The sequence below is a fragment of the Gracilinanus agilis genome, chromosome 2 (genome assembly GCF_016433145.1).
Source record: "Gracilinanus agilis isolate LMUSP501 chromosome 2, AgileGrace, whole genome shotgun sequence".
NCBI classification, from domain to species: domain Eukaryota; kingdom Metazoa; phylum Chordata; class Mammalia; order Didelphimorphia; family Didelphidae; genus Gracilinanus; species Gracilinanus agilis.
The window spans coordinates 115163135-115235223 of record NC_058131.1 but is presented as its reverse complement, the minus strand read 5'-3'; the positions used below and the strand labels follow the sequence as shown (position 1 = coordinate 115235223).

Below are 72089 nucleotides of genomic sequence, written 5' to 3'. Positions count from 1 at the left end.
AAAAATTTTACTCCGCATCAAATGAATCTAAAAAAAAGGAGTTAAACAATTATGGTTTCAAAAAAGTGAAAACAAACATTCAGAAAATAAAAAGGGATAAATGAAAAAACTAAATTTTGCTGAAAAGAACTAGAGACAACAAACTAATATCTGTATTAAACTTATATGCTCCAAATATCATAGCATCTAAATTCATAGAGGAAATATGAACTTTACTATAAGAAGACGTAGATAGCTTTACAGTAATAATTGGAGATTTCAGTGTTTTGATTTGGGACAAGTCCAACAGGGGGAAAAAAAGAAAGAAAAATATAGAATAGAAAAACTTGCTGAAGAAAACAGAGCTAAAATATAAATAGTACTTTTTCTATGTAGAAAGGCAAAAGAATACACATATTTCCCAGAACCATATAAAAAGAATATAAAATCAAATCAATAAAACAGCAAATAAGCAAGGCGAAATCACATGCCAAAAGAAATAAAAAGAATAATCAAAACTTAGTAAGCAAAATTAGGTGCTAACAAAATTGAGAACACAAAAGAATTAGAGAAATATCTTCAAAAATATAAAATAACCAAACTGTCAAAAGACCAGATAGAGATTTTAAATAATTCAATTTCACAAAAGTAAATAGAACTAGCTATTTAAAAAACTATCAAAGAAAAAACTCCTGGTCTTGATGGATTCACAAGAGAATTTGATCAAACTTTTAAAGAATGATTAGTACCTATGTTTTACAAATTATTTACAAATTTCTAGGGAGTCCAACTGTTCTTAAATTATTATCTTCTTTCCTTGATCTTTTGTTTAGCTCAATTGTTTTTGCTAGTAACATTTACTTCTTACTTGCATTTAAATTTTTAAAATTCGATTCTAATATTTCTTGCCTTATGAGTTCACTGAGTTCTCTTTGGTCTATTCTAATGTTTTTTTATTTTTTTTTATTTTTTTAAACCCTTGTACTTCAGTGTATTGTCTCATAGGTGGAAGATTGGTAAGGGTGGGCAATGGGGGTCAAGTGACTTGCCCAGGGTCACACAGCTGGGAAGTGTCTGAGGCCAGATTTGAACCTAGGACCTCCTGTCTCTAGGCCTGACTCTCACTCCACTGAGCTACCCAGCTGCCCCTATTCTAATGTTTTAAATGTCAAATACTTAGGTGATGTTTTCTACCTTTTATTCTAAGCCATTTATTCTTCTAATTCTTTCTTCTAAAGCACTTTCCCCCTTCTGATTCCATTTTTTCTCTTGCTTCATTTCTCCTAAGTATTCTTTTAGTTCCTATGGCCTCTTGGACATCTCAATTCAAGTTTTGTCGCAGTCTTTGATATCCTCTTCTGTTTGCTCATATCTCCTATCTCAATTCCTGATTTGTATTTTTTTTCAATGTCAGGACCAGGTTGGGCTTTCCATGCTCTAAAATTCTTAGATGGGGTAGTCAAGTCTATTTTGTTCCTCACCTTTACTTCCTAGGCTATTATAGCTAGCTTTCTCTTCCTCTCTGATGTGTTTGCAGCTCTATAATTAATTATCTCTAATAAGGGCTCTTTCTTCCCTCACAGGGCCTCTTAGATATAGCTTTTCTACCAATCTCCATTATTTACTCAGAAGTTACTACCACTTCCTTTCCCATGTCACACTTTTAGTTCACTCTTAATCACCTTTTCTTAAGAAAATGCTTTGGGGATTTCCCAAGTATCTTTGAGGAAGAAAGACAAACAAATATGAATAAAGATCCCGAACCACACATTTTTAGGTCCTGGGTATTTATAGCATAGTAGTAATAGGTAGATATTTGTGGCTGAATGATTCACAAGGGAAAAACCTTAATCCATTTAACTAGATAGTCCTGTGCCCAATATGATTTGGCTATAGCCAAAGTTCAGTATGTTCTCACCCCCAAAATGGAATCAGAATGAAAAGGTGAGCCTTTAAATAATTAATTAAACGAAAGAGGAAACAAACTTTGAGACAATTCTATGAAAACTGACTAAATAAGGATTTAAAAGGGAAGCATCAAGTCTAAACACAAACTATAGGACCCAGAATAAATGGGACAAAAAGGAGGAGTAAATAAGCATTTCTAAAGCACCCACTATGTGCCAGACACTGTGATAAGGACTTACAAATATTATCTTATTTGATCCTTACAACAACTCTGTAAAATAAGTGCAGTTATTGTCCCATTTTACAGTTGAGGAGACTGAAGCAAACAGATTACATGACTTGCCCAGGGTCACACAGCTATTAAGTGTCCGAGGACAAATTTAAACTCAGGTCATCTGACTCTAGGTCCAACCTTCTATCTACTCTGCCACCTAAATACACCTAAAATAATAAGTAGCTTACAGTGAGACATATAATCTCAGTCCTGGAGTATGTACTTAATAAATTATTTCTTCTAGTGAACTTAAGTAAAATATTAGTTTTGGTTTGTTTTGGTTGACTATGCATATTATCACCTGATATTTGTTTTTCTTTCCCCCCCTCCCCCAACTTGGGGAGGTATAGGAGAGAGAAAAATAGATGTCTATTTTTTTAAATAGAGAAGTGGGATAGTGTCACAGATGTTACATGCATTTTCAAATGATTTCACTGAATTATTAGTTTTTCTGAATTGCTTTAGGTTGTAACAAGGGACTGACACACAGTTGGTAGCATTGTCAACTGATCCAAACCATTTTAAAGATCAATGTGGAACTGTGCTCAAAGGGCTATAAAACTATACATACCTTTTGAACCCAATGATACCAATACTAGGTGTGTATCCCAAAGAGATTTTTTAAATTAAGTTTATTTATTTAATTAATTAATTAAGAATATTTTTTCATGGTTACATGATTCATGTTCTTTCTCTCCCCTTTTCCCACCCCCCCTCCAATAACCAATGAGCAATTCCATGGGGTTTTTACATGTGTCATTAATCAAGACCTATTTCCATATTATTAATATTTGCATTAGGGTGATCGCTTAGAATCTACATTCCCCAATCATATCTCCATCGAACCATGTGATCAAGCAAATGTTTTTCTTCTGTGTTTCTGCTCCCAAAGTTCTTTCCCTGAATGTGGATAATGTTCTTTCTCATAGGTCCCTCAGAATTGTCCTGGGTCGTTGCACTGCTGCTAGTAGAGAAGTCTTAATATATTCAATTGTGTGTATCTGTCTCTGTGTACACTGTTCTCCTGGTTCTGCTCCTTTCACTCTGCATCAATTCCTGGAGGTTGGTTCAGTTCACATGAAATTCCTCCAGTTCATTATTCCTTTGAGCACAATAGCATTCCATCACCAACAGATACCACAATTTGTTCAGCCATTCCCCCAATCAATGGACAAACCCTCATTTTCCATTTTTTTGCCACTATAAAAAACACATCTATAAATATTTTTGTACAAGTCTTTTTCCTTATTCCAAAGAGATTTTTTTTAAAGGAAAAGGATCTGTGTGTAGAAAAATATTTATAGAAGCTTTTTTTGTGGTGGCAAAGAATTTAAAAGTGAGGGGATGCCCGTCAGTTGAGGAATGGCTGAACAAGTTGTTGTGAATGTTTGTGATAGAATACTTGTTTGATTGTCTCATGGAGTCATTAGCTTCCATGTGCCCAATTCTAATTTTTAAGGTATGATTTTATTGAGTGAAGTTTTATACTTCCTTTTAAATTTGGCCAATTGCTCAGTGAATTTATGTGGCTCTTTTTCCACATATCCAGTTCTGTCTTTTAAAAAGCTCTTCTCTTCAGGGCTTTTTTTGTATATCTTTTTCCATTTGGCCAATTCTGCTTTTTAGGAAAATCTTCTCCTCTTTGGATTTTTGTGCCTCTGTTAGCAAGTGGCCTATTCTATTTTTTTAAGATATTAATTTCTTTGGTATTTTTGGTGCCTCCTTTACCAAGCTGTTGATTCTTTTTTCATTATTTTCCTGTATCCCAATTATTCCTTTTCCCAATTTTTCTTCTACCTCTCTTATTTGATTTTTAAATCCTTTTTGAACTCCTCCATTAATTCTTTTTGGACTTGAGAGCAATTCATATTTTTCTTGGAGGCTTTGGATGCAGCAGTATTGACTTTGTTGTCTTCTTCTGAGTTTGTGTTTTGGTCTTCTTTATCATCCAAATAACTTTCTATGTTGTATTTCTTTCCTTTCTTTCTTTCTCTCTTTTTTTTCTGTTTGCTCTTTTTCTAGTCTTTTTCTTTTCTTTAAATTTAATCTGTAACTGTGGAGAAGAAAGCACTATTCCAAGCTTCAGGTTTTTGTGCAGTTGCCTTCAGTCCTGCCTCTGGGATTCTATCTGCTTTCAGTTCTTCCAAAGTGGTGTGTTTAATACTCTCCAGGCCTGTGCTCTGGTTTGGGGGTAACTACAAGCATTTTTTTCTGCCTTGGAGCTGTGACTAGGGTCTCCTGCTCTACTATGACTGTAAGTGCTGGTATGTGCTAGTGCTCTTCCTCCCCCCAAGAATATGCCCCAGAATTGCTTCCTGGATTTCCATATGGTTAGTACAACATGAGTCTTATACCCGGAACTAGCAAAGGGACCCCTATAACATCTTTCTGAGCAATTGTCCACCACCCCCTTACCATCAGTGCTGAGAGCTCCAGAAGTCTTTCCTCCTGCTTCGGCTATGCCCAGGGCCTATTGTTGTTGCTTAGGTGGGGCCTGCCCTTGTGTGCTACACTCCACCTCTGCCCCATTGTACTAGATCCCTCATGCAGGGATTCTAAACTGTTTGGGTCTGAAAAGTTACTACATTTCATCTTTGTAAAGGTTATGCTGCTCCAAAATTCATTCTGTGATGTTATAGTATCATTTTTTTGGAAGGTAATTTGGTAGATATCAGATGGGTCCATGTACCTTCTCTGCCATCTTGGTTCATATTTGTGATTCTTAAATAAGGAATGGTAGATTTTCTAAGTCCCAGATCAAATCATAAATCAACTCTAGATGATACATATCTAAATTCTCACTAAATGCTAAAAAATAGACCTTTTAATCAACCTCTAAATGTGCAAATTTCTCTTAACTAACATGTAAAACTTGCTATTATTATTTTTATTTATTTTATTATGTTTATTCACATGTTACAAATTTGCATCTCTTACATCCTAAAACTCCTTTACTACAAGCTGTACTTTTTTTAAAAAAGTTTTCTAGCTTAAATTGATATTAAAATACATTTGCATTACTATTTATATATTTGCATGACAGCAGTTACAGAAAGTGAAGTGGTCTTAGGCACACTCTATTATAAGTTGGAAGGGATCTCAGGGGACATTTACTTTTGGGGGATAACTCTAATAGTGGATGCTAATGGTTCAATATCAGTATGGCATGAGATCCACAATGGAATGCTCAGAACTCTATTCTTAGCCCTGGGATATTTAACTTTTTTTTGTTAGTGACTTGGAGAAAGACAGAGATGATATGCTCATTAAATTTTCAGATAAAAGCATGGAAGAAACAGCAAGCAAATACAAACAAACAACCTATATACAGTATAAATAGAAAATAATTATGAGAAGGAAGAGACTAGAATTAAGATGAGTTGGGAAAGACTTCATGTAGAAGATGGGATTTTTAGTTGAGACCAAAAGAAAGACAAGGGAGCCAGTAAGTGAAGATGAAGAGGGAGAATATTCCAAACATGTGAGACAGCCAGAAAAAATGCCCAGAGCCTGGAGGGGGTGTATCTTATTTATGAAATATCAAGGAAGTCAATATTATTGATTGGAAGAGTATGTGTCAGGGAGTAAAGTTTTAGAAAAATGCAAAAGCAAGAAAAGACCAGATTATGAAAGGCTTTTGAAGCCAAATAAAAGATTTTATATTTGATCTTAGAAATAATAACCCAGTGCCCTCAATACAAGCCTATTGATCAGCTGCCCTTCTCACATATACTTCTCCTTTTATTCCATAACAGGAGTCACTGGAGCTAATTGAATGGGTGGGGAAGGGTGACATGGTCATATCTGAATATTATGGAGACTAATTTGATAGCTAAATGCAGAATGGATTGGAATGGGGAGAATTTTGAAGCCTGAAGACCCACCAGCAGGCTATTGCAATATTCCAAGTATAATGTGATGAGGACCTTCAGAAAGGTGGTTTCAGTGTCAGAGGGAAGAAGCAGAAATACACAAAAGATATTATAAAGGTCAAAGTGATAGGACTTGATCTAATCTGATTGGATACATGTGGGGTGAGAGTGAGATGTTGAGGCTGACACTAAGTTGTAAGCCCAGTTCACTGGGAGGATGGTAATAGCCTCAACAGTAATAGGGAAGTTAGGAACAGGGGATAGTTTTTGGGAAAAGACAATCAGTTCAGTTTGGGGTATTTAAGATGTCTGCAGGACATCCAGTTTAAGATGTGTAAAGGCAGGTGCAAGTCCAAAGTTAGACAGAAAGGTTAGAGCTGGACAATTAACTCTGAGAGTTATCTGTAGAGAGATGAACTTTGAAACCATGGGAATAAATGAGTTCAGAATGAGACCAGGACAAAATCCTACTGAACACCCAAAGTTCACAGGTATGACCTAGATGAAGATCCATCAAAGAAGACAGAGAAGAAGTAGGCAGAAAGTAGAAATAAAAGAAAGCAATATCATAAGAACCTAGACAGAAGAGAATGTTAAGGAGAAGAAGATATTCAAAATAGTCAAAGGCAGGACCTCTTGAGAAAAGGCTTTCAGGTGAGATTTAAGGAATATGTAGGAACTCAGCTATCAAAGATGGGGAAAGAGGGCATTTCAAGTATGGGGAAAAGAATAAGCAAAAGCAAGGTAGTAGAAGAATACAGAGAATGTGCTAGAGTGAGCAACATTTCAATATGTGCTAAAGATGATTGCATCTCTCAAGGAGCTCATCACATCCCAGCAGTTCAAGTATAAACTCTGTGTATATGATTTCCAAATGTATATCTCTACCCCGATCTCTTTCCTGAACTTCAGTCACACAGCATTAATCTCTGGATGAGTATCTTCTCTTGGACAGTCCATGACCATTCAATTTCATCCTACCTTACACATAACACTTCATTTAAACTTCCTATTTCTTCAAATGTCCTTATTTCTGTTGAGGGCACCTTCAAATGAGGATGACACTAGGCTGTAAGCATGAGGTAATTGTTTGCCATCCTCCAGTTAACCAAGATATAAACCATGGAGTCATTCTTGATTCTTTTCCACTCTCAACATTATTCTAAATATCCTAGATATTTAGATAGATTGGCCATTTAAGCTTAGAGAGGTGTTCTTACAACATGAGTGAAATGATAACAGCTCTCCAATTCAGTGAAAACCTGGCAAATTTCCTTTGATCTGTCAAAACCTTGTTAGCCTGTATTTGGAGTCATAGAACCACTGAATCACAGAATATTTAAATATGGCTGAGAGGGAACTCAGAAATTATCTAGTCCAAATCTCTCATTTTACAAAAGGGAAGAGGACCAGAGAGATTAACTAACTTGCTCAACACAAGTGAGTTAGTCAATAAGTCTTTGCAAAGTGTCCATTATGTGCCAGGCACTGTGCTAAGCCTTGGAAATACAGAGAAAGGTAAAAAACAAATAGTCTCTCCTCTCAAGCAGCTCACAATCTAATTTATTTCTACATGAAAAATTCTCTCTATTCCAGGTGACAGTTCGACATAATGGAAAGAACATTGTCTTTGGATCCCGTTGCTGCTTATTATATGTGACAATAGGCAAGTCATTTCTCTTCCTTTGGCTTTGGTTTCTTCATTTTAAAATGAAGAGTCTTGACCTAGATTACATCATAAAGAAGCTTATGAACCTAAGAACCCAGGAGGTATTAGAAATTCATCTATAGATTTCGAGATGACCTTTGTAGAGGGGGTTAATTAAACTCATGTCATGTAGGCTGATGAGATCATGAAAAGAGAAGAAGCACTTTAAAAAAAAGAAGAAGAAGAAGAGAGAGGAACCAGGAGAGAACCTTGGAAACATCCACATTTAAAGGAAGGGAGATGGAAGATAAATGACATCTAAGGTCTTTTCTAGCTAAAGATTTCATGATCATATTAATAATGATGATGATTCTTTACATTTGTACAAAGTTCATAAAGATGAACTTCTGCCAGGTGAGCTAATATGGTAGATATAAAGAAGTAATAAAATTAAAGTATCATGTATCTCCTCATTCCTAAGGTCAGAATCAAGATGGGCATCCAGGCCTCCTGATTCACAGTCCAGTATCCTGTCCTCCATATTATGCTATTTAACCATCTTGTAGATTTCAATTAGTAATATAGAGACAATATGGGATATCCAAGAACACTAGACTTTACTTCTCCAGAGACTTGTCTAGTTACTCCTTCTCCATTTCTCTATGTCTAAGATGTTCTCCTCTAAATATGGCCAAGTCATCTTAAGATAGCTTACTGGATCATGGAGCATTTTCCTAAATATCACAAGATAAAGTAGGGCAACATGGATGTGGTTTTTTTCCCCTCCCTTCTCTTTGTATACAAGGTCAGATGCTCAACTATTTTTAATGTTCAATTTAAATGAGCTTCAGTAGCTTCCAACAATTAAACAAGTTTTGTTCTAGCAAAAGCTTTCACTTGGCCACCTGCAGCTCATAACCACACAGGATCAAACAGGAAGGGGAGCAGAGGCATGGCTGATGCACTTTCCTTACATAAAAGCCTGATCTAAGCCAATGTGTTGCTTTACCAGCCTGACAAGGGACCACAACATCAGCTTGGGTAATAGCTCTTCGTCTCAATGTTTTTCACTCTGATAATGTGTCTTCTACAAGACAGTACATTCAACAAGCTCAAGTAATATTTTTCTTTGCTCCTCATTTTTACCCATGCTGTCATATACAATTCTTGCCATAGAGACTTGTGCATCCAGTGTTATAGTGGGGATTGTCCTTTTACAAATCATAATATCCTTTTCCATACTTTTTAAAAAAAAACCTTACCTTCCATCTAAGAATCAATACTATGTATTGGTTCCAAGGCAGAAGAGTGGTAAGAGCTAGGCAATGGGGGTTAAGTGACTTGCCCAGGATTACACAGCCAGGAAGTGTCTGAGGTCAGATTTGAACCCAGGACCTTCTGTCTCTAGGCCTAGCTCTCAATCCATTGAGCCACCCAGGTGCCCTCTTCTCCATACTTTCTTGCATAAAGGTGGCCTTGGAAGAGAAGACTACCAACCCAATTCAATTCAACAAACACTTATCAAACACATATTATAGATTACTGTTACTATGCACTGTGGATGCAAAGACAGATATAGAACATGCCCCTACTCTCAAGGAGCTTGCATTCAAATGGAAGAATACAAAAAGTACAAAAAGAAATACAAAATAATTTGAGGAGAGAGCACCAAAAACTAGGGGAATCAGAAAATGCTTCTTATTAGGGACTGACACCTAAACCAAACTTACAATTACACATATGAACCTAAGAACCCAGGAGCCGGTAAGAATTAATTTATAGATTTGAGATGATCTCCCTAGAGGGGGTTAATTAAACCCATATAAGCTGATGAGATTATGAAAAGAGAGGATGCACCCAAAAAAAGAGAAGAGAGAGGACCCAAGAGAGAACCTTTGAAATGGCTACATTTCAAGGGAGAGGGATGGAAGACAGATCCTGATCTGGGTCAGGAGCCTAAGTAGGAGTAATGAGTTAGGAGAAGAAACAGGAGAGAGAAGTGCCACGAAAGGTAAGGAAGAAAAGAAGGTAATAGACAATAGTGTTAAAAGGTGCAGAGAGTTCAAGAAGGATGAGGATTAAGAAAAGATCATCAGATTTAGCCATTAAGAGATCACTAATCATTTTAGAGTGTACAGTTTCAGTGGAGACAATTTGCAACTTGTTGAGAGTAAATGGGAAGTGAGGAGGTACAGGCAGCATAGGCTGCTTTTTCAAAGAGTTTTGGTTGGGGAAGATAAAAAACAAAAGTTTAAAGAGATGATAGTGTCACTTGAAGGATTTTTTTAAGGATTAAGAAGACATAGGCATGTCTAAAAAAGCAGGGAAAGAATCTGTGGATAAAAAGCTTTTTGAAGTGGGTAAGAGAAAAGGTGACAATGATGCTCCCAGAAGAGATAAGACCAAGGATACAATTATAGGTGATAACCTTGACAAAGAGAAAGGCTACTTCTTCCTCAAAGACTAGGGAATAGAAAGTAGGGGAGGGAATTAATGAAGAGGTTTTCTGATCCATGGAGTAGGAGAGAAGTGAAGTTAATATCAGATAATCTTACTTTTCTCAGTAAAGTAGGTTATGAGATACTTTCCTCAGAAAGAGATGGTAGAAGACGATGAAGACATGCTAAGAAGACAAGAGAAGATCTGAAACAGCTACTAAAAGAAATATAATAGATATTCAGGAAATAATTTACTCAATTACAATGAGCAAAGCAATTATTTAGTCTGCTACATATTAGACACTACACGAGTATCTGGGGATGCAAAGACAAATATAAAACAGATCCTTCCATCAAAGGGCTTCCACTCTACTAGAGAAGGGGGTGAGAGCATTATGCAGAGGTAAATAGAAAATAAACACAAAATAAATACACAATAATTTGACTGGGGGAGAAGCCCTGGCAACAAAAAGAATCAGCAATCTTCTAAAATAATTATTGAGTAGTAGTATGGACCCAGTTGATATTAAATGATGAATTGTTAGTAGATACAGTTGTCGTGGTTATGTTATTTTCTCCAGACACTTTTAGAAACTTCCTCCTTTCTGTCTAATCATGCTACTCTCAGCTTTCTAGAAAACAGACCCACTTTTCCACCATGTTTTATGCTCAGCCCAACCTACACTGCATAAGAACTGGTACCCTAGATATCTCAGGCATTATATCTCCTGTCATCAATGCAGCAGAATCAAAATACTATTACATGAATATACTCAACTCCTAAAACTTGCCCTCTTACAAAAACTGTTGTTTCTGTCTCCAGTTTTTTTTCAACACACCCTCACTTCCTAATATAAGTGACCATTTGAGGAAGTTGGAAACTGCCTAAACTAACTTGTAATATGTAGCTCTTCCTAGGGGAAGAAGCTAGTCATAAATGGGAAGCTGATTGACATCACTCCTATGGGGAACTCCGGTTTGGCCAACTGCCCCAAACCTGAATAGAGAGATCAACCTTCAGAAAATGAGTGGGAAAGGCAAATAGGGCCCTTCCCAATCATCCAAGTCTGAGAGTTATCCTTCTCATTATGTGCCCACTGCATTGTTGTTGTAAGTCCTGAACTAAATCCAGTTAATTCCTTCTCATTTATTGGGACAGTCAAGAAGAACATGTAGCCAAAAATACTTTGAATTTGTTGAGATAAGAGAGCTATTCCTAGTGTCTGGTAAAGTAGAAGGGTTGCAGATGCGAGGCAAGAACATGGGAACAAAGACAAAATGTATATATCCTACACAAGTGAAGGCTTTTTACCAACGATGTTTCATCACTCAGCCAAATGAGGAAGGGGATTTTTCCCCCCTAGACTATAGTTTATCTTTACTTTTATTTTATAGAAAAAATTTTTCCATGGTTACATGATTCATGTTCTTGCTCTTTCTTCCCACACCCCACACTCCCCCCAGTAGCCAACGCGCATTTCCACTGGTTTCTTCATGTGTTATCAATCAAGACCTATTGCCATATTATTGATAATTGTTCTAGGGTGGCCATTAAGAGACTACATTCAAATCATGTCGAGGAAGGGGATTAATTAGCCTACCGTCAATATAAAAGGATGGCATTCTCTTTGTAAAAGGAAAAATGTGGAAATAAGTGATATGCCCAATATTAAGGAATAGTTGAACAAAGTATGATATAAATACGATGAACTCAAGAGAAATTATGAATTAAGAAGAATTCAGCGAAATATAGGAACATTTATATTCATCAACAAGTATTTTATTTATTAAACCTCTTTTTTGAGCTGCTAACTGCTAGAAGCTGGGACCCAGAAAAGAATAAAAGAATCCCTTCTCCTCCAAGGTCCTAATATTCTAGTAGAGGAAGGCAATATGTCATTTTCAGTCACATCCTAATCTTTGTGACCACATTTGAGATCTTCTTGGCAAAAATACTGGAGTGGTTTGCCATTTCCTTCTCTGGTTCATTTTACAGATGAGGAAACTGAGGCAAACAGGGTTAAGTGACTTGCCCAGAGCCATACTGCTATAATATATATACTGTAAGAATCCGAGATCAGATTTGGTCTCAAGAAGTCGAGTCTTCCTGACCCCAAGCCTGGCACTTTATCCACTGAGCCACGTAAAGATATAGGTTTATATGAAATATGATACAGGAACATTCTGGAGGAAGGCATTGACAGCTGTGGGAATCAAGAAAGATTTCACATAGAAAAGAGCACAGGAGTTGAGCTTTGAAGGAAACCAGGGACGAAAAGCAAATCAATCAATCAAACATTTATCACAGAAGCAAAAACAATATACACAATGACTGTGTGTCATGCAAACAAAGACAAATTCTAAAAGGCAACTGTATTTATTTAAACTATCATGGCCAAGGTCAATTACCGATGGCTGATGCTTCCTTCCTTTCTGTTAAGAAATGATAAACTTTAAGAGTGGAAATTTACATGAGCTGCCAGTCACATTTTCTATAGTACATGATTTTATTTAACTTATTTTGAAGGAATGAGCATTTGTTAAACTCTTGCAAAAAGACAAGGACTGTGCTAAGCAATACTTTAGGGAAAAGTATATGTATATGAGGGTTATTTGGACATAATTGACATGACCAAAATATCTTAAAATACCAAAAAAAAAATTATCTTTCAATCCAATTCCTTGCAGAAGACAAATTGTCAGTCACTGCCATTTTTTGACTTCCTTTCCTCAGCACGTCCCTCCATTCTCTCTTGGGATCTTGCTGACATTGTTCTATTCAAACTTACCCCAGCTTTGATCTTTTCATTTTTGGCAATAGTTCACAACTTTCTAACTAGTCTCCTAAACACTTATGAAATCCCAGCTTCCACTTTGCCTCTGGATCCCAATTTGCACTATATTCCCCTCCCCTCAAGCCTCTCCCCTTTCAAACACTTAACTGTAACTGATCTCAAGAATATGTCAGAATGTGGCTGCTTGAGCTCTGAGTCTTTCTCCTAAAGGGCAGAATCCCAGAACTGGGACTCAAATCCAGGACTTTCTTTAAACTTCAAGTTGAATACTCTCTTCACTATTCAGTGCTGGATAAAGAACACATAGACAATATTTGTGAGTTGGGACAGACTTTCTTGTTGGTTGAGAAATGACTTTTTTCCTTGTATTTTTTGTGACTCTGCCTCTGCTCTCTTGTTGAGACTGTTATAGAGGGTAGAGGAGGACTCCTCTTTAGGTAAGACATTAAACTCCTTAATTCTGGATTTTCCCCCCCCTGAGTAGATCTACAGCTCATTGCTAAATGCAGGAGTGGCTGCATGCAAAATGGCTAGTCATAAGCTATGGGAAAAGCAAAAGGACAAAAAACCAAACATTGCCAGGAAAAGACAAAATGAATGCCAAAGAGAAGTTGCATAAGGATCTGGTTAGAGAGAGATGTAGCATTTAAGTTCTAATAAGCCCACTGCCTATTTCCATCTAGACCTTAGATATATTGGTGGTTTTGTTCCATTGACATGCAGCCATATTGCAAAAGTTTTCTTTGGAGACTATGAGCACCTACCAGCAGCCAAATTCAGGACAGATTCCTCCCTTCACCTTATGGCTAAATTATTTTACCTTCAAAATCCATTTGGAAGAGGCAGTACAATTTGCAACACTAACTACTATCAAAAAGTACCCTTAGTTATTTAATATTTTTTTCATTGACTTTTTAAATTTTCCACCTATTTTTAAATATTGTCTTTATTATTAAACAGAAATACAAACTGGCTTTGGTCTAACCTTGGAATCAGGAAGATGGGGGTTCAAGTCCTACCTCAGACACATACCAGCTGTTTGACCAGGGGCAAGTTGCAACCTCTTTGTGGACCAAGCATTTCTCTATGAAATCATAGGGCTGCTTTGAAAAAACAGTCTTTAAATGTAGTTTTCCATCTATCCCTTCATTTTATAATGTCAATTTATGTTACATTCTGCACCACCACCACCACCCTTAAAACTCAACATATCAGCACCCTTTCTTCTTTATTCTTTACCATACATGCCTAAGAACAAGAATAGTAGGTTGGGGAGGGGGAAATTCCAAAAGCTATGATATCTTACAATTTAGGCTGCTTCTCTCTACATATCCCATTTGATTTTCTAAGCATTTCTTTCTGCTGCCCTTTGTTAAATGTAATTTTTATTGTGTTATGATCTGAAAAGGATGCATTTAATATTTCTGCTTTTCTACATTTGGTTGTGAGATTTTTATGCTGTTATTTTTGTGAAAATGTCATGTACTGCTGAAAGAAAAGGGTATATTTCTTTCTATTTCCATTCAATTTTCTCTAGAGGTCTATCATATCTAACTTTTCTAAAGTTTTATTTATCTCCTTAACTTCTTCCTTATTTATTTTTGGTTGGATTTATCCACTTCTGAGAGAAATACCTCACTAGTAACATTTTATTACCTGTTTCTTTCTGTAATTCATGTAACATCTCTTTTAGAAATTTGGATCCTATGCCATTTGGTGTATATATGTTTAGTATTTGTTGTGTTTCATTGTTTATGGTACCTTTTATCAGAATGTAATTTCCTTTCTTATCTTCTGATTAGATTAATTTTTGCTTTTGCTTTGTCTGAGATCATGACTGCTTTTTCCATTTTGACTGAAGCACAATATATTCTGCTCCAGTCCTTTACTTTTACTCTGTGTATGTCTTTCAGGTTTAAATGTCTTTCTCATAAATAGTATATTGTGGGATTTGGGTTTTTAATCCATTCTGTTATCCTTTTCCCATTTTTTAGATGTCTTCATCCCATCCACATTCACTGTTATGATTACTAGTTCTGTGTTTCCTTCCATCTTATTTTCCCTGTATTTCTTTCTCTCCTTTTAGTCATTCCCTGTTCACAAATATTTCCCTTCCAATCACCACCTCCTCCAATCCATCCTCCTTTTTGTCCTTCTCTTATTCCTCTTTCCCTCCTGTTTCCCCATAGGGTAAGGTAGGTTTCTATAGTTGTCTGAGTGTGGGTGTTATTCCCACTTTGAGTTAATTCTGAAAAGAGTTCAAGCATTGCCTCATACTCCCATCTTCTTCACTGTACTGGCTGTTGGGTGTCTTCATGTGAGATAATTTACCTTCTTCTATCCTTCCTTTTCTCTTCTCCCCATGCATTCCTCTTTCCTTTCCCTTGATTTTTTAATATCAATCCATCCTATTCTGTTTACTCATTTCCTTCTTTGTATGTTTACTCCTTCTTACTGTCCTAGTAATGATAAAGTTATAATATTATATTATATTATATTTTTAATATCTTAAGTATCTTAATAATCATCTTCCCAGTTATGAATGTCACAATTCAAACTTATTAAAACCCTTAAGTTTTCACTTTTCTGTTTACCATTTTATACTTCTCTTGAGTGTTGAATTTTATTATTAAATTTTCTTTTCAGCTTTGTTTTTTTTTTATCAGAAACACTATTTCTTTAAATATCCTTTTTTTCCTCCTGGAGAGGTATACTCAGTTTTGCTGGGTATGTGATTTTTGCTTATAGGCCTAGATCCTTTGCTTTTTGGAATATCATATTCCATGATTTCCTGTCCTTTAATGTAGAAGCTGCCGGGTCTTGTGCAATCCTGACTATGGCTCTCCAACATTTGAATTGTTTCTTCCTGTCTGCTTGCATTACTTTTTCAATGGTCTTAGAGTTTTTGAATTTTGGTATAATAGTACTAGGATGTTTTATATTAGGATCTCTTTTAGGAGGTGATTGGTGGATTTTTTCCATTTCTATTTTTTCTCTCTTGCACTAGGATATCAGGATAACTTTCCCTGATTATTTCTTGTAATGTGGTATTCAGGCTCTTCTTTTCATCTTAGTTTCAGGTACTTTGATGATTCTTAGATTATCTCTCTTGGACCTATTTTCCAGGTCAGTTGTTGTCCCAGTGAGTTATTTCAGATTTTCTTCTGGTTTTTTTTTTTTCATTCTTTTGGTTTTGTCTTATTTCCTGATGCCTTATGGAGTAATTAGTTTAATTCCAATTTTTAGGAAGATATTTTTTTCCTTGAGCTTTTGTCTTTCCTTTTCCATTTGGCCCATTCTAGCTCCCAAGGTGTTGAATCTATCTTTTATTATTTGATTTTTTTAAACTTCTTTTCCAAAAGGTCTTTTACAGCCTGACATCCATTTTCACTTTCCCATAAAGCTTCATATGTTTCATTTTTGCCATTGTTGTCCACTTCTGAGTTTATTTTTTTATTTTTCCTGTTACTAAAGTAACTTTTTAAGGTTTGTTTTTTCTTTGTCTTTTGCTTATTTTTGTAGTTATTATATGCCCCCCCCCTCACCTCCCATTACCTTGTCTATCTGATGAGACTCTGCTCTGTTCCTGAGACAGAGGAACACTGTTCCAAATTTGCATTGTAACCTTCTCTAGAGTTTGGGGATAGTTCTGACTCTCTTTGGGTGGCTTCTTGTGGGGAGGCTTGCAGTAGTTTTTCCCAACTAGATTTCACTTCCTCTACTTTCCATTTCCCTATTGTCCCCCTTGTTGGGCTATTCTCTAATCTGACCTTTTATTACCTCAGGCCACATAGAAGCAGGTAAAGGTGGCTTTGAACTACTCCCTCCCTCAGCTGATTTCATTGCCTTGGGCAACAAGTATGGCTCTTGGCTGTGAAGTTTCCTTACCTCAGATCTTTGTAGGGCTGATCTTGGGCTGCTCTCCTTTTACTTTTTCATTGCCTCAGGCCTCTTAGCTGCTAGTAGAGGTGTGCCAATGTGTACTCTTCAAGCTCTTCCTGGTGCAGGACTCACTGAGCTACTCTCCCCTCTCACCTTGATGAGATGTGCCTCTCCTGCTTCCATTTGTTTGTGGGTGTTTGATTTTCTATTTTTGCGTGTTTGGAGGTTTGGGGCAAGCTGAGCATCCCTTAATCATTAATCTTAGCTTCCAACATCTCTCTAAATATTTCTTAAGACGAGTTACTTACCCAGAACTATGTTGAATACTCTGGTGTTCGTGTTGTTGTTCAGTTGTTTCAGTTATGTCTGATTCTTCATCACCTTATTTGAGGTTTTCTTGGCAAAGATACTGGAGTGGTTTGCCATTTCCTTTTCCAACTCATTTTATTGAAGAGTGTCATTCCTGACTGACCAAGAGACTAGTGAGACTAGAATGAAGTGATACAGAGAAGCTTTATTGGAAGGAAGGAGGGACAAGGGAGAATGGAGGGAAGCGGCAGTGAAGGAAAGTGCCCTGACACCAGGAGAGGTGGCTGCAGAGTCCTGTCTGAGTGGGGAAAGGGGAATGGGGGAAAGGGACAGTGAGGGGGGAAGATTGGCAGCAGTAAACATGGCTGCCGAATCTCCATCTGAGTAGAGATGGTTCCAACCTCTTATAGGGATGAGAAAACCTGAATTGCCATCACTGGCTCAGGTAGCTTAGTTGGGCTCAGTTCACTGAATGGCCCTGAGGGTGGAAAGTCTCAGATTCTGGAGGTGGAAAGAAGTTCTCCGGCTGATGGTCAGTCATGTGGGAGGTCATTTGTCCAGGCCTGACAGGAAAGTCTTGGGGTACCACCAGGTTTTACTGGGGCTTTGTTACAGGTGTTGGGAGGGAGGGTTTCTTAGTTTCTCTAGGGGTTGGTGGGAAAGGGGTTTTTGATCCCACATTCTATCAATGAGAAAGCTGAGGCAAACACAGTTAAATGACTGGTATGGTGTAAGTATACATGCTTTATTAGTTAACCATTTCTGCCAACTAAAATGCAATTGGCCACAATTTGTAAATCTTTCATACTTACATGAAAGTCCCAGTCCATTGACTCATTTGGCATTGGAGGAGACCCTGGATTTTGGAAGGCTATACCTTCTATTAGATTGTAAACTGCTTGAGGGCAGAGATTGTCTTTGACCTTTCTTTTTTAAATCCCCAGAATTTAGCACAGTGCCCAGGCACATAGTTGGTACCAAATAAATGTTTATTGATTGATTATGGCACAGTATCTAGGAAGTTCCACCAAGTGGGAAGGGCTTCAAGAATGATCAAGTGTGGCAAACTCTGCTTGCTGCTTCTGGACTCTATACCACAGGTGTATGGGATGGATAGAAAAGATTACTATCTCTTGTAATCTAGTCAATAAGCTTATATGCTTCCAAAAGAAGTGAACAGGTTCATGACAATGAGACTGTCACTTGCAAGAAAGTGCCACACCACCATCATCAGTGTATATGTTCCCACTGTGATGAAACCCTGATGAAATCAAAGAAAGATTTTATGAAGACCTGGAGACCTTCATCATCAGGGTGCTGAAAGGGGATAAGGCTGTAATTCTGAGAGATTTTAAAACCAGCATGAGCACAGATTATCAAACATGGCAAGGAGTCTTTGAGAGGAATGACATCATAAAGAGCAATAGCAATGGTCTGAAGACTATGGAACATTTGTACATCTCATGACCTTTTTTTTTTTTTTAACCCTTATCTTCCATCTTGGAATCAATACTGTGTATTGGTTCCAAGGCAGAAGAGTGGTAAGGGCTAGGCAATGGGGGTTAAGTGACTTGCCCAGGGTCACACAGCTGGGAAGTATCTGAGGCCAGATTCGAACCTAGTACCTCCCATCTCTAGACCTGGCTCTCAATCCACTCAGCCATCCAACCACCCCCCTCATGACCTTCTCATCAACAATTTGTCTTCCATTTACCTAAATGCAATAAAACTTCATGGATATACCCTCAAAGCAAACAAAATATTGGTATTTCATAGACTATGTCACTGTAAGAAGAGACAGACAGAATGTCAGAATGCCTAAGGTGCTATGTGAGGTGCAGTGTGCTAGATGATCATTCCCATTCAACAGAAGCTGTGGCCCCATGGCAAGATAACTACCAGAAGATTTATTGCCAACATATTAGAAGCTTCTTTGTGTTTCTGAATAGTTTGTTGATGATTTGAAGGGAAAGCTGAGTCAATACATGGTTGACAATTGTGGAGGAGCGAGCAGCTTTCAGAGATGTGGCGTGGAGCATATGGTGTACTCATCTGGGCCAGACCACTCACAATCATCAGGACTGGTTTGATGAAAATGAGAAGGAAATTCAGAAACTACTAAATGAAAAACAAGAACTCCTTGTTTTTTGGCAGAGTTTATTGGCAGGAGAGTCTGTCCATTTCTAAAAAGTAGCATTTAACTATCAAATGTAAAGAGCAAAGAAGATTAAGGAGATGCAGGATTCTTGGATCAGTAAGAAAGCAGCTGAAATTTAGTTTTATGCTAATAGTAACAACCTAAAATGCTCTAATGATGCCCTGAAGGATATTTATGAGCCAAAGAGCTATGGTGCATCTCAAGTACTCAGTGAAGATGGAACCACACTGATCAGTAATAAGGACGTGATCCTGGAGATATGAGCTGAACACTTCTATAGTGTTCTCAATAGACCATGATCAACCAATGCTGAGGCCATGGGTCATATACTTCAGGTTAAAATCAATCCTTCTCTAGACAAACCTTTAAGTGAAAAAGAGATTTTGAATGCCATGAGGGTCCTTTTGTCAAAAAATATGATTGGGGATTAAAAAGGAAAGAAAGCAAAGGCCTGCAGACTGATCAGAAGTTTCTCATCTGTATAAAATTCTTTCTTCTGGAAAACAGCCACATGAAGATGAATGAACTATAACACAAGAAAAGGTAATGCTGTCTTGACAGGAAACAACTGGTTACCAATGTAGAATCATTTCTGGCTAAGTCTTATGCAAACTATTCATTAGAGCCAAGGTAAAAATAAAAAAAATAAAATAAAAAATAAATAAGGATGACAAAGATTCAAAATGAAAAGACACTGAATTTAATTATGGTAGTTTCAACCTAAAATAATCAAACAAATAATTGACCTTAAAAATAGGAAATAATAGCTGAAAAAAATGTGGTATATGATTATAATGGAATTATTGTGATATGAGCAGAATGATTTTGGAAAAACCTGGAACTTAAATGAACTGATGCAAAGTGAAGTGAGCAGAACCAGAAGGACATTGTACAGAGTGACAGCCATTATTTCTTGATGAACAAATGTGAATGACCTATTCTCAGTAATACAATGATCCATATCAATCCCAGAGACTCATGATGAAAAATGCCATCTGCTTCAGAGAAAGAATCAGTAGAGTCTGAATACAGACCAAAACATACTATTTTCCACTTTATTCCATCCTTTTTTCCCTTTTATTGAGATCTCTCCCACAAAATGACTAATATGGGAAAATGTTTTACATGATTGCACATGTAAAATCTATATCAGATTGCTTATCAGCTCAGGGATTGGGAGAAGGTTGGAGGGAGGGAGGAAAAGAAGGAGAGGGAAAAGGAAGAAATAAAAGTAATATTCAAGAAACATTGTTGTTCATCCATTTCAAGGAGGACCAGTGACATCACAGGTGGTCTTGACTTGTGTGTGAATTGGATTTAAGTTGCACAAAGCTATCAGTCTCACTCTCTCTTCCAGATTCATCCAAGTCCAATGGCAAGACAAAAGTCAACAATGGCCCAGAATACAGTAAATAACTTTGGCATCTTTGCTGTCTGACCAAGTTCTAAAGGGCTCCACAGTACTTGCTTCCGATGCCTTTGTGGCAGTTGGAATAAATTGTTCTCACTCACCCATTCCACAGGGGAAGGTCTTCTCAGCTTGGAGTAGACACTCATCTAACTCACCAACAAGTCCGAGACCAGTCAGTTTCCCTCACCCTTGTTTAGCCCATCTGCAAAGACAGTTTTACTGGGGTATGGCTAGAGGGCATACCACAGCTTCCTAGAGCCACAGGTGAGAGTAGAGTGAAAGGTGGACGCCAAAGGATAAGCAGTCCCAATAAGGGCTCAGCAAGCACTGACATCAGAGATGCTAGTCCTCCCTGAACATCCCATACACTTCGGAAGAAATATGGAAAAAAATACTGACTAACAAGAAGATGTAAATATCCATTTCCTGGTACAAATCACAAAATCAGCCTCCCAGAACTGTAGAGATTTGCTGGATCAAGACCCCTTCTCCAATTGAAAAAAAAAATAATAATAATCAAAGCAACCGACATTACTTACTTGCCTTATTGATGATTTCTCCTTCCAGAAGGCAAAAAAAGAATGTGGGACAATATACTGACCATAATCATGTCAATGAAAACAATACTGAAAAGCAACTGAACTCAGAGTAATCCTAATCAGACCCTGAAGCATGTATCCATCCTCTAGGTACAGAGGCAGGGAGTTATGTAAAAAAGATGTTTCACTTGACATAAAGCATGGTTATTTTGTTGGTAGTTTTTTTCATATTATTGTTCTATGCTACAAAGCAGGGTTCAATGAATGGAAAGAAGAGCATATCTTCACATGAAATGCCTATAATAATAATTTTTAAAAGATTTCCAAAATGGGCAACTGTGTGGCTCAGTGAATTGAGAGCCAGGGCCAGAGACAAGAGATCCTGGGTTCAAATCTGACCTCAGACACTTCCTACTTATGTGACCCTGAGCAAGTAACTTAACTCCACATAAGCTCCCATAACCAATAAACAGCATTAATTCCAAGATGAAAGGTAGGGGTTTTCAATTAAAATATATATATATTTCCAGGCAATAATTGGAGGTTTGACATTTCTTAGTTTTACATTCTGGATTTATTTCTAACCAATTAGGAGGAAGAAATTCATAGTAAGGAAATAATAGATAACTTAAGGAGAAAGTTGCTATGTCTTCTTGAGTTCATGATAAATAAGGAGGAAAACATAAACAAGCAATTTTTTTAACCTTAATTTCCGTTTTAGCATCGATACTAAGTATCAGTTCCAAAGGCAAAAGATCAATAAAGACCAGGCAATTAAGATTAAGTTAAATGACTTGGCCACGGTCACACAGCTAGAAAGGGTCTGAGGGCCAGATTTGAACCAGAACCTCCCATCTCCAGACCTGGCTCTGTCCACTGAGCCACCTAGCTGTCCCAATTAACAAGCTTTATTAGACACCTATAATATATATGGAATGAGATACTTTAGGGGCAGTGAATTCTCTATCATTGAAGGTCTACAGAAAGAAAATGTGGATGGTTACACATCAAGGCTATTATAGCTAAAATTCACTCTATGGGGAGAGTATAGTCTAGACCTGTGAAGTCACTTTCAACTACCCAATCCTATTAGGTACGCAGTCTGCTACAGGAGAGAGTGCTGGCTCTCAAGTCAGAAGTTGGGTTCAAATCCTGCCTTTATCATTTACCTTGTGATCTTAGGCAAATCACAACCTCCCCTGGAACTCAAATTCCTCTGATTTCTGGTCCCACATCATCAAGAACTTATTGGGCATTTTGAATCAATGTCCTATAAGTATCTCAAATCAACATGTCCAAAACAAAATTCATTGTCTTTCCCCAAAACCCTCCCCTTTTTGAGATTTCTCTCTTACTGTTCTTTTCTTTTCCCCCCTATTATGGTTGAGAGCACCACCACCCTTCCAATTATCTAGTTTTTCCCATCTCAGCATACCATCTCATCCTACATATCCATATTGTTTTAACCTTCATCAACTCTCTCCTCTATCTCCTTCCCACTTACATAACTACAATTCTGTCTGTGCCCTCATCACTTTTCAGCAACCTATTTCTCCTAGCAGTGTAATGTCTTCCCACTATAATTTCTCCTCCACATAGATACCATCTGTTATATTGAATCTCTGGGAGCTTGAAGTTCACCTTTGATTGACAGATAAGTCAGTTGGATAGAATGTTCCCAGGGAGGCATGCGAAAGGCAGGAGGGGGCAGTTGAGAACCCTGAGCAGAAGTTCTGGGTCTTTTACCTGTGCTGAGGCTAGAGATCAGTGGATCCTGGTCTTGGAGAGAGAGGGTGCAAACATCTCTCTGCAAGCAGTTCCTGTACTTGATAAACTGTTAGTTTTCATGATTATCAACCTGGAGATAAAGTATATATTAGAAACTTCACAGAAAACCAAAATGGTTAGGTCCTCATGAAATAATCTTGGTAACACCATCTTCAGTAAAGATTAAGAACAAGGATTCGTGGTATCACTACACATACCTAAAGAAAGACCTCAAGGAAGCAAAGTCCTCATCAAGAAATCTGTCTGAAATGCAAGAAACAGAGTCTCAGCTAAACAGGCAGTCTCACTCACAAGATACAGAATCTGATATAGAAATAGAACCTCAAAGTAAAAAATCATACTTGAAAAAGCCTCAAACAGGAAAACAACATGAAACAGCTAAATATCAAGAACTTGATACTCAAATCACTGATTTAGATCAAAGTCCTCATTCATGTACGAAGATCAACAGTTAAGTCTATCAGAAAGTAGTAGTGAAGAAGGAGAAACAGAATATTAGTTTAAACATTATATATTTACATCCATGACAAGTGCAAACATAAAGTCTCATAAAGGAATCTTGTGGCATCCCAAGTCATTTTCATAAAGCTCATGTCTTGCTCTACCTTACCTCCTTATCCAGTAGATTCCAGTCATTCCTCTCTTCCTCTAAGATCAGATACAAATTCCTCTTTTTGGCATTTAGAGGTCTTTACAACATGGCCCCTTTCTACTTCCCCAGTTTACTTATAAATTATTCCCTTACCCACATTCTATTAACCAGGCATACTGGGCTATCTGCTGTTCCTTATATATGACTGTTCCAACTTTCTTCCTCTATGCCTTTGAACTGGCTGAATTTCATGCCTGGAATGGTCTCAGTGATAATTGTAATTTTTATGTTGTTTGAAGTTTATATATTATAATATTCAAAATGGAGTCACTTAGACTCAGTGGTCCTAATATGCCCATAAAGCATATGGGCAAAGACAGACAAGGTTGTACTTTTCCATTGTTCTGACCTGTGTTAACCCAGTATCAGGCAGTTAATGCTCAAAGCTTCTGACTGAAAGAACTTCTGACCAATCGTAGGTCTAACTGAGTCATTCCTTCTTCCTACCTAACTCTGAGCCTCTCCCAATTTCTGGTGTTGATAAAGGAATTCCCCATTCCTGAGTCTCACCCAAGCCTGATATTGGTAATTGACTCCTGAGAACTTCACCACATGTGGGTCTGATTAGGAATGCCTCCTCTCACATCTGGCATTGGTTACCTATCCTCCAGGTTATATACACCTCCATTTTTGGTGTATATAACTTTACTGCTTGAACGTCAGTTTTGAGCACGTTCTTTTTCTAACATGTCTCTCTCCTCTTGGCACTGAGCTAGTTTCTTGAATTCTAATACTAATTTCCTATAAACTCCCAAACTTGGGTTTTTACTTTAACCCAAACTGTGAGGCAAAAAAAAAAAAAAATAAATAAAAAGCACTCTTCATCCCTTATCTCTGCCTCTTGCTGTCCCTGGCTTCCTTCAAGTCTCTGTTAAAGCACCACCTTCTACAACAAGTCTTTCCTGATCCTCTTGGGTAGTAGTAGGGCTTTCCCCCTCAAAGGTTACTTCATGTGTTTTGTGCCCATCTTTTATATATTTATGTTCCTCTTGTCTCACCTGCAGAATGTAAATTTCCTGAGAGAAAGAGTTATTCAATTCTCTCTGCATCCTCAGTTTAGTATATAGGAGGTACTTGGCAGCTAGGTGGTGCTTTTATTTTTTTGCCTTTGATCTTCAGCCTTCCATATTGTTTCAGCTGCATCTAATTAATTCATGACTCTGTATGGGGTAATCTTGGCAAGTCTAATGGAGTAGTTGGTCATTTCCTTCTCCAATGGATTGAGGCAACGGTGTTTGAGGGATTTTGCCCAGTCACACAGCTATTGACTATCAGGAGGCCATATTTTAACTCAGGTGTTCCTAACTCCATGTCCAGCATTGCCTAGCACATAGAAGGGACTTAATGTTCATTGAGGTATAAAATGAGACAGTGGTACAAGACCACATCTAAGGTCCTTTCCAGTTCCAAATCCTCTTCTACCACAAAACAATGGGTCAATTTGGGGTTTTTTGGGGAGGGACTTTTGGTTCAGACCCAATAGTTCAGTAGGGTAGAAAAATTCTAGTATAGAAATTCCCTTTTATCTATAACTTTTAATCTTTGGAAAATTCTCTGGATCAAAGAGATTAAGTGATTTGATCATGGTCTTACAAGAAATAGACATAGAAAGCCAATTTTACTTTTGGAATGAATTCTTATATTAAAAAACAGCAGCTAACACCACTGAATATTAAGCAATGTAATAGTGGCTCTCAGGAAATGTTTTCTCATATACTTAAGAGCTGGACAAGATCTTAAGTCCAGCATTCTGCCATGCTGTCTTTCTAGAGCTGACATTTTACAAATGACCTAATTCAGAGGTTCTTATACCTTATATCTCCATAAACTCCTGAAGTGATAGGTTTGAATAGATTTTATTAGAGAGGGGTTATGAATTTAAATGGGAAAAATATTTCCTGTATTTTCATCAATTTAACTGAAATTTAGTATTTCCTTCCTTTATGTAATAATTGCTAGCATATCCATTAGTGGTATATGGTTTGTAAAGCAAAACATGTTATTTCATTTGATTCTCACAATCACTGTGGAAGGTAGATTTATTATTCCCATTTTACAGATGAAGAAACTGAGGCTATGAGAAGTTAAGTGATATTTCTAAGGCAACATACTACTATATAACAGAAGGTTGATTTGAACTCAAGTCCAAACCTAGTGCTCTTAGTGGGTTGATAATCTTCAGCAGACTGTTAATGAACTCATGGACACTCATGGATTAAACACAAAAAGTTTCAGAATCCTTGCACTAATTTAACAAAAATTGTGATTTTAGTCAATAAAGTCATGCACACAATATATAAAGTGCTTATCTATAATTTTCATTTGGTCACTTTATTTTTTCTTAAGGTTTTTTTGTTTTTACAACATGGATAATATGGAAATATCTTGCATGACTTCACATGGATAATGGGTATCATATTGCTTGCCTTCTCTGTGCCTGGAGAGAGAAATTGGACACAAAATTTAAAAATAAATGCTTTTTTTTAGAAAAAGGTAAATTAAAGAACAAGCAGTTTCTAATGGAAGCTATCAGCAACTCAATTAAAGTAAAATTCAAAAGACTAATACACTAAAATATTAAGAGTGGCAGAAACACAAATTAAAGCAAACTGGCAAAATGATAAGTACTAGAGAGCCTACAGATCAATTAATGTACCCAGAGAGGTATGATTGGTGGTGCTGAGTTAGCACAAAGCCTAGGACATAGGAGGTCCTTAATAAATACTTGTTCCTTTCCCTTTCCTGAAACACGGAAACAGGCACACTTCTGCACTGCTGGACGAGCTGTGAATTTATCCAGTCAATCTGGAAAGCAATTTGGATACAAAGATTACTAACCTGTGCATGCCCTTTGAGACCTAAAAAGATCTATACATATAAAAAATATTTATAGCAGCTGTTTTCATAGTAAATAAGGGGTGGTTCTACAAGAGAATGGCTAAGCAAATTATGAGTGTAATATAATATTGTAGTCATAAAATGACATAATGAATAAAAGAAATTATCAAGACTCCTATGAATTGATATATTAAGAAGCAAGCAGAATTAGTTTTTTGTTTTGTTGTGTTTTTTTAACCCTTGTACTTCGGTGTATTGTCTCATACGTGGAAGATTGGTAAGGGTGGGCAATGGGGGTCAAGTGACTTGACCAGGGTCACACAGCTGGGAAGTAGCTGAGGCCGGGTTTGAACCAAGGACCTCCTGTCTCTAGGCCTGACTCTCACTCCACTGAGCTACCCAGCTGCCCCCAGAACTAGTTTTATAATGACAACAAAATCAGAGGGAAAACACCTTTGAAAGACTTTGGAATTCTAGAATTTTTTTGGTTGTTAAATGGGTTAGACCAGTGATGGGCAAACTATGGCCTGAAATGTTCTATCTGGCTGCAGGACATTATCCCCAATTTGACGAATACAATAAGTAGGATGCAATATAATGAAACTTTGAAAGAGTTGCCTTAGAAACAGACAGATGAGCATTTCCTTTCCTTTAGCCCCCTCTTTAAAAAGTCTGCCCATCACTGGGCTAGACTTTAAATACACATCAAATAAATCTTATTTCTTTCTTTCTTTATTATTAGTTTGTTGTTGTTTTTTAATTTTTTTAACAAATTTTGAAAATTTTTAAAACAAAAATTTTTATATTAATTTATTCAAATAAATGAGGTCCTAGAAAGACTACATGAACTGGTACGGAGTGAAATAAGCAGAAGCAGGAAAATATTGTACATATTAAAATATTGTACATAATAAAAGAAAATATTGTGGAACGAGCAACTGTGATAGGCTTAGCTACTCTCAGCATTTCCACAATTCTGAGGGACTTACGACAAAGAATGTTATCTACCTCCAGAGAAAGAACTGTTGGAGTTGGAATGCAGGTGAAAACATACAATTTTTCACTTATATGATTATCCACTTACAAAAATGAATTAATACAGAAATGTCCCATATTTCTCACTTGGCCCAGATTGAATAGCTCACCACCTCTGGGACAGGGAGAGCTCTACTACTAACCAAGAGGATCAGGAAAGGCTTTTTGTAGGTGTGATGTGAGGCAACTCACCTCCCTCTTTAGGTCTGGGATGGGAGGGAGGGTGAAAATTTGGTTCATATAACTTTGGAAAACTTATGTATAATTTTACATATAATTGGTAAAAACAACCAAATAAATGAGGTGAAGATTATAAATGCATAAATTTCATCCCCACAGCAACCCTGTTAAGTAATTTTACTTTATAGACAAGGAAAGTGAGAGTGAGAGGTCAAATGATTTCCTCATAGTTTGTTACCTGGTTGCCCTGTGTCAGGACTTCTCTATACCCCAGTTCAGTTCATTTTTAAACTTAATATCATTATCCTGTAAAATCTTATCAACCTTGGGACTTCACCTCATGAAGACCTGATTTGGAGGGTGGACTTGTAAATTCCAAACTTCCATATAAGGAGAGAGCTCAGCTCAGAAATCTCACTTCTCACCTGGTTGCTTGACCCTGGGTCCCGTATTTTCCCTTACCACCTTTCAACTTCCTTTTGTTGGGCAAGAGTGTTATTTTCCCCCCCCATATTTGCATCTCCAGCACTTATCACAGTGCCCAGCTTTATTAACTGATTGACAGTTAAATGGAACCCAAGTCTTATTACTCCAAATCCAATCTTTCCACCACGCCATGTTTTCTCACTGTTTCAGTATGACATATTTGAAATGAAATATAAATTAACAAAAGGTACAAAAGAAAGTACTAGAAGAATTCAAAGAAAAAACACTCAAAATATTACTTATGGCTGGGAGGATCATGAAAGGTCTCAGTGTAGGTGACATTCGTGTTGGATTTTGATATTTTGGGGTAGGATTTCAACTGGAAGAGGCATTCAAAGGATTAAAAAAGCCACATTGTTCTTGCTTTCTGGAAGGTTAAAACTTAGTTGCTGTTGGTAGTGTTCCACGAGTTTAGTGGGCAGTTAGCATTTATTAAGTAGTATGGACACATATTTGCTAGGGGATGGCCAGGTGATATTTGGGGAAATCAGTACTTAATTACCAAGAATATTATTGCTGTTTGTGAGGGCTTTGCTGTTTTGGGCCAGTGTTCTCCAAACTCTGACACAGGGACTCTGTTGGTAATTCCAAAATGCTTACCTTCCAAAGACCCTTCCTCACTAGTTTATCTCCACTGGGCCATTTCTGATGTACATACACTGACAACTGAATGTGGCTAAAAGTACATAAATATTAAAAAAAAAAACTTTCAGGGGAGAAACAGACATCTGAAAAAATGCAGGACAAGTTACGCTAGCAAATGCAAATTATACATCTTTTTTATGCAGCTGCACTAATATTTCATGACCATTGCAGGAGCTGGCTTTGAGGTTCCTTCTAACAACATCCCTAGCAACTATTTTTCTATTAAGATGAAGGCAAGGGGCAACTAGATGGTACAATGGATAGAGCACTTGGCTTAGAATTGGGAAGACTTTTTCACGAGCTCAACTCTAGCCTCAAATACTTCCAAGCTGGGTAAACTGAGACAAGTCACTTATAATCCTGTTTGCCTCAGTTTCTTCATCTATAAAATGAGCTGGAAAATGAAGTGGCAAATAACCCCAGTATCTCTGCCAAGAAAACCCCAAATAGGTTCATGAAGTGTCAGATGACTGAACAACAACAACAACAAAAAAAAGGCATTATTAAGTACTCTACAAATAAGCTGGCTGATGCATTAACTCAATACACAAATCAGCAAAGAACTGAAGAGCATCTGATTTCCCATTTAATTTTCTAAAAAAATGAAATTTTTTAACCTTGCCAAGTGACTTCTACTTGACTTTTTTTTTTAGTTCTTACCTTCTTAGTATCAGTTCCAAGGCAGAAGAGTGGCAAGTGGCAATTCAAGTAAAGTGACTTGCCCAGTATCACACAAGTAGGAAGCTTCTGAGGCCAAATTTGAACCAAAGACCTCCCCATTTCCAGGCCTGACTTGACTTGAAGTCACCTCACTGACTTTTAAGCACTGAGAATGCAGCTCTATTGTCTCAAGAGTTTTCATGGTATCTAACTAATAAAATAAGACTATTCAATGAAATAATGCAATAATATAATCTACTGTTGTAGGCTCATGGAATCACAGACCTAGAACTGGGAAGGACCTCAGGTAGGGCAACCCTGTGATTTTACATCTGAGACCTTAAGAGGAAAGTGAGTTGTCTCAGGTCACACAGGTGGTAAGTGGCAAAGATGAGATTTAACCTTAGATTGTAACACATTAGGTTTAGCATTCTTTCCACTGTAATACACTAGCTACAGTCACCCCTTCATAATTTTTCCCTGCTTTGGTTGCCTTACAACACTGGAAATGGGAAAATTTTTTTTATTTGCTAAGCATGAGTCACTGGATTAGATAAAAGCATGATTTCTTTAGAGTCAGAAAGTTCCTGAAGATGGGCAATTTTCATGAAAAGAAATAACCCGTTTTTATGAATATGGAAAAGAACAGATACTAAGTTCTAAAATGTGTTAAAAGATAACAAAATGTTACACATTACACAAAAGAATTAAAAATACACATAACTTTATTTCCACCCTTTTACATATCAACTATAATCTATAATGCAAGAATTCTGAGTGACAGAATAAGCATAAAAATGGTACTTTAAGATAGCATGATACTGAATAATGTCAACTGTTTGGCAGGATTGTTAAATCTAGTAGTATATACTCAAAACAACTTTTTGAATTCAAAAATAACACTTAGTTTTATTTGACATGTTACATCTTAACTTTTTAAAAATATCATGCTCTAATTAAATATTTAAAGGACAACACTGTATACAAATAAAATATTACACAAAATATATTTAAGAAAATGTTTTGGTCAGTCTGAACAATAAATAAAAACACAGGCACTTCTACATATAGACACAGGAATCAAGTCACTACTCAGAATAATTATTTTATACAAGCAATGTGTAAAATATGGCAAGAAAAGAATTCCAGAGTTCAACAGAGAAATCATTCATGAAATGATTCCATCTTCAGGTTATTACCTGAAGTATCAAGAATTACCCTCAAGGCCCATAGGACCATTTAGTAGTACAAATCAAACAATCTTAAGTAGTGAGCAATTCAATAACAATTACCCATTTGCAGATCATAATTACCACTTGCCAATGAAAATGGAGTCTACTTTTTAGGTATGATTAGTAAGAGACAACTTGTCATGTCCATTTAAAATATAAAACTAAAACATAATATCCTAGTAATACTGCCTACCATCCCCAAACTAAGAAAATGCCTGTCTGTGCCCTCACTGCTATGATGGGTGCTTTCAAAACAAGATTTAAAGGGAAAACTCACTCAGCCAAATCAGCTTCATCTTGAATAATTGGGGGTTGGGGGGCCATATTGACTCAAGAAAATACTGTTGGGGTGGCAGCAAAGACAGAAGTGATTAATTATTTATAAATTTATGTTTTTCTAGACTATGTTAATATGAAATTAATTTCATCTCAAGGCATAATTCTCATGAAAACAATCTTCTACCCAGGAAATCTGCCTTAACCAATGTACTAAGGAATAAAATCACCTTAACAGCTCTTCTATACCTTTTGGGAACAAAATAAAGATAGAGCATAAATTTGGGGAATTTGTGACTTTAGAGGTGAAAGGGAAATAGCACTCAAATAGAATGACCACTGGGTAGAACTAAACCTTCATGTTATTCTTTTCATGAAGAATTATGACCATTTGTATCCTCACTTTCCAAAATACTATTGAAAAGTTTAAATGCTTCTAAAAAGATTCCAGGAAAGAAGCAATTCCAATGATTTAGCACAAAAATTACACCTAAATTAAGGGGAGAAAAACTAGGAAATCTCTTAAGATATATTCTTTTATGCATATTTTACTTTCATATATTTCAGCAATTTACACGAAGATTTTGAAGCTGAGACCAAATGCTAATCATTTCCTGTGGTTTTCTGCTATGTACTAACATTAAGTCTGTGTAAGAGCAAATATTTTTCCTGTTTTTTTCTTCTATATCAAATGTTCTAAAGCCTCTGTGTTTCTCTGGAGCGAGGCCAAGTTTTTGAAGGCACATGCCAGTATAAACGTCATCAATGGGATAGAGAAGGACCTGCTCAGATACTTTGTTCAGCCTCAGGGCTAGACTGCCAGAATAGAGAAACCCACCCCCTCCTGCATAAGGAGGGTAGGCACCTTCATAAACACTTTCTGGGATATAGTATTTTAGCTTTTTCTCTCGATGAGGTCCAGCATCTTTGATCACATCACCTATAAATAAGTCTTTGGCTTTGTCCTTGGATATGCTATTCAAGTAATTTAGGATCTGATGAGTATTTACAAAAACATCATCATCCCCCTTGAAAACAAACTGGACATCAGGACAAGAAGTGCTCACCCACTTCAGAAACAGTACTTCTTTCAGAGTCAAGTTGAAGAAAGTATCTCTGTAGTTCCAAAGAAGAATGTCTCGGTGCTTCTCACTCTCAAATTTCAACATATCTGAAAGGTCAGGAAAGTGATCTTCAGGGGGAGTCTGTCCCAATAAAAAGACTCTTACAACCGTTTGGTTCCCAAAATTAGTCTCTTTTCCCCAGGACTCTCGAATTGCTTGTCTTCTATCAAAATGGGATGTGAGTGACTTAATGGCTAACAGAAGGAAAGGCTTCTGTTTGCACTTGTCCAGTTGATCTATCAGCAATGAATAATTTCTACATCTCAGATAAAGCAGAAAATCTTTAAATCTGTCTGGTAGATTTTCAAAATCCTTAACTGATGAAATCACTGATAAGTCTGGTTCACAGGAATTCAGAACACTTGCATTGGAAATCAAATTTTCTTCTACTGTAGTATTGGTCAGGATGCTCAAAATGGGATTGTACAGGTTATTTAGTTTCTCTTGTTCTCTATTCCAATAGGCCTTGGCAGGTACAGGTTTCTTCCAAAACTTGCCTTTGGGCATTATAACTTCTCCTTTTCCACGATCTTCTTGACTACTACTTTTGGAGACTTCCACAATCAAATAAATAAAAAAGTTTGCCATCATCAGAACTCCCAACAACTTTATCCTTCGGCGTCCAACACTCATTTCTCATATCTGAAATTTAAAAAAAAAAAAAAAAGACTATTAGAAACATAATAGGCTATCAGTTTACAATTATTTATTTGTATTTTTTTCTTGTATGTGCTCGTTTTCTGTTTCACATATTTGACCTGTCTACCTAAATTCAATTGGTTGGCTCCTATTTGGCATGGATCATGATGCCTATCATTTGAATTCTTCATGATGTCAACTCTACAGTGTCATGTGATCTGATGGTTATGCAAGGGATTTTGAATGTTAAGATCCGTTATTCAGTTTTTAGTTCCTCTTTGAAAAATACCCAAAAGTTTGTCCCTAAAAGGCAAAGAAATAATACTTTCCTATTAAAAACATAAAAGGAGCTTATGGTGGGAAAGAAGATAAAATATGTATAGTTATTTACCAGATATCCCCTTTCAAAGTATAAAATTCCCAGAAGATCAGGACTAGTCTTGTCCTCTTTTTGGTTTACTGTCTGGAATTCATATTAATCCAACTCTGCCAAATAAAGATTATAGACTGTACCCCAAGGGCTACTGGACAAAAACAAGATACATCTCCAGAAGTTGAGAGAAATATAGAAAAATTAACATCTCTCAAAGTACGGTCAAGGGAAAAAATACATATACATATACATATACATATACATATAATGGATATGATCAACTAAGATGAAGGCAACACAACATTAAGAGATTGTGAATAGGAACCTTGAGGCTATAGTTCTCCCACTTTAATCATGGATGGATGTCTCCTAAATTATCAGAAGTAAAAGGTGTCTCCCTAAACTCCAGATTTTAAAACACCATAAAGAAATACATATAATGAATTCTAACATACTAAGAGAGTGCTGACATTAAATTCATGAGCTTTTAAAGGGAAAAATGGGAGAAAAATAATTTTTTTTTATATTTATCAAACATGGTTCAAAGGTTGGATGTAACATATCTAATATTGGCAGATATACTAAAATATTCTGCTCATTAGAGGAAGAAATAGTACATGGACTTCAAAGACTTGTGACAGCCTGTGAATCTTCAATCAGATAATTGTTCCTACAGTTTCTAAAATGAGGATAACTATTAATAAGATCTGAGCCATTAATTTTATTGTAAAATGAAGATGGAATGTGCTAAAGAAGGTTCAAAAATGACTATTTTTTCATGTGTGTATATGGGGGGGGCAGAAATTGGCATATTTATAAGATAATTCACTTCCATACTATTTCAAATGTGGAATACTTAGGCCTGCATGTTAATTATAATTTAAAATTCCTTCATGAGGTTAAAGAGATAACAGAGAGATTATGCTTAAAAACAGTCATAGAATCTCAGAACTGCAAAGGAACACTGCAGTCATCTAATTATATCTCAACAGAAATCTCTACAATCCAAGGATCTCCAGCAATTTTAGCAGCTGAAGAATACAATGAGTTTACTTTCATGTAAATTTAAAATATTAAAAAATATTTGCACTTTGTGCCCATTTCTAACATCTATAAAAAAGCCCAGAAGAGAATTAGAAGGAACCTAGCAAAAAATGCAAAATCACTCTATGTGACACACATCCTGGCCCTCACCCATTATTGTCTTTGAAATTAGGCAGAGTGGCAAAATCTTTGAACTTAGAAGTTAAAAAGATCTGGGCTCATCAGAATTCTGATAACTCTCTGAAACTCAAATTTGTCATCTTTAACATGAAGATAACAAGTATTTCTAACTGCTGTGATTGTTGTGAGAAAAACCGCCCTGGAAACTGGAAAACTTATTATGAGCTAAGGGCTTCAGACCCCAGGGAGGTCATTACTTTTGCTTTCAGGTTGCTGCTTTGGCAATGAACAAGTGCTTTGGCTGAAACAACAAACATTACAACTACTTTTATTATCAGCTGATGTGGTATGCTTTTTGAAGTACAAAGTAATTTGTATACCTTATCATTTATAAAGTTTAGTATTTCGGGTTTGACAATAATCTGCAAAGTAGAAAATATTATTTCTATTTCCTCGTGCCATACTTTATCATACTCTAATGTTAGTCCAAAAGTGATGGTTCCACTATCACTGATGCAAAATATAAATATGTTGTTATATGATGTTATATAAAAACTCTAGATCTTTTCATTTTTTGTCTGCTGTCCATTCAGTTTCATTCTAAAATGCCCCCAGGATGATCAGGCTTAAATGTATTTCTCAACAACCTTAGGGTAAATACATTTTCCCCTCCATTGCTTCTATGTTTTATGAAGGGATACTGCTCATAATCTTCAACCACTGGTCTCTTAAGATTTTTACAAACAACTATTTATCTCTTCTCTCATTTACAATGCAACTCTTGCACTCACCTCCTCCTGTTTGACAATGTATTATTATGTTTTTAAACTGTTACCTTCCATCTTAGAATTAATACTGTGTATTGGTTCTAAGGCAGAAGAGTGGTAAGGGTTAGGCAATGGGGGTTAAGTGGCTTGCCCAGGGTCACACAGATTACAATGTATTATTAAATACCATGTACCATGTATTAAATCTGAATACTTGGAAAGAGAAGTAATGATCTAAAAACCCACATGACTTCATCAAGAACAAGTTGTGCCAGACTAAGGAATTCATTTCCTTTTTTTTCCTGACAGGGTCAAAGATGAGTAGATCTTGGGTTTTGACTCATTTCAATTATTTATAAAACAGCTACTTTGGACAAGTTACTATAGAAAGTACTCTACTGCTGACATATTTAGATTTTATCGAGGAATGATGAAATCTCTTATAATACTCTGGTGGGCCATTGAGGGGAGATGTGACCTGAAAGATGGTTCAGTCAGGAGGTGAACTTAGAAATGATTCAATGATCAAGCCAAATAACAACGTGGAGAAAAGGTTCTGGTGGACTACCCGAGGGTTGTAGCCTTGGTCTTATTTTGCTCAAATTTTTATCAACAAATTAAACAAAGATGATACAAAACTTCAAGGAACTGTAGCAAAAGCATTGGATAAAAGAATCAGGACCCAAATATAAGATATTAGATAGCTAGAATTATTAGACCAAACTTAGTAAGATTAAATAATTATTATAATATTAACTATAATTAATATGTTAATTAACACATTGATTAAATATAATACAAAGTGCTCTATTTAGAGGGAAAAGATAGAGATAATGTGATATGGGATAACGGTAATGATGCCCTATAGTTGAAGTAGAAGTTCTATAATAGAAGAAAAAATAAATGCTGCAAGTATAAGGGAGATAATAGTTAGGAAGAGTTCAAATGAAAAAGATTTTGAGCTTAGTGAATTGAAAGCTCAGTATGAACCATGTGACATAGCAGCCTAAAAAATATTTCATACAAGGTTAGGCTACGTTTATTAACAAGGCCCTACAGACCCAAGGGTGTCTTTTGCTCTGATTAGGCCACACTTGGTATATTTTTGCTGGTGGCCACTTTTTAGGAAAAGATAAAACTGGTATGAGTCTAAAAGCATGCTACCAAAGTGAAGGATGAATTGGAAACCATACCACATGAGGAAATGGAATTGTTTGACTTGGAGAATAGAAAGCACAAGCCACTTTCCATTATCTAAAGTGCTATCATATGAAAGAAGGTCAAGAGGAGGAGTAAACAGGTAGAAGACAGAGAGAGAGGGGCAGATTTAGGCTTAATACTAAGGAAAGACCTCCTAGAAATTTGTACTGTCCAGAAGTGGACTGGGCTGTCTTGGTAAAGAATAAGTTCTCTAACCAAGGAGGTCTTTTCCATTTGAAGCTGGATAGTCACTTGTCTAGGTTATTCAAACCTTCCCCTGATAATCCTTCGATTTTCGTGATTGTGAAAGATGACACCTTCAAGCAGTGACAGTGAATGAAGCTACTTAGGGAGAAAGTCTGGAGGGAAGAAAGGTAAGGTTAGATTTGTAAGTTAATAAGGAAATGGAAGCAGAAAAACCAGTAGAGCATGTCACAGAAGTCAAGAGTGGAGGAAAGACAAGAAAGAAGGATTAGTCAATCGTGTCAACATTACAGACAGGTCAAAGAGGATGAGGACAGAGAAGTCCACTAGATATGATGATAAAAAAAGATTCATTAATGAACTTTGAGCAAACTTTTTTTTGGCAGAATGATAGGATTCCTGTTCAGAAGGGATGCATAGTGAGTGAAAAGGTAACAAGAAAATGTAAACAAAAAAGTCTACAATAAAGAAAAGGGAGAAACATAGAATGAAACTTCTACTTTCAAGGGAAAAGGTTTTTTATTAGTTGGTATGGTGTATGGAGTGCTGAACTTACAAGTCCTAAAGACTAGAGTTCACTAGCTCTGGGACCCTGAGCAAGTAGCCTAATTTTTAGCCTCAATTTCCTCATTTAGAAAATAGAAATAGAAATAAATTCTATCTTTCAGAGTTATAAGGATCAAAAGAGATAACACATGTAAATTTTCTTTGTAAACCTTAAAGCACATAAAAAGCTAATGCTATTATTAATAATATGGCTATATAGATATAGCATATCTATAACCAAGAAGCCAGTAGGGAAAGAAACTAAAAATATAAAACTAAGTAAGAGCAGATGGAATAAGATTCTGGAGATAAGTAGGGAAATGTATCAAGAACACAGGTGAGTTAGCCTTGACAGGGAATAGGGCTATCCTATCCTCTTTTTTAAAAAAAAATTATATTAGAGAATAAGTTGGTAAAGACATTCAGAATTTTTAGGTATAATGATAATCTGAGAAGGATCACAACAGATGGCCAGGGGAATGGTTAACTTGAGGGAGAAAACAGGCGTTTTGAAGAATTAAATATGGAACAACTAGGTAGAGAATCAAATAATTCCTAAGCAGGTAGTAGGTAGGGCCTTAAGTTTTTTTGCTTAAATTCATAATGAATTAAATCAGCTTTATTTGAGACTTTTCATCAATATTGCTCTGTAGTCAAACAATAAGATCAGAGAAATTAGATAAGGGTTATCCAGGGTAAGGATCAGCAGTACAGGAATTGTAGAAAGTCAAGGGGATTGATTTTAAGATGTCTGATCCTATTTAATGACTACTTCTAGTATAATAAAGTATATATGGTAGTTTCAGAAAGTACTCATACTCCAAACATTATTATAACTCTTTCCTATTTTGGTCCTTTCTTCCAAATTGCTGGGTAGAAAATGTTCATGATAAAACAATTTCTAAACCAATTATTTGTAATAATTCCCTTTGACTAAATCTACATTTGTAACAAATTCTAGAAATATTGATAGGTTCTGAATTACGTTGAAATCACTGAACTGATTGGAATCACTCTATTTCCTACTCCATAACATTTTATTATCATAGAATGAATTTGATCCTGGGTCCTAAAGTCTATATATACCTGAAGAATACAAACAGACCTCAACCTTCCTGCACAAATCTGAAGTACTGCTGGTCCAGGGATATCATTTTTTGTTTAGCTAAATACAAACATAGGTTAGCTGCAGTAGGATGAGTTTTGCCCCAAAGAAATTCATGAACACTATCTAGTAAACCATGAGGGGGTTGTAGGCTGACCTGGAACTTCCACAACAATAAAAACATGAATCCTTGGAGTGCTAAACTACATAGAACATACTTTTGAATTCAATTAACCTAGACCTAGCTCCCTGAGAGAAAAAACTATATTGTCTTTCTTTGTATCCCCAGAGCTTAGCACAATGTTTGGCACAAAGTAGGCAATTAATAAACATTAGTTGATTGACACCTACCAAGGAGAAAGGCACTTCACTTAAATCCATGGGGATAAAAGATGTGTAACTAGCCTGTGGAATACTGCCTGCCATAAACTAAAGCTGAATAAGGTAGATAATGAGGTTTACAGAAAAGATAGTCACGCTAAGATGCAGAACCATCACAAGATCTCACAATTGGAAGGGATCTTTGAGGTCATGAAGTTCACCCTAACAAGAATTCTCTCTATATATATCTATGTAAAGTGATTATCTTGGATAAGAAATGAAAGCCATATGAAAAAATGCTCTAAAATGTTTACTGATTAGAAAAATGCAAAACAAAACAACTCTGAGATATCATCTCACAACTATCATATTGGCTAAAATGATAACAGGTCAAAATGACAAATGTTACAGGGGATGTGGAAAAATGGGAACACTAATATTCTGTTGGTGTTATCATGAACTGATCCAACCATTATGGAGAACAACCTGGAATCAGAGTGATGTATTATATTTATATATATTTTAAAGAATTACAAAACTGTGCACATACCCAACAATCCCATTGTTGGAACTGTTTCCCAAGGCAATCAAGGAAAAAGGAAAAGAATCTATGGTCTAAAATATTTATAGCAGCTCTCTTTGTAGTGGCAAAGAACTGGAAATTGAGGAGATGCCCATCAATTAGGGAATGGCTGAAGATGTAGCACGATTGTGATGGGATGAGCAGGTTAATTTCAACAAAAAAAAAATGTAAAAACACATGAAATTATGAAAAGTGAAATTAATAGAACCAAGGGATCATATACAGCTACAGAAATAACATTTGAAAAATAACTTGTGAATATCTACTCCCTAGAGAAAGAACTGATACAAAGTTTCTGTATATAGATTTTTTTTTTTGTCATCAAATAATGCCTTCTCTGGTTCAGGGAGGGGAAGGAGGAAAGATACCTAGGAATTTTAATGGAACCAATAAATAAATTCTTTTAAAAAAGAAAAGCAATCATCCAAATCTGTAAGACCTCAGGTAACAAACATTACCATTAGCACATCCACTCCATTTTTGGATATTTGTAATTAAGAAGTTTTTTCTTCTTTCAAGCCAATAGTCTTGTTTCTGTTACTTCATGCCACTGCTGATAATTCTGCATTGGGAGGTCATACTGAACTTGCCTAATCTTTCTTCTACTTGGAATCAGGAAAATCTTAGTTGTAATTCAGCCTCTGACATTTACTAGTTGTTGGGCATTCAGCAAATCTTTTTTAACCTCTCAGTCTCAGTCTCCTCATCTATAAAAATGGGGGAAATAGTAACGACATCACAGGGTTGTTGTGAGTCAATCAGTATACATTTATCAAGCACCTACTATGTGCTAGGCACTATGTGAAGATCAAATGAGAATATGTACAGTAGTACATAAATTTTAAAGTGTTCTTTAATTGTTACTTGCTTTTGTAATCACTATTATAAATAATAATTATTATTAATTTTGTTTTTTATTACTATTTGAGGGCAACTAACTATCCTGTCCTTACTAAGTCATATCTTTTCTAGGCTAAAGATCCAGTTTCTTTAAACGAGCCTTGTATGATCTCTAATACCCTCACACAAGATGTGCTCCCAATACTCCAGCCATAAGCTCAACAAGACCTGAGTAATCTTGTTTTGGCATAACCACTAACTAGCCTTATGACCTCAGGAACGCAACTTATTCTCTCTAGGTCTCTCAGTCTCTTTCTTCATCAGTAAAACTAAGTCCCTAATCTTCTTTCTAAAATTTTATAACTATTATATACATTCATAAAAATATCTGTAGCTACATTAAATTAAAATTATTAAGCATGCCCTTTAACTCAAAAATCCAGGTGCTAGGAATATGTCCTAAAGAAGTCAATGATAAAAACCCCAATAGATGCCAAATAGATGCCAAAATGTTTATAATGGTACTTCTATAGCAGCAGAAAACTGAAAAAAGTACATGTCCGTCAATCAGAGAATGTTTAAACCCAAAATTTACTGCTGTAAAATTATAATGATCAAACTGCGATACCAAAGAAGAGATAGAGAAAGTACCTTCTTCCCCCTCTTTTTCAAAAAAACACAAAGGTAGAGATTGATTATGAATATGGAGTATTGCATACATAATCACACTTTCTGGATGTATTGGTTAGTTTTTCCTCTTATTTTTTGTTAAAAGGTGATGGCTTTCTGAGGAAGGGAAGGAGGGATATTTGGAGAAATTAAGTGATGTAAATAAATAAGGTCTCAAAAAAAAGTCAATTTCTTAAAAATTCAGAGCTTCAAGTCCTTCTTGCAATAAGATTACATACTGAAGAAAAAGGAGGTTACTTTATAGAGACTTGTAAAGCCAGGATCATTATCTTTTTCTGGCATTTTTTCTCCACAGTCCTATGTCTAGAGGTATCCTGTTCCATTACTGCAAGAAACTACATTGCTATTAGAAAAATCATGCCAAAGCATGTAAACAATACTAAGAAAATATAATATAATCATCTGTTAGGGGAACTTTGTTTGACCTCTTCTTTCTCCAATCCCACCACACCACATATCTCCATGGTCCAAGAGTGTATGTAAGTGCCCCTCAGTACCCATGTGGCAGTCTAAGCAATGTCTCCAGGAAAAGCCTTCTTTTTTCTTGTCCTTTCTTTGCCTTGTACTGCCCTAATGATTCTGTGAGCAAGGCAACTCACTAAGCATGTGATAGAGCTGTTCAAGGGCAACCTGCTCCTACTTCTAACCCCCATGTAGTACTTGTGGGGGAGGGGGATACAATAGCAATTAGCAAAAAACTGAAGCTTTTTGCTCATATAAGAAAAAAAAAAAAAAAACCCTAATCATAAGGGATGGAAAGGGTAGCAATACTTTAGGCTTTCCATTCCCCACCTACCAGTTATTCTTCTCAGCTCCTCACCTCTGTCCCACTCCAAATAGTTCACAAGGGTACAAATACTATGAAAAGTCAGGTGGAGGAGAGAAGGAGGGATGTTGGTTTGAGAAAAGGCTCTAGGGAGGCTAAGGCTTTTGTTTTGAAGTTAAAACTGCCTTCTTTATCTCACTGGGGTTGCAGGAATTACCAAAGTAGAGAAAGAAAGTAAAACCTAGTAAAAGGAAGATTCTTTTCCTCCTAGAGTTTTTCTGATCTCACAAAATCTTAGAATTGGACTCAAACTAATTTCTAAATTTTTTGCCTCCTTTTTTCGTAGGGCAGTCACTAGAACAGCAGTAAACATTTTTTGTCATGGATCTCTTCTCAGACTAACATTTTTAACTGAATATAATTAAATACAGAGGATTACCAAGGAAACTATATTGAAATAGCTATTAAGTTCAAAAACTAAAAGCCCTTGAACTAGTGCTAAATGGTTTATGAACAATACCATCAGTATTACTTGACAAGTCCTCTTGGTCAATTTTTCTAAAAATTAAGGGCAGTACCCACCTTCAAGGAGCTTACAACAAATGAAGACTACAAACAAATATATACAAAGCAAGCTGATTGGATAAATGGGTAGATCAAATCCCTTCAAAAAATGAAAATGAAATCATGGACCAAAACACTTTATTTGAAACTAGTTGGATTGATTTCCAAACTTATGGCTTTTGTGCCTATAATCTCCTGAGCTTTAGGTACCTCAACTATAAGGTGATGATTTCCTTTCTCCTCTTCAATTCTTTAGCTCTCTTAGCTTCCCTTAGCCTTTTTCCTTAATCCCCCCATTAATCCCCTTAATTCTCAGAATATTGAGTTATCTCCATACCCAGGACCATATCCAAGGTACCAAGTATAAATTGAAACTGACACAATGAGACAGGAAGGATGACGATTAAGGCCAATTCAAATATTTACTAAGTGCCTATTGTGTAAGACACTGTACTAGGCAATACTCAAGCTTACATCTACCTAGGGCGAACATGGCATGTACCGGGTATGATGAGTACAAAGGAGATGTACATACAACTAAAAAATCCATGTAGAAATGTCAGCAGGCAGATGAAGGGTTATCAGGGCAAAATAAATATTGGGACAATGAAAAAGATTTGGGAGGTTATCAACATAGATATAATTGAACTAGAAATAAATGCAATCGCCAAAGGAGAGAGTCTAAACCAGAGCTGAGGACAAAGCCTGGGGAAAGAGGCTACCTACACTGAGGTTGGGTAGAAGAAAAGGCAAAGGAGGCAGAAGAAAAATGGTAGATAGATAGGAAGACCAGGGGCAATCAGTGACCCAGAAACTAAAAGAAGAGAGAATTTAGTCAAAAGTCTATTAAGTTCAAAGAGGAGGAAAACTGAGAAAAGAGCTATCAGATCTAGCATCTATCTTTAGTGGCAACCTCCTAAAAAATGACTGCAGTAGAGAAGTAGGATTTAGCTAAGACTGTGTTGCCTGGGTATGCAAGGAAATAGTTTATCACACTTAAACCTAAGGTAATTGGGCTAAGTAGCCTATAAGGTAAGGCTGCTCCTTGACATTGAAAAAAAATGATCATGTCCTGCCAGTCACTCTTAGCTCTGATCAAGATATTTCCAAATCCTGCCTCCAACCATCTAATCTCCTAACGCATCATGATTTCCCTGAAGTGCACAATCCTGGCATGATTTCTTTCTTGTCCTACCCACAACTTCCACTAGCCTATGTGTTGACTTCCTTATTTGGAAGAGTTCAGACCACTGCACCACTCCAAAAGAACTCAAGGTTCATCTTCTGCAATGTATTTCCCAGGAGTTCACTCTAAAACTTGTTTGCCACTATCACTGAAACTTCAACCTTCATCCTAAGGATATAACTTTCCCAGGACACAACTTCAACAAACATTATTTTGTGTAAAAACACTGTGCTAAGCTTTATGGAGATTCATAGATTAAATAAGAGATGGTCATAAACTGGAATACAAAATGAGAACAAGATTAATGGAAAAGAGAGGTACCAGATCAAGTGTTATATAGAGTCCAAAAGGCAGAGGAGACTAGAATAGAGTTGTGGAAAACTTTATGGAAGAAATGTCATTTGAATTTAGTCTTTTAAAAATGTCTAGGATTTCAACAGAGGGAGATGGGAGAAGGTATCATGGGACAGTCAAGAGCTGTCATTCATTATGCATTAAGTAAGCACCTATAAGGTACAAGGGATTGTGCCAAACACATTTTTAGGGATACAAATATATATTCAACACAGGCTGAGCTCTTGCATCTCATCTATCTGGGCAACTTGAGGAGGGATTGATCTCTAAGATTCCTCCCAGCTCTAAAAGCCTAAGTTTTGGACCTTTATTTCGTATAACATAGTTAACTATGTAAAATGGAAAGCAAAAGAAGTACAAGATATTTCTAGACAAACTGTTATATAGATATTTGAAGAAAGCTAAAAATCACTTGGTCAGATCAGGGAGAAAGAGATGGAAAGATGAATATAAAATATCTGAGTACACAAGTTTCAGCTAGGTAGAACAGTAGATAGAATGCTAGTCCTGGAGTCAGACTCACCTGAGTTCAAATCCAGCCTGAGACACTGAGTGCGTGGCCCTGGGCAAGCCGCTTAACCTTGTTTGCCTCAGTTTCTCTCATCCATAAAGTGAGCTGAAGGAAATGACAACCATTCCAATATCTTTGCCAAAAAAAAAAAAAAAAACCCTCCAAATGGAGTCCAAAGAGTTGGGCACAAGCAAAAAACAAAAGAAGTGGAAGTAAAGAGTTTGTCCCGAAATTGAGGAATGGCTCAAAATATTATGATATATTAATGTGACTTGAAAGAGCCAATGCAGACTTCATTTAAGAATGAAATCTACACAATGACCACAACACTAAATGAAAATTTTAAAGCCTTCAGAACTCTAAACAATGTGTAATAACTAAAATTAAATTATGAGGCTGTTAGTAGCTTTATTACATCAAAGTAGTGATAGTAAAAAGAGGGAAATGTAGGAAAGAGGTAAAGAGTTTAGCTAAATACTGGAATTGCCATTCTAATGGAATGAGGCTCATCTCCCACAAAGGCTCCTTCAGGTCCAATCTCCAGTCAGAAGTCCGCGAGAGTCTCTTCAGGGCAATAGTGTCTGCAGCAAGAATGTCTGTTCAGACTTCTGGTCTCGCCTTTATAAGCCATTTTCTCCACCCACTAGCTCTCCCATGTCACATTTCGGGAACCAATCATAGTTCCTTAATTTGCCTGGCACCACTCAGGGATCAATTTCCTGTCTGAGGGTGTGTCTGTACTTGCACATCAATGGTAAAGGATCTTCAAATCCCTGACTGATTACACCATTACTTCCTTCCCAAGCTCCAGATCTTTCTACCAGTATTTCTAATTGCCCAGAAGTTTCTAGTTTTGAAATATTAAAGTATATGGGTAATTATCTCAAAGTCACTAAGGCAAAATTTTAATTCTCCCTGAATTAATTTGCAAAAATAAATATATTCCATACGACATTTTAGAAGGCAGCTAGAAAGTAGAAAATTAACAAAGGGGATTGAATCTCAAAAAGAAAGGGAATCTTTTGACTAGTTTGAGATTCCTTCTTCAATTCTGATTTCACTTCCTTAACCTGATTTTTCTACCTATATACTGATATTAGCTCTATATTATAAGCCTTCCATAATAAAATACTTCTTTCTTTCTTGACTCTACTTTTTTCTCTAAAGGAGGAAAGATCTTTTTCCTTTTAATTTAGTTTTTAGTGATTCTTTTGGTGGAGTTGTGGATTGATCTAATCATTTTGGGGAGCAATCTGAAACTACACCCATAGAGCTATAAACATCAAGCAATACTACTACTATTACTAGGTCTGTATCCCAAAGAGATTTTTTTTAAAGGGGGAGTTGGAAGGGGAAGACCTATTTGTACAAAAATATTCATAGCAGCTCTTTTTGTGTTGTCATAGAACTGGAAATTGAGGAGATGTCTATCAAACGGGTAATGACTGAACAAGTTGTAGAATTTGATGGTAATGGAATACTATTGTGCCATAAGAAATGAACAAGAAGATTTCAGAAAAATCTGGAAAGACATACATGAACTGCTTCAAAGTGAGCAGAACCAAGAGATTATACACTGTAACAGCAATACTCTACAATGAACAACTATGAATGACTTAGCTATTTTCAACAATACAATGATTCAAAACAACTCCAAAGAATTTATGTTGAAAAATGCTACACATCTCCAGAGAAAGAATTGATTGGACCTGAATGCAGATTGAAGCAAACCATTTTTACAGGATTTTCTTTATGGGCTTTTTAAAGTATCTTCTTCCACAATAAGACGAACATGGAAATGTTTTGTATGACAGCAAATGTATAGCATATTAAATTGCTTACCATCTTTGGGGGGAAGAAGAAGAAAGGAGAAAGAAGAAAGAAGAAGAGAGAGAATATTAGAAAATGAATGCTTAAAAATTTTTACAATAAAATATTACTGAAGTTTTAAAAATAGTTCAATGATTTTATCAGGGTAATCATTCCCTCCAACAACACAAATCACAATGTCTCCATAAGTCAATACACTATTTCATGGGTTGTTGTGGCTAAAAAATTCACCACACTGTGCTAACCCAGTGATACACCCTTATTGTCCTCAGACAACAAACATAGTACAGTGTCTTATTACTGAGGTTGTATTCAACTCTAAATTTCCATCTTATAACATTTGTCAAAATTTGAACTCTTCTGATGTAGCCTTTTGAGAATACAATGTCATCTCCATGCCATGAAGAGGTAGAGTAAAGCTTTATTTTATCAGTCACTATACAATGACATATACATATAACAATATATACAATATAAGAAAAGAGAAGTTGCTAAGCTGTCTGCCAATGAGACAGAAGAGTATACTGGAGGAATGGACTTGAAGTGACTGCAATATCTTAGAGAGCAAGACTCATCTATCTGTCAATGCCATTAGGATTTATGAAGAAGCACCTACTTGGCAAGGCACTCTGCTCTATCAATGGAACTGAAAAAAGAAATGTTCTTTAAAAATACTGGCCCCACCCTTACCACTCTTCCACCTAGAAGACAATTCACAGAAGTTAAGGATTCAAAAAAAAAAAAAATACTGGCTTGCCAGCTATGGAAAAACAGCCAAACAATGCAAGTCAGTCCTGTATAACTATAAATGATTGACTTTAAAAAAAAAAACCACACACAAATAAGAGAACTTAAGACATCTAAGTGAGTTTCAGCTCTCAAAGAAGCAAGTTCCTGACTCCTAATCTTTTAAAAAGATGATGAACTCTTATCAATAAGCACATGAGAAAGTGTTCTAAATCTCTAATAATTAGAGAAATGCAAATCAAAACAACTCTGAGGTATCACCTCACACCTAGCAGATTGGCTAAAATGAAAGAAGGGGAGAGTAATGAATGTTGGAGGGGATGTGGCAAAATTGGGACATTAATACATTGCTGGTGGAGCTGTGAACTGATCCAGCCATTCTGGCTGGCAATTTGGAATCATGCTCAAAGGGCTATAAAAGAATGCCTGCCCTTTGATCCAGCCATACCATTGCTGGGTTTGTACCCCAAAGAGATCATAGATAAACAGACTTGTATGAAAATATTTATAGCTGCGCTTTTTGTGGTGGCAACAAATTGGAAAAGGAAGGTATGTCCTTCAATTGGGGAATGGCTGAACAAACTGTGGTATATGCGGGTGATGGAATACTATTGTGCTAAAAGGAATAATAAACTGGAGAAGTTCCAGGCGAACTGGAGAGACCTCCGGGAACTGATGCAGAGCGAAAGGAGCAGAGCCAGAAGAACTCTATACACAGAGACTGATATACTGTGGTAAAATTGAATGTAATGGACCTCTGTACCAGCAGCAATACAATGACCCAGGACAATTCTGAGGGATTTATGGTAAAGACGCTACCCACATTCAAAGGAAGGACTGCAGGAGAGGAAACATATAAGAAAAACAACTGCTTAAACGCATGGGTCGGGGCGGACATGATTGAGGGTGTGGACTCGAAACTACCACACCAATGCAACTACCAACAATTTGGAAATTGGTCTTGATCAAGGACACATGACAAAACTAGTGGAAATGCGCATCGGCCATGGCAGGGGGGGGGGGGGTTGAAGGGGAAAGAAGGAGCAAGGAAAAAAAAAAACAAAAACAAAAACTAAAATAAATAAATAAATAAATAGAAATTGGTAATGCTAAAAAAAAAAAAGATGATGAACTCAATAACCCCTAAGATTCCTTCTAGCTCAGAATTCCATGACCTTTCAATAACAATGCAACTATGATCTTTAACAATGCAAATAGTTACACTACTCAAAATTGTTTTGGGGAACTCTGTGAAAGTACATTCAGAGAGCTTAAAACTACATGATTGATTTATCACTAATGTATAGCACACTTATTTTTGACTAAAACTTCTTTCCTAGCTTGATTATCTACCTTATTCACTAGGCTTTGATCAAAATAACTCATGCCTATTTCTAAACATTAAGTCTTCCCTCACAGGACAAAGACTGGACATCATTGAAAATATTCAAAATATACCATGAAATCTGTAAATTTGCTGACAACACCCACTGCCTTGTTAGCTGTTCCTCATGTGTGGAGTGAGAAATTAGTGTGTTACTCTCCTTATTAATAGTTTAATTAATATCTAAAAGTTGATATGTCTGTCATTCCCCCTCCCTGGCCCCATATCCTTACAAGTTTTACAGCTTTAAGTGAGTCTATCTGAGAATTGCCCTGGGCAGGAGTCCTAGGCTGATGGTTTTAAATCCTGAAGTATCAGATCTTAAAGTACCAATCTTGACTGCCCTTTTGTCTTAGAAGACTCTCCTACTGTATCTTTAAATTTGGATTATTGAAGCTCCAGCCTCTCCTAGATAATCCAGTCCCAAACTACTCCCCCTCTTTGTATCTGTCTCCAACTCCGGGAATCACTTTTTTTTTTTAATATTGATATGCTTGAATGTATCCATTTTGAAGCTATTCTCCAATTTCTTGAAGATGTTAATTAGCTTGAATGTGTTCAATGTAAAGCTATTCAACATTCTGTCTCTAACCATTGTAAAAATGTTATAATCCCTTCTGGGAGACTTGATTGCATCAGGATTCTACTATAAGTAAGAGATTTTTCTGTGACTTTAGGGGGCATTTGTCTTGAGTCAATAACTTAAGGCAGTGCCCTATTTTCTCTGTAATCCCTTGGGAGCATCTGTCTTGGGTCCATGACTTGAGAAAGTGTCCCTTCCCATTCCCCATCTATCTCTCTCTTTCAATAAAGCATTATATTTTAAGTGATTAATTTCCCTGGTCATCTTTTTAATAAGTGGTAAATGAGGGCGAACTTTGAAATTTCCAAGGTCTCCTCAATTTCCACTCCACACCCATACATATTCCCAAAATCCATATTTCTCCATCTTGACTTTGAACCAGCTGTCTCCATATCCCCCAGATGTAGAATGCATTCTCTCTCATCTCTGCTTATAGACTCCTCTATAAGTAGTCTTCAGTGGTCTTCCTGATATTCCTAGTTATTAGCACTCTTTCAATCATGAATTTGTTTTGTATTATTTTATACATACTTCCCAACTCCTGAATATAACAAGCTTGCCCTTAAGGCCAGGACAGTGTTTTTTGTTTTTTTTTTATCTTTATATCCTCAGTCACTATAAATTAATGTTTGCTGAGTTGAATTCCAAAAGAGGAGCTCCAAAAATATCTTATGCAAAGCCAACCCTCACAAGGGTAAGCATAAACTTTCCAGGTGAACCCACTGAAAAGTCCAACAAGTAAGAGAATGCTTAATTTTGATAAATACTAAAAGTTGGTGTCCTCATTTTGCAAGCATTACTCTTCAGTAATTAGATGGTACCAGAAGGAAGTGAATGATCATTGACAAAAGTAATCCAAAAATCTTCCTGGAGTTAAGAATAATAACTTGGTATTTAGCACTTTAAGGTTTATGAAGCATTAAGATTTACCTTAAGTCATTACTTCATCTGATCTTTATAACTACCCTGTGAGGTAGGCATTACAAAATGATTATTAGCTCCATTTTTACAGATGAGAAAACTGAGGTTCAGCAAGGTTAGATTTCCCATGGTCATGCAGCTTATAAGAGATAAGGACAGGATATGACCCCACACATCTCTCCTGATAAGTAGCCTCATTCTTTTCTAAAATAGCTATCAGGCAACTAGCCAAAGGTCAAGTACACTTGTTTTTTATAGACTCTTGACTGATCAGGGACCTTAAAAAAATCATTTAGATTTACTTAAAAATGAACCAAAACATGCAATATTCACTAATACTTGGCCAGAAGATGATAACATCTGTATTTCTGTAGCCAGATTTGGGATTTTAATAGATGAGAAATGGTGACTAAAAGGTGGATTCCTCATCCCCAAATCTTTCCATCTCAACCAAGAAGCACGACCCATTTTTAATAAAAAACTTAGCTTCAAGTGACCTTTTAACATACTTCTTCAGCAGCTCTTAAAACACTTAGGTCTGAAAACCTAAGAGAGGAAAGAACTCACTGTCTACAAGGAGACTCTTTTATTGAAGAGGTATGATATAGGGGACATCCACTTCCCTGTCTGTGCAGAATACTAAATAGGTGACTTTCTCAAGGTCTGACAGCTATTTTTAGAAAACAAAAACTCAATGCACATCCTTCCTGAACTGTGTCTACTAGTCCTGGTATCAGCATCCTATTTCACTAACAAGCAGCTAAAGGAGGCAAGTGGGTATTTTTATCCTACATCAATTTTCTAATGTTACAATTAGGTACAAACCAAAAGAGATCTTTAGAGGTACTCAAAGAAAGACAAGGAGTTGATCAATGTAGTGAGTCAATAGTCGAAAAGCATTTATTAAGGACCTATGTGATGGGCATTGTCTAAGCACTAAAAAACAGATCTTGATCAAGGAGTTCATAGTCAACCAGGCGTAACGTTAGAAAACAAATGATGTGACTCAAATTCCTAAATATGCAGTTCAGTCAGAAGGAATATAAATCAATTTCAATACAATAATTTCAAGATCATGATCAACCAAAATATTCAGTATGCCATGGCCCTGATGAATTCTTTTATACAAAGAGCCCGAGGAAATTAATTCACTTTCTCCAAATATAATCCACGTGGGGCAGCTGGGTAGCTCAGTGGATTGAGAACCAGGCCTAGAGATGGGAGGTCCTAGGTTCAAATCTGGCCTCAGACACTTCCCAGCTGTGTGACCCTGGACAAGTCACTTGACCCCCATTGCCCACCCTTACCACTCTTCCGCCTAGGAGCCAATATACAGAAGTTAAGGGTTTAAAAATGTAAAAAAAAAAAAAAAAAAAATATATATATATATATATATATATATATATATTCCACGTTTCCTACCTCTGAACCTTTATTCAAAGCTGGTTCTTACTCCCAGAATGCCTTCCTACTTAGCTCCATTTTCACTTGTCATAATCTGTTACAGATACCACCTTTTCCTTTTATATCTCCATAGCTAAAAATTATCTTTTCTTCCTTGGACTTTGCATACACTTTGCACCTCTTAAGTAATTCTCTTTTTCTATCTTGTATTATAGCTATTTATTATATTAGTTACATTACCAACAAATACCTTCTGTAGACCTAATGTCTTTTACATGTTTATATGTATGTATTGTTCTTTTTTTGAATGCTTGTAGGCGCCACTATGATCTGTAAAATATGAATTCCAATTCATAGTAGCTTTTTGGCAAACTATACTTATATAATCAGCAGGTACTGTTAAGAGTGTACCATCACCTAGTGGAGGGGAAAATGAGGCAGGTGGGGGGGGTGATTTTCAGGGCTAAAGAAAGGTCTTATTCTAAAAGGTCAAGAACTACAGTTAGAGGTAAAAGTGCCCTGGAGTCCTTAGGTAGGAAAGATAATAGGTTGAGAAAAATCTTCAGGGAGGAAGGAGAATTCAAAGGGACTTTCAAGGTAGGATAAGACTTAGATTAAAAAAAAAAGGAGGGGGGGAGCATAGCAAGCTAGAGAAATGAAATAAGGGCCTGACAGGAATCAAAATCTAATAGTAACAGGAATGCTAAGCAGACCAGTTTAAGTAGACAGTAAAAAGGAAGAGGAAAGGGAGGCAGGAGTTAGTAAGAAGGGGGTGAGCCTTACATGCCATTCATCTATAAGGAAAATATTGATGCAAAATATTTAGGTTTGACAAATCATTTAGCCCAAAAGATGATAAAAAATATAATTCCCTTGCTAAAATTTGAGAGAAATAAAGTAGGAAGTACACTTTTAAGTGTCAGTTGTTTTTAAAAAGCATTTGTATCACTAAATATTGTAATCAGATCACAACGAAATATCTGCATCACAGAAATGTTTGTTCCCAGGTTGCACATTATCCAATCCTCAAAATGTAGAAAGGAAATAACAAATTTTCAAGCAGGAACCAGTCCAAGTTAAAGAGTGTATCATTCTCTTAAACAATAAAATAGTATCAACCTTAAAATTATAACATTGGACAGTTTTCTGCAACTGTCTTCAGGGATCATATTTTTGGGGGATTGGTGGAATATTAAAGAATGTTCATTGGAAAGTATCTATATCGTGTTACAACTAAATCTAGCTAGCAAACAAAAAAATGGGGGGTGGGGAACTTTGTGAAATAATGCAAAGTGAAAAAAGCAGAATACATGATTACATGGGAGGAAGGGAGAAGGTAAATGAAAGGAAAGAAACAATCATTTATTAAAAGCATCTATTATCTGCCAGGAACTGTGCTAAGCACTTTTGTCTCATTTGATCCCCAAAACTCTGAAGGAAATGCTATTATCATCTCTATTTTATAGTTTTGGAAACTAAGGCAGACAGGTTAAGTGATTTGCTCAGGGTCATACAGTTATAGAATATCTGAGATCCCACTTAAACTAGGTCTTTCCTGACTTCAGATTCAGCAATCTAGAGCACCAGCCCAATCCATCTAATTGGACAGAATTCTGACAGGCTCAGGAGTAAAAATTTGTCATGTTAGGGACAGCTGGGTAGCTCAGTGGATTGAGAGCCAGGCCTAGAGACAGGAGGTCCTAGGTTCAAATCTGGCCTCAGACACTTCCCAGCTGTGTGACCCTGGGCAAGTCACTTGACCCCCATTGCCTACCCTTACCACTGTTCTGCCTTGGAGCCAATACAGAGTATTGACTCCAAGACAGAAGGTAAGGGTTTTATTAAAAAAAAAATTGTCATGTTATACAAGGAAACACATTGATTTAGTTTTATTGATTGCATTGAGGCTAACATTAATGAATTAAAATGAAATTTAAAAAATAAATTACTGTACGTGCTGGAGTAAATAAACAGCAAATTTATTGAGAAACAAAAAGTTGAAAAGAAGGGATTTTAAAGTGGTAATACAGGGATATCTGTAGCACTCTAATAACATTCAGAATCCATCAAATGAAATTGTCTTTGCAGTTTATAGGCTTTTCAAATGCTACATAGTGAGCCCTTTAAAAGTTCTATTTTCAACAACTATTGGGGGATTGTACCACAAAGAGATAATGAAAAATGTTTGTACAAAAATATTCATAGCCACGCTCTTTGTGGTGGCAAAAAATTAGAAAATGAGAGGATGCCCCTCTACTGGGGAATGGCTGAACAAATTGTGGTATATGATGGTGATGGAATACTATTGTGCTGAAAGGAATGATGAACTGTTTGATTTCTATACAAATGGGAAAGACCTCCATAAACTGATGCAGAGTGAAATGAGCAGAACCAGGAGAACATTGTACATAAAAAGTAAAACATTATGGAATGATCAAATAAATGTAATGGACTTTGCTACTAGCAGCAATACTACATACAGGACAATACTGAAGGACTTATGAGAAAGAACACTATCCACATCAAGAGAAAGAACTGTGGGAGTAGAAACACTGAAGAAAAATATATGATTCTGTAAAAAATAAAATTATATAAAAAAGGATAACTTTAAAATTATTATGGGTTTTATAAGATTTATTAGTAGCCATTAGAAAATAAAGCCAAATTCCATGATAGCTTAAGCTGTTTAATCAGCTTGCCATTCCCAGATGTAGCATGCCGCCAGGAAGGAAGGCAGGAAGCAAAGAGGAAGTGAAAAAACCAGTCCCTCAGTTTTATCCTTCTGTCTCCATCATTGTGTAAGGACAGGAAGCCAGTGGAGCTCATGGAAAATGTAGTTCAAGGACCCCAAAATTTCAAATAACACAATTTATCACTTGTACATACGGATATAGGATGTGAGGTTTGGGGTTTTAAAAGATTACTACAAAAGTGATTAATATGGAAATAGGTAATGAGGGATAATACATGTGTAACCCAGTGGAATTGCTTGTTGGTTCTGAGAGGGGGGAGGAAAAAGGAGAGGAAAAGAACATGAATCATGTAATCATGGAAAAACACTTAAAAATAAATAAGTAAATTTTGAAAAAATAAATAAAAGTTCTGTTTTCAGATCATTGAATTATGTTTGTATATCCAGATTTTGACTAAGGCATTGAATATTGTCAGTATTAAAGAGAAAAAACAGCATGAACAATGAAGTTTAAATACATATAACTTTCATTTTACTCAGCATTAAAGACACCTCCATCAAAACCTTTTCCATAAGCTATTAACCTAGAGCAAAAATATTCAATTTTTCATTTCCTCATTTCTATATTCAAAGAGGGACTAGCTAACAGGCTGCAAAAGACCTGTAAAGGACCCCTATGATTCATATGTAAATGAAATGCTACTTTTAAATGATTAACCATTATTATGCATACTAATATTTCAAATAACTGAACAGGCTTTACCCTTGCCTGGGAAATAATAAGCATTTAATGATTCCTGTTAATTGGGTCTCACTTCACACCTATTGTCATGAGTATTAGACTAGATTATTTCTGTGGTTAGAGTTCTAAATCTATGATTATTCCAAAAAGTCATATTCCAGGAATACTATCAATAAGCCTACACCCCAAAGAAATCAAAGAAAGATTTCTTTCTTGGCCAGATCTAAAAATATGTACATTTCTTGTTCTGGTACAAAAATAGTTATAGCTGTTCATTTTGTAGTGGCAAAGAATTGGAAAACAAAGAGGTGTTCATTAAAGAATGGCTGAAGAAATCATGGTAGATATGAATATGATAGAATATTACTGTTTTTTATTAAGAATTGATGAAAGGGGGGACAGCTGGGTAGCTCAGTGGATTGAGAGCCAGGCCTAGAGACGGGAGGTCCTAGGGTCAAATCTGGCCTCAGACACTTCCCAGCTGTGTGACCCTGGGCAAGTCACTTGACCCCCATTGCCTACCCTTACCACTCTTCTGCCTTACAGCCAATACATAGTATTGACTCCAAGATGGAAGGTAAGGATTTAAAAAAAAAAGAACTGATGAAAGGGATGATTTCAAAGAAACCTAGGAAGGTTCTTATGAACTGAAGCTGAATGACACTGAAAGACATAAAGCTTTGATCAATGAAATGGCCAAGCATGATTCCAGAAGCCCAGAGATAAACCATACTGCTTCCCACCTGCTGAAGAAGTGATTGACTCAAGAAGCCAAGATGCAAAACGTTATCTATTTTTGGATCTAGCCAAGAAGGAAATCTGTTTTATTTGACTGTGCATGTTTGTTGTAAGGAGTTATGTTTTTCTTTTTTTCCCCAAAGGAGAGGGGATGTTCTGGGGGCTGGCCCTGATTGACTCATGTCAGTCTCTAGGTAATTCCCAGTCTTCAATCAAACCTCATAGAGAAACTACACAGCACTATGGTATTATAATGGGGAGTGTTGGATGTGGGAGGGGTCTCAGGAAGATTCAAGTCCAAATCCTGTCTCAGATGCTTAATAGCTGAGTGACCTTGAAAAAGTCACCTAACCTCTCTCAAACTCAGTTTCTTCATCTGAAAAATGAGGATAATTCCCACTCCTTTACATAACTGAGAAAAAATAAGTGTTGTACATTATGTTTTTTCAGACTTGCACATCTTTTCAGGATCACTGAGAAAGGAAAGGCATAGGGAAGGATGGGAAAGGAGGAAAGAAAAGGGATATTCAGAAATAAGTGATAAAAAATGCTTTATTAACAATTTGTTTTTATAAGAAAAGCAATGAGCCTAATGCTTCATAAGAAAAACAAGGAATGTCTATTGTCTAGAACAATAGTTCTCAAAATGTCATCTACAGATGAGTCCATGAGATCAAAACTTTTTTCATAATAATACTAAGGCATTTTAAATATAGAATATATTTATTATTAAATATTTAAATGTTAAATGAATTTAAAATTAAGAAATAAAATTTTAAATTAAAAATAAATATTAAGTAAATATAGAAAGCTCTTTGAGGTCCTCAATTTTTAAAGGGAATCTTAATGGTAAAAAATTGAGAACCACTGCTTTTAGAATATGAAATATAGGGGGCAGCTGGGTAGCTCAGTGGATTGAGAACCAGGCCTAGAGACGGGAGGTCCTAGGTTCAAATCTGGCCTCAGACACTTCCCAGCTGTGTGACCCTGGGCAAGTCACTTGACTCCCACTGCCTACCCTTACCACTCTTCTGCCTTGGAGCCAATACAGAGTATTGGCTCCAAGACAGAAGGTAAGGGTTTTAAAAAAAAAGGATATGAAATATAGAATTGATTAATTATAGTCTTTTTAGAATTGCAAAGCATTTCACACATATATTATATCATTTGAATCTAACAACAATTTTGATAAAGTGATTTTATCATTTCATATACATGGAAACCAAGACTAAGAAATTTGTCTGGAGTTGCTGGTGCCTAATTGAAGATTTGAACTCAGGTCTTCTATACTCTAAATCCAATGCTCTATCCACACTACCACCTAACCTTTCTATTTTCCTCAAAAGGTTTCTTGTATTTTCATTATGACAGATTATATTATGTGTCCAAGACATTTAAAAAAGGTAGACTACATGGTTCAATATTATTAATAAACTATAGGTAATCAGGCTTTAAATCACATTACAAAAACTCTAAGCTATCATAACCTTCTGTTGCATTGAAAATTGTTTGAAATAAGAGTATCAGGCATAAGTAATCCTGTCTTATGGAAAAAAATTTTGTAGTGACGTTCATCTGTGCCTGTAACAGTGTATGAACAATATTGGCCTCCTTACTAAATGAGATGCTCCAATATCCTTGGCTACAGGCATTTTCACCTGGAAGCCTCTCTCCCTCCTCATCTCCAAATTCTGGCTTCCTTAGCATCCTCTTCAAGTTTCAACTGAAGTCCCAACTTCTGCAAGAAGTCTTTCCCAGTCCTCCTTAATCTATATTCCTTCCCTCCGTGACTACCCCAAACATATCCTCTTGGTACACTGTCTGCATGCTGTCTCTCTAATTAGACTGTAAACCTTTAATAAAATAATTTTAAATAATTTTAAAAATTAATAAAATTTTTAAAAGACCACTGAGTGGCAGAATCTTAACTTATTCTCCCAGCTCTGTTACCTATATATCCTCAATCTTCCATTGGTCATTGATAAAAATGTAGTCTAGGATAGGAGCCAAGAATAAAACCTTAAAATAGTCCACTTGAGATTTTTCTCCAAGTTTTTAGTTAACAAACTAGTAATGATTGCTACTCTTTGGAATTAATTGTTCAACCAGTTCTAAATTTATCTACCTATGAAACTAATATACAAAAAATTTTTTAATGGTTAAGAAAAATTTTGGTGGTCAAAAGTAGAAAATCAAAGTGGATATTGATTTCTGGCTTTTATCTTTCCTCCTCCTATACTCAGTACTTGGTACTTGGTAAGCACTAAACAAATATTTGTTTAACTGAATAAAATAAAAATTTGGATTCTCTCAAGTTTTAACTTTTACAAGTTAATCAGTTCCTACTGCTTGATTTTATGACCAACATAGAAATCACAAGTGATATTGAGTTTAAAATTTCATTATTTTAATAATACTCAAAATTAAACACGGAGAGGTTAATGTCAAACTCTAAATTTCACAAATAGGAACAAGTCTCTTATTTTTTATTTTGTAGTTCTAGATATGTGAATCCTACCACACCACAAAGATTTTTAACCACATGGAGAATTTTAGCTTAAAAAGTCCAAATTCAGAAAAAAACAAAGAAGTTCCACAAGTATGTATCATTTCTCTTATTTTGTGGTCTTTTACTGTAGTCACTCTAGCCAGATGGTAATCTCCTGAAGCATGTACAATTGTTCTTTACTTAACTTTTATGTTCCATCTAGCACATGCTAGTTGTTTAAAAAGAATTTAGTCCCATTAAATAGCTGTTAAGGGCAAGCCTGACTCTGAACAGTATTAGCTCACTGAACAGAAGAGGAATGAAATGAGACTTTTTGTTAACAAAAGGAATTTCATTTTCCCCATAACATGTTGAGCCCACTGTTTTTTCACCTCTCCATCCACATAGATTAGTTTTCTCTAAAAAAGGACAAAAGTACTCTGGAACCTGATTGGCTGGCCCCTCATCCTGTAAGAGTATAAAAAAAAGGCTCAAACCAGGTGGAATCCAGGCCTCTAAAACTTAGTGGATGGAACCAAGCAAATACCTGAAGTTCAGACCAGCCATGTTTCCATAAAGAGAAGTAGACCCAAGCCTACCAAAGCTGATGCTACGTGTTACTGCATGATTGTTGGATGTTTTTTTTTTCTTCTGTGTTTGGGCAAAGTAATTCTCCTTTTTATTTATTTGGGTGACCAGGAAGCTACGTCACTCTAGCCAGGTTAGCAGGAAGTTGCCTAGCATAAAAAAATTTTTTTACTATAACATACTAATTTGGAAACATGCAATAGTAAAGAAAAAAAATGTCCATTCCCTTTGATGCAGAAATCATGCTGGTAGGCAATATATTCAAAGGAGATCAAAGAGAGAAAAAAGAAGGGATATACACCAAAATTTTCACAGCAGCACTTATGACTAAACAAATTATGGTGCATGAATATAATGAATTATTACTTTGCCCTAAGAAATTATAAAAATGGAGTAAAAAAAGCATGGGAAAACATAAAACTTAATGCAAAGTTAAGTAAGCAAAATGATATATACAATATCTCTGTTCAGTCACTTTTCACTCCTATCCCAACTCTTCTTATAACCCATTTGAGGTTTTTTTAGCAAAGATCCTGGAGTGGTTTTGCCATTTTCCTTCTTGTTTTATGGATGAGGAAACCAAGGCAAGCAGGATTAAGTGACTTGCTCCAGTGCTTGCTTCGGCAGCACATATACTAAATGTCTTGCCCAGGGTCACATAGCTAGTACCACAATAACTACGAAGGACATTTTGAGTGGAAAGAATGATAAACAATAAAGCAAAACAAATGTTAAATATATAATGACCAATTTTGACACGACGAGGAGAATATATCTCCATTCCTTTAGTGGAGAAACATGGAAGACTGTACGTTCCTTCCCTGCCAACGTTCAGTTGATGTGTAGGTTAGTTTTAAAATGCTTTTTTGCCCCCTTTTTTTCTTCTTTGTTCCAAGGGAAAGTCCTCTGGGTAAAGGAAGGCAAAGAAAATTTTTGGAAATAAAGGTAGTACAAAACAAGACCATTAATAAAGTCTTCTATGCCTCAGAATTATATAAATCAATTCACATGACAGTAAATAAAAATATGAAAACCAGAACTTTAAAATAGTATTAAATATGTATGTTGACCCCACTGATATTTCAATGGGTTCCTCATTTTAATAATTCAGTGAACTGCTTAGAAAATTTCTAATTAATAAAAAATTTCAGCTTATTGAAAGTCTTAATTGAACAAGCCTAGAATTTGGTCCTAGTCACACTGAAAATTAAAATGCTAAATAAAATAACTGTAGTTATCAGTGATGAACCAGACTCTTGTATTAAAGGAACCTCAGTGTTTAAACCCATCAAATTTAGTGCAAGAATGAAAAGGAACAAAATTATCAACTACATATGGACATGAAAACGCATGAATCATGACTCATAAGAGAGAAAGCACAGAGGCAGGTAGGTGGCTCAGTAGTTTTAAAAACAGGCATAGAGATGGAGATCTTGGGTTCAAATATAACCTCAGATACATCTTAGGTATGTGATCCTGGACAAGTCACTTAACATCAATTGCCTAACCCCCTTACAGCTCTTCCGCAGAAGGTTAAAGCTATTTAAAAAAATTAAAAAAAAAAAAAAAAAAAAAGGAAGGAGGGAGGGAGGGAAGGAGTAAGGAAGGAAGAAAAAGAAAGAAAGAAATACTGGGAGAAAAAGTCCAGGATGACAATAAAAAAGAACTGCACTACTGGCTGGGGTGAGGAATGCTAGTGAAGGAAGAAAGATACCAACAGGAATGGGAAGAAGGAAAGAAAACTACAAGAGGTACTTCAGAAAATGGAGAGAGACTGCAGCCTAGCCAAAGTTCCAGAAAGCTGACATCAAGATTTTCAAAACAGGGATTGGAAAAAACAACATGGCTAGGGCTCTCTAGCTCTACCTCCTTCATCCTTATCACAATTTAAAACACCTGAATTCTGTCACTGCTATAGTCTGATTAAACCACAACAGTTTGGCAAGAGCTACAGCTATAATATCAACTTTATCAAGGTCACCATACAGAGCACAGAAGCCAAATGAGTTGCTATGTTGCAGAACCTTTCCAACACTTTTACACTTTATTTCCCTTCCCTCCACAGATTCTGAGATACTAGGATGCTGTATTTGGCCCTCCAACTATTCCATGAATATAACAAAACTCTATTCTCCTTACTAAATGCATCTTCACCTACTGTCTTCCATGCCCAGAATGGTCTCCCTATTCATTTCTGACTTCTGGCTTCCCTCATTCACCTAAAGTTCAATACTCTGCCAAAAACCTTTTCCATTAACTTTCCTTAAAACTAGTTCCTTCTCTCTAAAAGATTATCTCCAATTTATATATATATACATATTTTTATATCCTGCTTATTCATAGTTGTATGTTGACTCCTCCAGTACAATGTGAACTCCTTGAAGATAGGGACTGGTTTTTTTCCTTTTATTATGTCCCCAGAGTGTAGTACAGTGCAGTGACTGGTTGATAATAGGTCCCTAATAAGTGTTTGTCTAACTAAACCTCTGAATGCATCCATTTCAAAACACTGGCTTCTGGATCTGAGTGAGAACTCAGTGCTTATCAAGAATGTCCTTCCAAGGAAATCTACAAAATTCAACCTGGAAGATACCAGACAGATCATTTAATCCAACCCATTTACATTACAGATGAGGAAACTGAGGCCCAGGATGTTAAGTGAATTTCTCAGTGATATAATAAGTTAGTAACAAATCCGGAATTAGAATGGAAAGAAGATTAGATTTGGAAGCAGAGAACTCAATTGAAATCCTGGCACTGCCTCCTATTACCTATGGGACTTTGGGCAAATGAGTTGGCCTCTGAGGAAGGGCTCCAGGTACCTCATGTATAAATAAAGAGATTCAACTAGATCATCTCTCAGGCCCTTTCCAAATTCTTCCTGCAAATCCAGATAGCCTTGGCCACTATTCTGTCCTCTATACTTCCTTCATAAGTTATTTTTTTTTAAACCCTTGTACTTCGGTGTATTGTCTCATAGGTGGAAGATTGGTAAGGGTGGGCAATGGGGGTCAAGCGACTTGCCCAGGGTCACACAGCTGGGAAGTGGCTGAGGCCGGGTTTGAACCTAGGACCTCCTGTCTCTAGGCCTGACTCTCACTCCACTGAGCTACCCAGCTGCCCCCATAAGTTAGTTTTAAAGAACAAAATCATATTGTTTCTAAGACTCTTAAGAACTCCTCACTGATCTTCTAGAATCCAGGGCTTTTCATTTGTCAGGGCACCAGGTGATGTAGTTATAATGCTCTGATGGTCTCTTTTCTCATTCCTCATCATTTTGGACTTCTGAAACTTCAACAGATTTCAATGATCCTCTTTTCCTAAGTAATCTCTCCTTCCTGGGTTTTCCTGGCATTACTCTCTCCTGGTTCCCTTCTTACTCCTCCCTCTCTGAATTATAATCATCTATCTCCTGTCACTCAATGGATGTCCCTCAAACAAAGTCTAAGGGTAGTAGGTCATTACAGGTCCTGGTCGCTCCTCTCTTCAATTTCTTTATGTTCTATCAGTGATCTATTAATTCAATTTTCTTGGAAATATCCAACAATTCATCATCTCATCTGAGTTCAATTTTAATATCTTTGTAGATGATTCTCAGATCTAAACTATTCAGCCCTCAGCTCCTACCTCAGCTCCAGTCCCAGGTTACCAACTGCTTATTTAATATTTCTTCCTTGATATCCTCCATAGGCACTGCCACCTCAACATGTCTAAAATAAAACTCATCCCCCAAATCCCTATTTCTGTCAAAGGTATAACCATCTTTCTGGTTACAATGGTTCAAAATCATCCTCAAAGCCTCTCATCCCTCACAAATAATCAGTAGCAGAGTCTTGTACCCACCCCCCTGCTTCTCTCCATTCCAAGTTCAGATCTCATAAACACTCCCTTAAACTATTACAAAACTACTAACAGTTTCTCTGACTCAAACCTTTTCTTTCTCCAATCCATAACTTCACAGAATGATATTCCTAAAGCAGTGATAACAAACCTATGACATGTGTCAGCACTGACATGAGTAGCCATTTTCCATGATACATGGCCACTTACAGCTAAATACAGAAAAGTATGGGGCTGCATGCCAAGGATGAAACATTTGCTGAAGCGTAGACACTCTGCACTATAGATGACAATTCTACTATATTAATTTACCTATTTGGGTTTATTAAATACGGTTATATATTACAATTATACATTTTTGTTATTTAAACTATAAATATGATTAAATTATGGTTTTTTTATAGAAGAGACACACCACCCAAGGTATGCTCAGTTTTTTGGTGAATTTTGACACACCAACCTCAAAAGGTTGCCCATCACTGTCCTAAAGTATTGATCTGACCATGTCATTCCTTTACTCAAAAAATTCAAGCAGCTCCCTACTACCCCAGGACTCTTTGTTTTGCAATAAAATCCTTTTACAATGGGATTCCCCAGACATTTCATAATTGTTCTCCCCTACATACTAGATTCTAGCTGCCAAACTAAGCCCTCATACATTCCATCTCCCGTATCTACCCAGGCTGTCCTAAACACTTCTAAAAATTCTTCATTTCCTTCAAAGTTCAGTTCAAGTACTGTCTCCTAAATATCTTCCCTCATCCCTAAAATAGTGAATACTTCCTCATTCCTTAAATGCCTGGCTCATATTTACTTGTTTATTTGTTGTTTCTAATCTTTTTGATGTAAGGGAATGTCTTAGTTTTTGTGTTTGTATCCCTAAGCACCTCTCACACAGTGCCTGACACACAGAATTTGATAATACATAGTTGCTGGATTGATTGAATTTTTCAAATATACAAATAAACTTCTAGTTACTGTAATTAGTATTAGAGTAATAAGATCTAGAAAGAAGGTGAATGGGTTAGGTTTGGGAGAAATGAAAAACTGTCATTTTATTAATACTATTAAGAAATTCTTCACTAAAGTCCTATTCTTTATTACTTCCCTCCTTCCCTTTCCCCTTTCCCCTATTAGAGAAGACATCATTTGACAAAAAAAATATATATATATATATATCTTGCTTATTTTTATGTATTACTTCTTTCTCTGGAATATGTATAAAGAAGTCATTCTTCAAACAATATTTCTGTTGCTGTATATAATGCTCTCTTGGCATTTCACACTTCAAAATTTCATGTAGGATAGGCAGCTGGGGGGCTGGCTCAGTGGATTGAGAGTCAGACCCAGAGATGGGAGGTCCTGGGTTCAAATCTGACCTCAGACACCTAGCTGTGTGGCCCCCCGCAAGTCACTTAACCCCCACTGCCTAGTCCTTACCACTCTTCTGCCTTGGAAAAATTTCATGTAGGTCTGTCCATGTTTCTCCAAAATTAACCTGTTTGTCATTTCTTATGGGACAGTAGTATTCCCCCACAATCATAAGCCACCTATTCTAATGTCTTATATAACTTGAAGGTAGCCCTGGGTTACTTAGTACCATGTTGGAGAAGCACAAATTACAGAAGGCTCTATCAAACCTTGCAACAAACTGCATGTCTGTTAGGCAAGCATCAGTCTAGTTAAAAGCTTGAAGAAACTCATCACTATATGTCTGGCCCTCAAGTAATGAGTTTGGGGGTTAAGGGTTAGATTAACTCATAAAGGCTTTATTCAATGAACAGAATACCCATGCAGAAGAAATCAGATCATTGAAGCATAAGGAGAAAAAAAATTTTTTTAAATATATCCTTAGTAAGAAATTTACCTCTAATCAAATAGCACTGAAGTGATAATGATGGTTCAAACCTTTGTATGAGTACAAATAATACTAAATCAAATAATGATGCATAATTCAATTAATATTTAATTCAAATGAGAGAAGTCATTTTATTTTTTTTAAAATCTGTCATAGGTGAAATGTGCCAAAAAAAATTAGTTGCAACATTCTTGAAAAAAATAGTTTTATTCATTATTTCTCCATAAGCAGAAAGCTAAATTCATGCAAAATGTTTCTAAGAAAATGAACTTTGCAAATGTATCAACTAAGACAATCCCTTTATTATTTTTAAGTAGCTTCAAGCTTTCTGGAGCTGTCAGTAGTATAATAGATGCAAGATGAAATTGGGATGCTGTGGGGTGGACACTTAAAACTCGGTATAGGTGCAATCTATGTGTCATGTAAAGAATGTGTGCTCAGAAATTTAGGACAAATAGAAAAATGGTCAATAGAAGTACTTTCTAATGTAATAATCATACCCTTAATAAGTCTTCCAACTCTAATTCTTAAAATTAGCAAATTTTTGTCATCAAATGTGGTGATGAAATTATTTCATCAATTCATTATTGCTTTTCAAGGTACACATGCATGCACACCAATTCAAATAGTAATTGCTTCTCAAGAGACTAGATTTAGCCGTCCTACAATTTATAGAAACAAGTTTGCTAAGAACCTAACAGTAGTTAGTTAACACACCAAAGAAAGACTGGATTCAACATCTGCTTTGGTAAATGTTCTATTTTATACCCATCAATTTATACCAAACTATCATCAAGGCAGTCAAGAAATGGCATGATGGTTTCAAATATTACCCCCCTTATTCAGTTTCGTGTTATTATTGTTTAGATGTATCATACTCTCCCTCCTTCTATCCAATTTCAAGTTATTGTGACACAGACATAACATCATGGAATCGATTTAAAGGTTGCCTGGGTAAAGAGATTCCCTAAAATTACTTATATCAGGTAAAATAAATTGCTTTAAAAATGATTTGGAGGGGCAGCTGGGTAGCTCAGTGGATTGAGAGCCAGGCCTAGAGACGGGAGGTCCTAGGTTCAAATCCGGCCTCAGATACTTCCCAGCTGTGTGACCCTGGGCAAGTCACTTGACCCCCATTGCCTACCCTTACCACTCTTTCACCTATAAGTCAATATACAGAAGTTAAGGGTTTAAAAAAAAAAAAAAACAAAAAAAAATGATTTGGAGAAGGCAGAGTCAAGATGGCAGCTTAGAAACAGCAAAAGTAAAGTGCTCTGTGAAAACCCTTCCACCTAATCAAAAACAAAGTGCTTTAAGGGGGACACAAAACCAAATCCAACAACAGGGCAAAGCCTGGGGACCCTCTTGCTGGATTCAATTTAAAAAGTAAAGAGAAGATACAGGGCACATCCAGCTCTGCAGATCAGCTCTGATGGCTTAAGCCAGTCTAGTAAGAGTGCAGATAAGAAGCCTTCAGAGGGCAGGTAAACTCAATCTCCAACACCCCTCCCCCCAAAATTGTGATGAGACCTCCTGAGACCTCTAGCTGACTGGGATCCCAGGGCTAAGGCTGCAACTGTGACAGAGTACCTCAGTACCACCATGAGAAGCTCAGATCTCTGAGCTGCCTGGCTGGCAGAAAGGAGTAGAGAGGAAGACGAGGGTAACTACCTTCAGCCTCTAACCTCCCCCCCCTTCACCTTCTGCTGGCTGCTGGGGAAGATCTGGCCACAGGGCTCATTAATATAACAGGTCAGCTCTATCAGCCTAATCCAGTTAATCAGCAGATTAGAGAAGAAGCCCCTTCAGGACAGAAAAGCCCAAACCCCCACAGACCCAGCAAATAAATAGAGGAGCAAGAATACAGCTAATAAGGAGGGGGAAAGAAGGAAAAAAAGAAACAACAGAAAAAGAAAAAAGAAGTTACAATAGACAACTTCTATCCAGGTGATAAACAAAGAACAAGTGGAACACAGGAGGATCAAGGAACACCAACCAAAACCTCAGAAACTCCAGTGAATTGGACACAGGCTTTGGAAGAACTAAAAACATGATTCAAAAAACAAGAGAGGCTGAAGAAAACTGGGAAAAGAACTTTAAAATTATTTGAAAGAAATTTTACTATATGTAGATTATAACAATTAGTCAACTTCAGTACATATATAGGATAAAAGAATTATTTCATGCCCAAATGTATGCCTACCAAGAAAGCTACTGAGATACAAAGAATGTGAGATTCTGGGCAAGTCATTAAACCTCTCAATGCCCCAAATATTCTTTAAGATAATAAATAATAGTTGCTTAGTCATTTTTTCAATTGTGCCCAACTTGTCCTTATCCCTTGGGTTTTCTTGATAATACTACAGTGATTTGCCATTTCTTTCTCCAGCTCATTTTATAGATGAGGAAACTGAAGCAACAAGCTTAAATGACTTTCCCAGGATCACACAGCTAGCATCTGAAGCCCCATTTGAATTCAGGTCAAATCCTCACTCCAGGTGTTCTATTCACAGAACCACCTAGCTGCCCCACTAGCTAAAAGAGCTAGCATATTTACAGGGCTATAGGTTTGCAAAATCCTTTACAAATATTAATTTAGTTGATTCACTAAGATAACCCCTGGGATAGGTATTATATTTTTAGCCCCAGTTTACCTATAAGAATACAGAGGCATAGAGACTGACTTAATTAGTGCCTGTGGAAGGATTTGAACTCAGGTCTTCCTAACTCCAAATCCTGTGTCCGAATCACCAAATTAAGATATTAATACAGGTCCAGTTGTTGATCTGCATGATTATAAGGTTTTTCCTTATCAAGTTCCCAATACCAATGATATCTATCACAAGTCCAGACAAAACAACATTAAAACATACTAGCACTTAGAAGTTTAAAATTGCTCTTACGAACTGTGTTACATAATAAGCTTCAGTGAAGTCTTCAAGAAGCTAAATATTATGTAATGCATCCATTGGGCAAATGGAAACCAGCCACAGGAGATATTTCAGGGTCAGAAAGAAATGTTACTGGTTCAAAGCCTTGGAGTAGTACTGCAGCACCACAATTCTAAATTGTTTAATTCCTTATATTCTTATTTTTATAAATAAAGCAGAGAAGTATTACTAAAGAAAAATCTACATTTCAAATTAACATAAAGATGAGAAATGTGACCCTATGCAAGCTGGAAAAGTCTACACAATCTATGGAATATTTCTGGTCAGAACCACTTAGGAGCCTTCATAAACAAAGCATAATGCAAAGGCAAGTGCTTAAAAAATATTTTTCTGGTCTGCTACACTTATGTAACCCCAGTGATGAGAAGTAGCCCAACCAAACAATTCACATGTGGAAAAATGGAAGGAAATTAAAAGAAACCTCAGAGACCGTAATAAGTTGTTTGGTATTTTTTGTTTGGGGTTTTTTTTGTTTATACCTGGGTTTTCATCAATTCAGGGAATGCCTTCCAGGAGGTATTGACCATCTATAATTCAATCATGTAAAGTAGCCTGGGATGGAGGAGGGATCTGAGTGATTAAGTGATTTGATTAGGTCTTTGGGCTAGTAAGTGTTATCAGAGGCAGAATTTGAATTCAAGTAGTTCAGACTTCAAAGCCAGTCCCACCATCCACTATTCTTTGCAGCTTCCTATAGATTTTATGATATATTTTAGCCACAATCTACCTTCACCTAACATATCTTAATTTCTTAAAACATGAACAAAGATTAAAAGCTAAAAGATAGAATGTAGGAAAACTGAAGGAAGTAAACATGAAAAATGCTTCTTTTACATGAAAATAAGTGAAAAACTATAACCCAATTTAGGCCTCAGAGGACTGAATTATCAAACAACTTTGGCAACAAAATGCATTGCCTTAAATGTTTCCCCAGGCATCAGATCTAAGATGAGAGTTGGAAAGTACCCCTTAAAAAAAAACGACATACAGTATTTTATCCTGGGCATTGATTTAATCAAGGCAATTTAAATATACAATAAAACTCCTACCATAGAGTTGGGTTCCTGCTTATAGCCTCTCCCAGAACTGAGAATCTCAGAGGTTAACTGGCTTCTTTGAACCTAGGAATTCCAGGAACTTCTGTTGATCTTGTTTAGTTTCTAACTAACAGGGATCCTTCAGTTCATCTAGTTAATAAGCCTCTTCATTAACAAATAAGAAAAAAAAAGACTAAATAGTGAAAGAGGAAGAATTTGAATCTAGGTCCTCTCATTCCAAATGGTGGTCATTTCACTGCACTAGGCTCTACCAAATTGTGAATCTTAAAAAAAAAAAAAAACTTAAGAAAATAATTTAAAATGACAAAAATTGGCATATGGTACAAGTTGGGATTAACTTTAATAAATCTTAAGTAACTCTAATTTTTACAGGGTTTTGATAATGGACATTTGATAAGTGTTCTAATTCCCTGTTAAATGTGAACCATGGAAAGATGAACATATGAATTTTTTCCAAAAACACCAGCACAGGCCTTTCTTTCATTTAAAAAAAAAAAAAGGAAAGTTTTGAAAAACCTTCAGTACAAAAAAAAATCAAATTCGGTCACTAAGAAGAAAACTAGAAAACATACCAACAATATTGCAAAATGAAAAGTCTGGATTTCAAAAGCAGTAAGTTTAAAAAACACAGTAGAAAAGAAATATTTATGTTACTAATTCACATCTGATTTAATATTTTAAATAATTTTTGCTTGAGAACCAGGATGGAATACAATTATTTCACAAATAATCCCTATTTCAAAAGAACACTGTCATGAGCTTGGACAGTAACTACCTACCTTTCCCTAAGGGTCACTGTCAGAACCCCGATTATTAGCATGGGAGTAGAGAAGGTTCACAAGATCATAGGTGCTGAGCTTGTATCTGTTCTCCAAATTCAACAAACAAACCCATCATTTATGTCATTACCAGAGCCATTATCTTCTGAGATAAAAATCAGTTTTTAAAAAAATGTTATAAGTATATGTCTGGGCTCATAAAAACTGGATTTATGATTTGAAAACTTAAATAAGGTCATGACAAAGAAAAGAAGGAGAAAGAGAAAATGATGGTCCAAAATAGTCATCTTGAAAGTTGTGGGGGTAGATCTGAAAGATCTAGCCTACCACCAGAGAACTAAGGAAGGCCTGTCCAAGTTAAATGTCTAAAATGTCTTTCAGAGAGGAAGAATGCAGATTCAAACCCAGGTCTTCTGACTACTAACAAGAGAATGGGAGGGTAGTTTATTTTACCATCCCTCACACTACTCTACTGCCAAAATAATCATAAATCTATCCCAAATAAGAATTTTTTTAAAATTCATTCTAGGCTCTCACATTGAGCACTGTTTATAGCCCAGGTTGGTCTTGTAACTTAGCCTTTGCAAAACTTAATCACTCACATAAAAACGCTGTGGTATGAAAGTGAAGGGTTATAAAACATGAATTGGTATTTTATTTCTAGAAGCCTCTGGAAGGTTTTGCTATGTCTTTTTCTACTTCAGTGTTAAAATAACATGTCCTGTCCTGCTTAGAACCTTTTAAGACATTGTGGTTCCCCATTCTCTGGGCTAACAACAAACATGATCGCGATGGCACATTTCACCATTCCGGTTTTTTCTGTTTGTCAGAGATTGACTGTTTTAAATGCTTGGCCCTAATAACAGTCTCTACAGTAACCCAAGTGGGATCTCAATTCCCATCACTCAAGCTAACAGCCTAGTTAATGATTCAACTTCAGCAGCATGGAATATTTTTCTAGAGGTCAAACTGAAGGGTTCTTTTAAATAAGTTTAATGGGAACCAAACCTTTAGGGGCCAGAAGATGGGGGGTTAGGGAGGAAAGCTGCTGCCATTCTTTAGCTAATAAATCAGCTGATTCTCCCCAGTATAAAACAGATTATGCGGCATGTAGAAGGGGGAATGTGTCGAATGTTGAGAGGAAATGAGGGGCAATGGGGGGTGAGGCTGTTGAGGGGGAGGAGTCAAGGTGAAGAGAGACAAGAGGCAATGGGGAAAGAGAGAAGAGGGGACACTGGGGGGAGAGAGGAGGGAAAGAGACAATGAGATGGGGAGAAGAGGAAAAGAAGGGTAATGGGGAAGAGAGGAAAAGAGGAACCAGGAGGGGAGAGAAACAGTGTGGCAGTAGGGGGAGAGGAGGGAAAGAGGGGCAATAGGGGGAGAGGAGGAAAAGAAGAGCATTTGGGGGAGGAGCTTAAAAACAAGCCTCTCAGAAATAGCACCCGCACAAAATGCTACAGACCGAATGCAGCCTCCCCGCCGCCTTACATGGTCCTTGGACTCGGGCGTTTCCCCGCTTCCCCTCATTAAAGTTAGGGCACTAGGCCCAGAAAAAGCGGAGAGAGCGAAAGGCTGAGTTAGACTGAGCAGCCAGAGGGCTGGGGCCCATCGTGTAGACAGTGAGGAGAAAAAGGCGGGGGAGGGTTTCGCAAAAGTCAGTTCAGTTTCTCCTCAGTTGAACCGGCTTTGGGGGGTCGAGAAGGAACACTGCGGTTTGCGGTGAGCAGGCGAGGTATAGAGGTAGGGAGAAAAAATGGGGCAAGAGACTACACTCACCAACAAATTTACAAGGGGGGGAGGGAGGCACAGATGGATTATAGCTCAGGTAAAGTCAAGAAACAGGCAAGGTAAAAGCCGAAGAGAGAGTGCGTGGGCTGCAGGAGGAAAAAGGTCACGGGAGGAAGTGGCAGAGACAGTCACAACCCAAGAGGGAACCCCAGGTGGGGAAGAGAGAGAAGAGGGAGGGGGACACCCAGGTCGGCTTACCTTGTCCAGGAGCAGAGGCTGCTCACACCGGGCGGGGAGGATGGGGGACGGATGGTGGTGATAGGGGCCGCATCCACCCTCCTCCTCCTTCTCCTCCAGCTCCCCAGGCCGGCCGGCTGGCCGTGGGCTTAGCCCCGGGCTGCTTCCCGGGGCCGTCTCCTGCGAGCCCACACAACTGCGGGCTCCATCCCAGCCGGGCTCCCCACGGCGCGTGGTTGAGGCCGGGCCGGAGCGAGGACGGTGTGGGCGTCAGCGGCGGCCGAAGCTCCTCCTCGCTGGGTAGGGTAGCCGGCTCAGGCTCCGACTCGGCGGCTGGCGCGCCACGCACTTGTTGCTGCTGCTGCTGCGGCAGCGGCGGCGGCGGAGGCTGCTCCCGGAGCTTGCTGCTGTTGCGGCAGCGGCTGCTATTGCCGCAGCTGCTCCCTCACCTCCAGCTCTCCCTCCCTCCGATCCCTAGGGCTGGCCCGGCTTACAATTTCCTCCACAACGGAAGCCCTCCTGCCTCGCAATGCTCAGCCCTCCAGGGACAGGGCACACCCTCAGATCCTACTGCAGCCGTGGTGATACTCCTCGGCTCGGCCAGGTCTGAAGGGAGGGGGATAGGAGTCCCGCCCGCCCCGTCCAAAGCCCGGCCCCCCAAAGCCTGGGTAAGGCCAATCAGAAAGGAAAACGGGGGCGGGGCCAGGAGAAGGTTTGGACCGCAGAGACCCGGAACCCTCAAGGTCGCCCCACCTCACCCCTAGTACCTTTGGGGAACCTCCCCTCCACACACACCATAACAACTCCCCTTCGAGAGGTTTTGGGAAGAGGGAAGAGGAGTGCGGGGGGAGAGACGAAAATAATCCTTCCCACTAAAGAAGGGGTCACCCAGAGAAGAATATTAATGTCCTTAAAATAAAGAGAAAAAAGTTTTTAGACCGAGCTAGTCCAGTAGTTACGTGGTCCCCGGTAGCCCTAACTTCGTCCTTTCTAACCTAAAAACTGCTAGCTTCATTTTACCCCACTTGGTTTTATTAGGAGAGGGGGCGGAGACTACACCTATTTTTCCCCCTATCCAACATTCAGTACAGCACATAGACGCTTAATAAATGTTAGTTAGAGGAGGGAATGCTGGGAATAGCACTAGGCACCTCTGGATATATTCAAGGTGGGAGAAGAAGAAGAAAACAAAAAGATTGGAGAGGAGAAGTCGGTTCAAAATGGTTTTCATCAACTCAAATAAAAGCATGGAATAAAAATTTTAAAAAAGCAACTTTCCGAAGAAGAAATGTTTCCTTTATTATTTAAGACTTTACACTGCCCACCCCTTATCCCGGACCTTCTTTAAAATAAATAAGCTTTAATATCTTTGTTAGACATTTCATGGAGGGTCCACTCTACTACCTAACATTACAGCAGAACCCCTGAGATCCCGGAAAAGCAAGGTCGTTCTCAATTTAAAACAAACAAACAAACAAAACAAAACAAAAAAAAAAAAAAAAAAAAAAAAAAAAAAAAAAAAAACACCCAGGCTGGCAAAATTTAGTGTGATGAGAGTGGAAAAGATACTAAATCTGGA

The 72089-nt window shown here is 36.9% G+C and overlaps 1 protein-coding gene across 1 annotated transcript; it reads right to left on the bottom strand.

Annotated features, from left to right (window-relative positions):
* Nucleotides 1–30204: 30204 nt before the first annotated feature.
* On the bottom strand, nt 30205–70557 carry B3GNT2 (UDP-GlcNAc:betaGal beta-1,3-N-acetylglucosaminyltransferase 2). The gene is made up of 2 exons (XM_044660685.1): nt 70532–70557; nt 30205–32771 (listed from the first exon to the last, which is right to left on the bottom strand). Exon 2 carries the CDS (start codon nt 32760–32762, stop codon nt 31569–31571), a length of 1194 nt encoding a protein of 397 aa, XP_044516620.1. The 5' UTR covers nt 32763–32771; nt 70532–70557; the 3' UTR covers nt 30205–31568.
* Between the last annotated feature and the right edge of the window lie 1532 nt (nt 70558–72089).

What these genes read in the sequence shown, in the direction of transcription:
- B3GNT2 (XM_044660685.1), bottom strand. Translation starts at nt 32,762, where the DNA reads ATGAGTGTTGGACGCCGAAGGATAAAGTTGTTGGGAGTTCTGATGATG.